The 72,089-nt window shown below is 35.7% G+C and overlaps 2 protein-coding genes across 2 annotated transcripts; both read left to right on the forward strand.

Moving 5' to 3' along the window:
- The first annotated feature begins 23,445 nt into the window (after nt 1-23,445).
- Nucleotides 23,446-29,351, forward strand: LOC114167019 (BEL1-like homeodomain protein 9). Its single transcript, XM_028051920.1, has 5 exons — nt 23,446-24,783; nt 27,478-27,836; nt 28,166-28,226; nt 28,424-28,953; nt 29,047-29,351. Exons 1-4 carry the CDS (start codon nt 23,905-23,907, stop codon nt 28,949-28,951), a joined length of 1,827 nt encoding a protein of 608 aa, XP_027907721.1. The 5' UTR covers nt 23,446-23,904; the 3' UTR covers nt 28,952-28,953; nt 29,047-29,351.
- Nucleotides 29,352-55,372: 26,021 nt separating this feature from the next.
- On the forward strand, nt 55,373-56,869 carry LOC114165239. The gene is made up of 4 exons (XM_028049897.1): nt 55,373-55,485; nt 55,546-55,680; nt 55,789-55,896; nt 56,140-56,869. Exons 1-4 carry the CDS (start codon nt 55,373-55,375, stop codon nt 56,867-56,869), a joined length of 1,086 nt encoding a protein of 361 aa, XP_027905698.1.
- Nucleotides 56,870-72,089: the final 15,220 nt, after the last annotated feature.

The raw sequence follows: 72,089 nt of genomic DNA on the forward strand, positions 1-72,089 counted from the left end.
CACTGGCGGTGGTGGCATCACGGTCAGCGGTTGTGCTTGAATTGGTTGCATCACATCCACTAGACGATGGATTGCTTGAGCAATTTCATCAGCCGAGTTATTGTTCCTAATTCTTCTGCGTGCCATTTCTTGGAATTCCTACATATTTTGCTAACACAGTCAAATAGACCTTAAGTCATAAGAAAGCACAAAAGGCATTAACAATCAGCACAACATGGGCGACTCAATTCAAATAGACTCAGCAATTTCAATTGACATACAAAGTTTCACCATCGAAACGCGACAAGCATACTCCCCAAGGCCCAAAAATATTTTGAAAACCAAATGCTCAAATACCAAATGTAACATCTTGGTCGGATATTACTTAATAAAAGAAAATTAAAATCGAAATTTAATTCAAACATATGATATTATTATTCCCAAAACATGGGAAAATAAAAAAAGATCAATAAATGCGTCAACAACCAAAATCCATAATTCACCATTAACTATTACAATTCCAAATCCCAAAATCAACTTAAAAGGAAATACAAAGTTTATTTCAAAACAAATTTTCTTTATTAAAGTCCCAAGTTAGCCCTCACTTTGGCTCTATGCATTGCCAAAATTACCTGAAACACCATATTCTCCCGTGTGACAAGTCACACGATCATCGTCAATCATAAATAGAAAGGGTGAGCTTGAAAGAAATAAGCATGCATAAATATTAATATAATTGCACCCAAATAGAATTAACATAACCAATTTCCTTTTCTTAAAGACCTTTTTATCATGAGGTACTTAGGTAACGGAAGTCTCATAACCTATATGAGATTACCACCTCGAATCATATCGTGCACATACACGACCATGGCCATAAGGATATCTTATGCTTCCACGAACTTGCCCGCTCGTGGTCTAACTCTACGAACCTCCTCGCTCGTAGTCCAACACGTATGAAATATTATGATGGCCCAAATGTGATTTAATAAAACACAAGGACCTATTGGTTATTATGAAAAGTTATAATAAATGAAATAAAGGTAAAATAAATTCTAGCCTAACTTATAAAAGAGGATTAGGGTTTTGTCCCTAGTCATAAGGTTCTTTCGCAGTAAGCCATCAAGAAAAATAGTGTGAGAGAAGAAAGAAAGACAAAGAGATAGATTAAAAGAAGGAGGTTGAAGAACAAAGATTGAAGAATGCATTCACATTAGATTTCCCATGGATCAAGGTTATTATCATATTATGACTTATATGTGTTAATGTGTGTAAATCATGAATCTTAAGATTCTAAAGTAGTTTTTTTAAATAAGTTATGATCGAATGAAAAACTACAAATTAATTTACAAAAATTAACAAATCGAACATTTTTACCTCGTATATTCTTTTATATGTTATATAAATAAGTGAAAAATTGTATAGTTTAAATTTTATTTCTCGTATATTAAGTTAGGTTAGTTAATTGTTTAATTTAAATAACATTTTTTTTATTTTATAAATCATTAATAATAATAATAATAATAATAATTTTTTTTTGTTGAAACACGTAACTAAAAACAACATTCAATACTAATTTATATTAATTTTATAAATTGTATTATTAATATTAAAATAAAATGTTAACTATTAATACAAATCATTTATTCACAATTTATTATGTACATGCAGCGATCGAGACCTACTCGACCCAGCCTATGTGCCCAACTTTGAGGAGGTGGTAGAGATCATCTCAGACATGCCTACGCGTCCAACCCACAGGAGGTGGTAGAGACCATCTCGGCCATGCTTACGCCCAATCCTCAAGAGGTGGTAGAGACCATCTCGGCCATGCTTAAGTGGCCATGCCTATGCGCTTAACCACAAGGGGCGTAGAGATTGTCTCGGCCCAACCCACAAAGGGCGTAGAGACTATCTCAGCCCAACCCAGTAAGGATGGTAGAGACTATCTTGATCCAACCCACATGAAATTGTGAAGATCGTCGCAACTAAGTTCACTTTGGCAAAGGTAGAAGTCATCTTGACAATGTTCATCTAAAGTACCACAATACAAGATCCAACAAGACAAGAGTACGAATCATAGAACAATTAAGGACATATAAACTAATTAAGGAAACCCTAAGACGGAACAACCTCGTAAACCTTGAGCCCAACACACAAGATCTATCCATGTAATATAAACAAATCACAAATTACGATTATGATTCACTAATTACTATATAAAATACATATTTAAAGAGAGAATAAAAGTGATCTATATAAAATATATGATGTGATAAAAAGAAAAAAATAAGTATTTAATATATATATATATATATATAAAATATGGATATTTATCCTTGATATGTTTCAATCTGTGTCGAAAAATAAAATTTTACAAATTCAAGGTGAATGCACCTCTGCCCAAAAAAATGGCATAGCATTTGGTCAACATAATTCCATAGGCTAGCTAGCTATAAAGTGCTGCAAAACAAACAAAAGGACTATTTTTTTACCAAAAAGAAAGGCTGTGGAGCATGTAATGTAACTGAGGTGACACTTAAGCTCCTTGGAATGGGAGAAAATGGAAATTTCTAAATATATTTTGATATCTAATAAATATCACTTATTTTATATTTTTTTTCCTTTTTGGATATAAATATAAATTTTCACTTTTTAATAATTTTATATTTTTAAGGCTGTGTTTGCTTTCATAATGTCCTGTTCATACAGATAAGGACAAGGCATATATATTTTTACTGAAATTTTGATTTGTTTTCTAATTTTATCTTTTAAATAAATATTTTTTAAATTAAAATAATTATTTTATTAAAATATTTTAAGTTATTTTTTTAAAAAAATTTAACTGTTAGATTTGATTTTTTTTTAACTTAACCATTATATTACAAAGTAAATAATATAATAATAATAATTTTATTATCATATGTACTAGTATTTTCTTAATTTAAAGTTCAAACTTTTCTTCCACTATTCTCAATAATATATACTTTTAGTTTACTTAAATGAAATAAAAATAAAAACTTCTAAAACTAAAAAGATCATTTTTTTTATTTTATTTCCCTTATATTTGATAACACATTTTTTTTAATTTTACTAAAATGAAAATATAAAAAGAACGTACTTCAATAATTAAAAATTCATTAATTTTGTTAAATTATAAATTCAGTCTTTTGCTTTTTCATTCTTCTTTTTCCCCTTTTGTAAACATAGGTTAGTCAGTCTATGAATAAGAAGGCATCGAATTGATTAATGAAAAGTGGATGCTCAAAGTAGCCACAATAGGTCCTACACAGCATCTTTTATATCAATAAAATTTATTTATTACTATAGTTTAGCTAGTAAGTTTTATCGTGATTTTTTTTCATGATATTTTAAAATAAAATATCGTTAACAGAGTAATAATTACTTTTTTAATAATCTCATTTAAAAATTATTTTTAGAAAAATAATAGCATAAATAATACCTTCACAAAAATATTAACTTAGCTTTCAAGATACCTGTCCCGATATTTAGTATGTTAAGATAAGATATTAGCCATTTTAAAATTCGAAATTCTATTTCGTTCTTAAAAAAGTATTAGAGAATTGAAAGAAATTTTAAGTTCTTAAAAAAGTATTAGAGAATTGAAAGAAATTTTAAGTGTACCAAGTCTCCAGTTAAGAGTTTAAGAAATTTTCGTCCAGACAACGCAAATATCATATTCTAAAATATTATATATAGAATCATTTAAAATTTAAAATGTACTGAACATAATTCTACGTTGAATTTCTAAGTTAATTCTTACGAAATTATTTTAAAATTAACTTTATCTGTATCGTTAGATATAGAAAATAACATTTTAGAATTAATAATAATTTAAAAATATTAAAATTGAATTATTTTAATATTAAAATAATTTCGTACAAATAATTTAATTTTGTTATAAATAAATTTTATTATTTTAATACACATTATTTCTAGAAATTAATTTTTTAAAATTTTATCACTTTTGTTGTCAATGATGGAAACATGACAAATAGTGGAATGCATTGAAAATAAGAAAAATGAGACTGCATTTCACGAAAAACAAGGAAAAATCTTTTCCTGTAGGGAAGTATATTTTTCTAACATATTAAAAAGTAATTTCATAACAATTAAGAATAAATTAATTAATTAATTAAAATATAAGATAATATAATAAATTAAATAATAATAACAATGATAAATTAAATAATACAAAAATGATTATAAATAACAATAGTAATAATAATAAATAAAAATAATGTAAACATTAACAATAATATGAATATAATAATAAATATAAATAATAATAAATCTTGTATTTTATCTATTAAAATATTTTTTTAATTTACTAAATTTATAACATCATTCACTAATTTTCATAAATTTTTATCTCAAATTTCTTTATTTTTCACCATCTTTTTCTTAATTCAAACAACCTCTGTTTTAGAATTTACTCATTTTCACTCCTTCAAATCCATTCTTCATCCAAACATAGTCTAAGTTTCAGGGGTTCTGTCCTTGGGCGATCACTAGACTCGTTAGGCGCCTAAGCTGACACTAAACACTACTCTTTCAGGGACTCCTTTATTTGTATGGCGTTGGGCGGTGGCTGGGTGACTTTAAAAATGTTTTCAAAACTTACTAATGGTTTGTTTATGTATATATGTGTACAAATGCTTGTGTATTGATGCTATGAATGTTTGAAATCTATTAAGTTATGGTTTGCATAGATGAATGGATTTTGTATGAGATAATGGTTATACAGATGATGTAAGTGTGGTTTGTTTTGGAGAAAGGAATTCCATGGGGAAGTTTCAGTTGTTGTGTAGTGTATTCATTGCGTTGGGAGTTCCGGGTTGGAGGTTATCATGATACTCTACTAACTATTCAACTCATATAGAGAAGAACGGTTGAGGGGTTGAAAGTATAAGGAAGTCCTGGTGTAAAGAAAGACGTAGTTCTATGGCAATATAGGATTAACCTTGGGAGTGGTATGGTAAAACATATCCTTTGTAGTGTAGTAGAGACCACTACAAGTGCAAAACCTCATAAGATTCGACATCAATGTTTGTATCTGGATAATTGAGTTTAGAAGAGTCTTTGATTATATATGTTATATTTGTATGATTAGTTGGAGTGCATGTTATTGTGATATAACATGTTCTCTATTTGTATATTAGCATACCCTCTCTTGTGTTGTGTTTCCTTTTGTTGTATTTCTCTTTTGTAATGGTCACTTTTATTAGTGTGAGCAGATGAGAAGTAAGAATTGATCTAACTTAGGAGGGATATGCTATTGTTGTGGTCTCGTTGTAGAATGCCATTCCTTGTTCCTAGAATCATAAGAAAGACTCTAAGCTTTCTTGTTGTACTGTAGTTTCCTTGAAACTAGACATTTTTTTATCTCTTGTTTTTATAGTTATACTTCACTACAGGAAAAATCATATTTAAGATCACTTATTTAAAGGTGGTTTTTTTAAAATGACACCATCTTACAAAAATTAAAATATTATATGATATTTGCCGTCAGTTTAAAATCGACAATGATGTTGATTCTCTTCTTTCTCCAAGTCATTTTCACCAGAGTTGTTTCTTCGAATCCATTTTCTCTTGTCGTGGAAAACATTCTAGTAAGTCATCTTCTCCTTCTTTCTAATTATTTTCTCATTTTTTAATTTCTAAGTTCATTTTCTCTTATAGATATTTTCCTCTTCAACTTCAATTTTATTTTAAATATTAAGCTTTGAGATATCTCAAAATTAAGCTTTGCGATAACTGTAACAACAATTCTCTAGATAGTGAATAATCTGTTTTTGAATATTATTATAAAAAAATTATTTTATTAATTTCGTACTAAAATTGGATGGGATGTTATATATATAACTGAATTAAATATGAATAGGGGTAATATGAATTTAATTGGGGTAATAAACCATTCTAGTATCTATGCTGAAAAATATTTCTATCGTAATACGATTTTAATGTAACAATGGCTACAAATATGTGTACATTTGTCCTGCGAAATGTAAGGCCCATTTCTTTGTTTTAAAACTTTTAGGCCTGGTCTAGTTAACAGGCCCAAGGCTAGCCTCTAGCTGCCTTATTGTAGAAACCCTTTTAGTTTCCACTCAGCTTCCTCTTTCACTCAAGTAACTCACCTCTCTTTTCTCTCAACAAAAGTTCAACCTGAGTTAGGGCACCTGCAAGTTTCCCTTTGAGCTCATTGAACGTTGCCTCCGCGTAAGTAGAACTCAAAACTTTGGTCTCCTTTTGTTTCTTATCTATTTGGAAGGTTTGGTTCCACTTTAACCTTTGTTAGGGTCTCAATTTCGTCTTTCTTGTTCTATTTTCAGCTCTGTAAGCTAAAGTTGTTATATGGTGCTCTTCTTTGGGTACCTATTTTGTTGGCTAGCATCTGTCCAGGTAAGGAAAGTTAGGGTTTGCATGTTTTTTTTTAATATACTGCTTGTTTCAGTTTGGTTTTGTGTTTGTGATGCTTGGATGATGCCCTTGTTTGTTTGAAAATATGTTGTGTGTTTCTAGATGGATTCCTATTGTTGCATGCAGGAGCAGGAGAGAACCTGTTATTCTTGCCCAGGCAAGAATCCTCTAGCCTAAGCGAGAGTAGAAGAGAACTTCCCTTTGCCCCTATGCGAGCAGTCTCGCCTAAGCGAGATGGTCTAGCTTAAGTGAGAACTCGTGATGTTGTCCTGTGTTTTCTGTACGAGTTCTCGTCCAAGCGAGGAGAGTCTAGCTTAAGCGAGGGGACTCTGTCGCCTGAGCGAGACCTCTCAGCTTGAGCGAGAATGAGGCAGATTAGTTTTCAAACTCTATAATTTCACTTGTGGGTGGATTTAATTCCTATTAAAAGCCTGAACCTATGCCTACGTATGTTTCATGTGACATTGACGTGCTGGGAATGAGATGAAATATGACTTGATTGGTTGGTTGGGCATTGGCATGAAATTATAATGCTTGAGATGACATGTAGAAGGTTGTTGGCAAAAGAGTTTCAAGGGAAACTCTTGGTGATGGTGTGGTTAGTGTATGCCTTGATATAAGAGATGTCTAAATAAAGGAAGGTATCCTGAACTCTAATAATCGTTCACACTCATGTAGAGTAGAATGAATTATGTGGTGAGAGTGGCAAGAAGTCCTAGTCTTGGGAGGTGTTTGAGCCTGAGACAGAATGAGATTAACCTTGTGTGTGGTTGGGTGATAACCCCTTGTGTTTAGACTCTATAGAGTTTAGAAACCAACACAGGTGCATACTTCCTATAGAATTCTATATCACATGCATAATTTGGATAATTGAGTCATAAGGTCTTGTATTTGTTTGCCATCACATGCCTTGTGTGTTTCCTGTTTGCCTGCTTACAATCTGTCTAAAAATTTGCTTACTCAATATCATGTTAAAAATATTTTACTCTAACTTACCCTTTCTTTTTGGTGTTTGTTTTCTGTTTGACTTTTCGTTTTGCAATAATCACCAATCACTTGGTGTGAGTAGATGTTCATACCCCTAGTGATCACCATGGCGATGGAGATGCTGCGGTGTAGTCTAGTTATGGGCAAGTAGTGGTTCACTATTGAACATTTTTGAAGGACATTTCTGTTATTATGTAATCCATTTCCATTGCTTTGTGAGCAACCTTGTGCTAAATTGTTATTTCTTTTCAGTTCCGTTAATGGCATTGTGTAGTGCCTTTGGCTTTCCTCTCAGTATATTATGGATGATTGTAAAATCCTTTAAACTATATGTCTAGTACTCTATTTTTATATTGTATTGATGTGATGTGTTATTTAGTAGAATTGTTCTATTTAAATGGAATATCACACGAAATATATATAATTAATACATTTTTAAAGTTAGTAAAATATTTTAAAAATTATAATAAAATATAAATATTGTTAAAAAGATTAAAATATTTTTATATAAAGTAAATTAAAATATTAAAAATATTTAAGGTTATAATTAGTGATTACTAACACTTAATTTAAAATTTTAATACTATTAAAATGTTACAATCTATAATTATAATGGTAATTAGTAATTATTTTACAATTTTCTAATGTAGAACTAATAAAGTTACATTTTGTGAAAATAAAATTAATTTGAATATAAAATATTAAATTTAAATTTAAATTTTATGACTGAAATTATTAATACTTTTATTATTTCGGTATAAATTAAAATATTATAGCTCAAATTTTGTAATTTATTATTATTTTTATTATTTTGAATTTATTATTGTTAATAAATGTATAAATTTGTTGTTCATTATAAACTTAATATTTAAAATATATTACAATTACAATTATTTACGATAAAAAAATTTCAAAATAATTATTTATAGAAGATAAATTCATGAAGTATTTTAATGATACAACATTTTAATATAGAAAATTTCAGAATATTTGGAAGACAAAGTTATTTATGAAATTTTTAGAATAATAAATTTAAGTAATAATATTTACAAAAATTATTTAATAAATTTATGGAATAATATTTAATGGCGAAACATTTAAACATAAATACATTAAAATATTTCCATAAGAGTAATTAATTTTTTATATATTTAAATGTTAAAGATATATGGACGGAATGTAAATGAAATTAAAATTATAAAAACATAATTTTAGTGATTCTTCAACCATGCCAATACTTTTTATCAACGTATCACATAAAAGAGCATTAGATCTAGCCTTATCAACAAAGCATCTCCAATTCTAGTTGAAGAGGTATTTTTCACCACCATTGATCAATGATCATCATATTCTCTCTATATATAGATTATTTGTTAGATTTTATCAAATTTGTTTAAAATCTTGAAAAATTGTTCGTATTTACTTGTACGTTTGAATATAATTTGTTAAAAACTTTTTGTAGTTCTTGGTGATGCAAAAACATTGTTGGAGGAACATGAATCATTGTTTCAACGGCAAGTTTAATAAATTATTCTTTATTTACATAATTTTAATACATGATAAGTTTGCCTAATTTTTGCATGGTTGTAAGACCTTGTTGCGAATTGGATAGTTATTCCGTGGAGAAGGTTAGATAAATCAATAAGTTATAGTCAAATTATGGTACTTGAATTGTTATGCTATTAAGTAGAAAGTGTTACACCAAACTATTAACTATAACTTCTAACCTAGTGATAAATGCTCGATCTAATAATCAATATTATGATCAAGGTTATAAGTTTGATTCACAATGAGATAATTGTTGAAGGAAAGATTGTTTTAAGTGGCACTAGTTGTCTTGTGGTGAAGGGCAAGTGACTTTGCAATCAAATCATGGCGCTTAGAATGCTACTGTCATAATTAGTAAGAGTTGCACCATAACTATTAGTCATGATTTTTGGTCTAGTGGTAGGTGCTCAATATTGTCTCGTCTTACCAAAACTCAAGTTTGAAAAGGACAAGATCTATAAGGCTTGTTAAAAAGGGAAGAAAACTAAAATGTCTTTTAAATTGAAAATTTTTGTTTCCATTATAAGACGTCTTGAGATGTTTCATAAGGATTTATTTAGTTCTTCTTGAACCATGAGTGTTGGAGGAAATTACTATGAGCTTATAATTGTAGATGATTTTGTTTATATATTTACCTGAACTTTGTTTCTTGTTTCTAAGAATGATGTATTCTTTAATTCTAAGACATTTGCCAAGCTTTTGAAAATTGAAAAAGGATTTTGTACTAATTCTTTTTTTTTTTTTGAAAAATATGGTATTAACATAGTTTGTTTGCTCCTAGGACTCCACAATAGATTGGAGTAGTAGAAAGGAAAAATAGGTCCTTAAAAGAATTAGCTAGAACCATGATAAATGAATCTTCTATTCCTAAATAGATGAATTAGTTGTGGAGCAAGATAATTCATAGAGATATGCCCTAAGAATGGGGAACACCTAAAGATCTCTCACTTGACAACATCATTGGACAATTTGGAAAAAGGAGTGTCTACTAGACATTCTTTGGATAATTTATGTAATATTGTGGTTTTTTTTCGCAAATTGACCCCCAAAACGTATGTCACGCTATAAAATATTAAAAATGGATATTTACAATGCATGAAGAACTAACTCAGTTTGTTAGAAAATATTTTTGGATGCTTGTGCCTAGAACCAAAAACATAATTTTAATGGGTACAAAGGGGGATTTTAGGAATAAAATGGATAAGCTAGGTATTATCATAAGAAATAAAGCTACACTTATAGTTAATATGCATAATTAGGAAGAAAGAATAAACTTTGAAAAACTTATTGATAGAAGACACCTCTTCCATGAAGCGAAAAAGCAAGAAAAAGATTAAACTTTCAGAAGTTTCTAAGAAAAACTTGGTAATTCCTTTTTTCAAAGAATTTTCCTCGAAAGGGAAAAGGAGAAGGAATCCTGAAAGATTTGATTGTAGAATTCTTATGTAGGTTGCTATGTAGCATATAAAGAGCTATATTAGGTTGATTAGGAATGGTTCTAGGAAAAGTATGAGTAATGATTTGCTGGATTTTTCTATTTTGAAATTTTTTATATCAATACTAGATTGGAGAAACATATTATTTATAAGCGAGTGTTTTGGAGTTTTTCAGTTTTTGGGGGTTAAGGTGAACATGGAGGGTGTGACTTCTGGTTGTTCAGGTAATGTTGCATGTGTTGGATTTTTTAAAGATAATATGGAGGAGTATGTTAGTTGATTTTCTTCTTTTCTGGGATCACAAAAAGCTTGGAACTCATATGTCATTTTGACACTTCAACATTCTAAGTTGATTAGTTATCAGTGTGGTTGGTTGGAAAGTGATTCAATGTTGGTATGCAAAGCTTTTTCTTCTATTCAAGTTGTTCCTTGGTCTTTTAAAGGACAACGACAAAAATATTTGGAATTTTTTTAGAACAAGGAGTTTAAATATTCACATATTTGTTGAGATGGTAATCATTATGCATATAAACTCACTACTATAACATTCAAAAGTAAAATTTAGTATCAATGTTATAGTAAGATCTCAAACTCTAGGTGCTATAATCTTATGCAAAAAACCATGTTTAAATAAGGGTAGGAAAATCTTTTTCTTAGAAAACCATTGGTCGTATAACGCTTCATATTGGGGTTCTCTAATGGTTAATTTAGCCACTAGTTGTCTAGAGGAGTTGTCTATAGCAAGGGTCATCTAATGGGTTATGGGTCGTTTAACTAAAACATCGTCAAATGCACTAGGTCATCAAATACACTAGGTTGACTAATGCCAAGTGTCATATGAGCTTCAAATGATCTAATGGGGTGTTTATTAACTACATAATGTCTAATCCATTGAGTCATCTACTGGAAACTTATACATTTTTCTTAAGATTCAACCATTTAAGAAATTATTCTGCTCACACCTAAAAACCTTAAGGAATAAAAACAAGGATTTTATAAAGGTAATTGATGAGTGCGTATTTTTGCCCTCATTTAATGTTTAATTTTGGGTATTTAATTGAATTTGTGTGCTTAAAGATTGATTTAATTGGGATTTCCTATAATTGGGTTTATTGAGCATGAGATACAAAAACATGTTAAAAATAGTTTTTTAGTTGCATAAATGTTCTTTGGATATTTTCAAATTTGATAACGTTGTCGTCAAGCAATCAAATTAATAATACTTATCTATAACAACTTCAATATTATTAAGAAAGTAGCCAAAAAATTAGTATGGGTTAAGTTAACCCTAAGTCGTCTCCCAACGAACACGAAATTGATTTTTAACAAGTTAGTTCTTATAATATCTATACAAAAGAGTTAGTCAAATAAAATAATAAAAATATGAAAGATAAATATAAAAAGATAAAATAAGATAGAAACAATAGTAAAGAAAAATAGGTCGATTCCACTGCTTTTTCAAAATAGGATTCATCATTGGTTTCCTAAAGATTATTGTTATTGATTTCTTGTTTAAGACTTCAAATTAATCAATGTAACTTCTCAATTAATTTGTTGGCGTCCTTACTTTCAACCAAAGTAACTTCTCAATCAAAAGTAAAGACTTTGTAGATTAATCTTTGGAAATTTAAATAAAGTAACTTCTCAATTAAATATTACTAATCCTAATCATGTCCATTCTTTTACCTCTTATATCTAGTAAAAAGCTAATTAACCAAAGTAACTTCTTGATTAATTTTAATCTAAGTTTTCACCTTTAATCAAAGTAACTTCTCAATTATTAGTAAAAACTTATTCAATCATATGAAAGTTTCTAAATTTAATCAAAGTAACTTCTCAATTAAAATTTAAAAACCCTTGGACTCATACAATTGTTATGTTATGTAGATTTAACACCGTGCTAACTTGCTACAATGTAAAAATCATTACTTTTACTAAATTAAGAACCAAAAGACATAGATGAAAATAAATCTCAACAAGAATCAAAAGAACAAACAAATTAATTGATCTAACCTCAGAATCCAATTAAGAAATTACAATGGAATCAACCTAAGAAGTTCAGCACTCCATGAAATACAAAATAAAATAAGAATAGAGAGAAGAATAGAGAGAGAAAGGAAACGAAATTAGGCCCCCCTAAGGGTTCCTAAACTTCGAAGTCCCGAGCTTGTTTCTTTTGCTTATCCCTTGGTCTCTTTATATAGGAATTGAACTGGGCTTTTCTGTTGTTAAAAACTCTCAAATATCTTTTAAAATAAAGATAAAGATAAATATTCAAAGATATTTGGAGAGATATAGACTATTTGACAAATATAGTTGGTTGATAATATCAATATCTATTATAATTAAATTAATTAATTACTTAAAGATATATGATAAATTATTACCAATTAATATTTGTATTAATTTTCCAAATCAACCTTTTGCAATCTCCTTAAATTATCTTCTAAATAATCCAATATCTTCAAGATATATTTGTTTGTTGTGGATCTAAAAAGATTCAAGAAGATCTTGTCATATTTAAAAAGATTTGGTAGTTAATATCTTTTAATATTTTATGATATAATTAAATAAGATAATTATTTAAAAATATCAAATAAAATATCTAAAGATATATTTTTCCCAAATTATCTTCTATCATAAAGATAAAGAAAATCGCAAGGTCCAATTTTTTGTTGCTCTCTTCTTGGCTTAGCCAAACTTCTTCACTTTTTCAAGCTTTTCTTATCGTCTTCATGCAATGCTTGGCTTGGATTTTTGTGCTTTTGATAATTTCTTATTCTTGGATTTATCTTTAAGGTGTCATGAAGCTTTAATCAATTTATTTCCACACCTCCATGAGCTCAACTTAGCTGCAGCTGCACTAACACACCTCAAAATATCCAAAGAACATTTATGCAACTAAAAAGCTATTTTTAACATGTTTTTGTATCTCATGCTCAATAAACCAAATTATAGGAAATCCCAATTAAATCAATCTTTAAGCACACAAATTCAATTAAATACCCTGAATTAAACATTAAATGAGGGCAAAAATACGCACTCATCAGTAATACCATTAATACCAACATCTCATACATAAGGTCCATCATAATTAATCATTACAATACCATATGAAAATATATGTTCAGGAGGTTATCCATACATCCACAAAAGAGAAAATGACATTAAACGGTTTAGGGTTACACCCACTTGAATCATAAACAATATAAAGAAAACATAGACTTTTATTGATCTCCAAGAGCGTCTAATCTATTCCCATTTATGCACCAGCCTCTACATCGACACTTTCTCCTTGATGAATACAATCATAGCAGGCAAAACCTAATAACCACACAAGAAGAGGGTAATGTAATCATGAAATAGACATTGTTATGACACACATTAATCCATTAATGTTCACATGTAAATCCATTAGTACTAAAGATTTCAACGACAAAAGAACATGTTGTAATATAGAATCCATGGTATATGAATCTTTTTCTGGAAGGCGCCAATGTAATGAGTTGACTCAGAGGTTCCTACCCCTACCACATGACAATGGTAGATTATGGTCTCAGACTCGGCTCTACTTGGCCTTTGGAACTATGATCCCACCATATGACAAGCTAAATCCCTTGTGGTCAAGTTGTATGTAGTTAGCACCAACAACCATGGCCATAAGAAATCTCCCTCGACTCTCACTCCTAGCTACTTCTTCTACATGAATTAGATAGCCAATAAAGTCAGGATTAAAAACTTCATATGAATCATCATTACATACACTCTAACATGCTCAAACATAGTGACACTCCTCAATTGAGTGTCACCTACATTACATATTGAGCATCCCGACGAGGCTTGGTAGATTTTGACAAAGTCTTGTTCGGGTTCTACTCAATTGATTCCTATTTAAAACCCCATTCATCATGGATCTAGTCATTTACATGCAACATTTTTGTACACAAGCATCCCTTCGTAGACATAACACACATACCAACGTGAAACATCAACACATCACAAAATTATTAACCCACAAGTAAGACCAAAGCTTCTAAGAATATTGGGTTCCTACGTATTGGATGCTCTACCTCCAAAAGGTATCCTTGAGCTTTAACTTCACACCAGAATTTTTAAAGCAAGAAGGGAAAAAAATTGGAGAGACATTAAAGAGAATGTAATGACATGATTTGACCTAATGTGACTCGACCTATACGCTTTGAGTGAGACAAAGTTTGCAATCCCAATATGTTTAGCACCTTTGTTCCAAACAAAAAACAACACCCTACCATAGTGCAGGTCTGCGCCTAACCTCATCCCTCTAAAAATGGTGCATCGTATCAAAATTCAGCTCTCATGTTTCTACCAAATTTTTCTCTCTCTTCCATGTGTCCCTTCAGGGTCAACTACACCCATTCTTAACACTCTAGCAAACATGAGCATTCTAAACTCGCACAAATCTTAAGGCATGGTCGTCTAGCCAACTCATTCTTGCAGCATCTAACATGCATAGGCGTCTAACGCCCTCAAGCATCTAACACTCTTAAGTGTTTATCACTCTTGAGCGTCTAACAAACCACTCGTCTACTAGACCACTCGTCTAATAGACCACTTGTCCAATAGACCACTTGTCTAACAAGTCTAGAAAAGTCCTCTAATGAAGCCTTCTTTCTTACTCACAACCCTTCCCCTCTATGTAAGACTCATCTAAGTTCTAACTCTTAAAGCTCACATTGTCTAACTTTCAATAACACTTGGTGCCTACTCTAAGGCATACATAGTTTTTGGGTCTCACAGTTATGATAGAGTTTCATCTTAAGCTCCAACTTGATTTTTCTTCATAATAGGTTGTGATTACCTTTGTTTAAAATTGTTTAATTTTTTATCATGTTTGTTTACATGAGTTTATACCTCCCATATCTTATTGTATTTTATTTTTGGCTTATTAATAAAAGTTTGCATGTGATGGCAAATTATAATTGTGCTTTGGAATATCAACATAACTTACATGTCAAAGTACATAGTGATGCCTAGAATAGATTTATATAAAAAAATTCATTCAAAGCGAGAATTGATCTAAAATACCATTAACACCTTTACTAAACCACTCTTGAAAACTCTATTAATAAATGACTAAACACCCTTAAGAAACAAAAGAAAACAAGAACAATATTACGTTATTATAGAAGAAACACATTGCAATACTAGTTCAGGTGACCACAAACCGAGTTTTCTCTTCTAACTTTTTTATGATCTTGAAAACCCTCCAAGAAGTTCTTCAATAACTTGTTTTTTCTTAGAAAATAACTCTAAGAAGGATTTCTTAAGCTTAGATAAATTTTTGCTCAAAAGTTTGTACTAAAAATGTTCAGAGAAATGAGAGTTATATAGATTTAAAATGTATATTTTAATGGATTAAAAATACACTTTAAATTTGTTAATTTCACTTGAGAAATCAGTGAATTTGAAATATGTTTAATATATTAGAGTAGAATCGTCCAAAATTTGGACACACAAAAAAGTTTAATCTATTTAAAAACTAACATATTGAAACTTCTTTTTAGAATTGTTCATTGTTCTATGTTATTTTAATCAATTAAACTAAAAGCATAAGCAATTACAATGTCATTTGTTAAATAGATAAGAACACTTTAACATATTAAAGTAATTTGGTAATCAACTAAAACTTTCTCATAACCAAATCAACTTCAGAAACAATTTTAAGGAATTTTTATTGGATGTTTGTCAAATTAAACACAACACATGAAACTCAACACAAATAAACTCTGATAAAAACAAACTACATTAATCAACAAGACACTCTAAACATAGAGAATACTAAATCTTCAATCTTCATGCAGAGATATTTTGACTAAGGTTGGATTCATGAAATCTTCATATCTTCAATCAATTGCAACAACATCCCACAACCTAATCAAAACATATTACACTGTATTATCACAAAAAAAGAGGGGCACATTTACCAAACTTAACTTAAAGTTCAATAAGTTTTCTTTTAACTACAAAATTTGAGCTTTACAACTTCTAGCAGCTGTGTATTATGTTTCAACTATTGAGAAAGCAACATGTGCTTGCTTCATTTTATGCCAAGACACAAGGCTCGATCGAAGAAGATGACAAGTACACTTGTACTTTTTTTTGTCAAGTTTAAAATGTCTTTTTGAATGGATTAAAACTATATTTTTAATTTGTATTTCACTTGTGAAATTAATGGATTAGAAATATATTTAACAAATTAAAATAGAATCATCTAAAACTTATGGAAACATAAAAATGTTTAATCTATTAAAAGCTAAAATATTGAAACTTCTTTTTAGAACTATTCATTGTTCAAAGTTATTTTAATCAATTATATTAAAAACTTAAGCAATTAAAATGTTATCTATTAAATAAATAAGAACATTTTAACAAGTCAAAGTAATATGTTAATCAACTAAAACTTTTTCAAAGCTAAATCAAGTTTAGAAACTATTTTAAACAATTTTTCTTGGATGCTTGTTAGATTAAACACAACAAATGAAACTCAACTCAAATAAACTCTAATAAAATAAAATACACTAATCAACAAGACACTCTAAACAAAGATAATACTAAATCTTCAATCTTCATGTAGAGATATGTTGAAAAATATTTGGATTCATCAAATATTCCTATCTCCAATCAATTGCAACAACATCCCACAACCTAATCACGACATATTGCATTGGTATTATCATAAAAAAGATAGACACATTTACCAAACTTAACCCAAAGTTCAATAGTTGTTGTTTTAACCACAAAATTTGAGCTCGATAGCTCCCAGTAGTTATGTATTTTGTTAAATCTGTTGAGAGAGCAACAAGTGCTTTGTTCAAGTTATGCCAAGACACTAGGTTTGACTCAAGAAGAGGACAAGTACCAGTTATACTTTTTTTGTCATGTTTTCACCTTGCAAAATTAGAGTCAGAAAATTCAATTAAATAAAAAGAAGAATCATTTAGATACCACATCCTAACATTGATGGTTCCTTTTAGATATATCAAAATTCTCTTTGCAACATTGTAGCGTGACTCTTTGGGATTTGATTAGTATATAGCACACATACAAACACTGAACATGATGTCATGTTTGTTAGTTTTTAAATACAACAATGATCCAATGAGACCTCTAAAATTATGTAATTTATAATATCTTTTTCATCTTAATCTAGATAGTAGTTTGTAGACATGGGTATAGTTATTTCTTTACATTTTTCCATCTCTATCATCTTCAACAAGTTTGCGTACTACTTTGATCGACTTAAGAGGGTATCATGCTTCAATTTCTTAACTTGTTGACCTAAGAACTAGTCTAGTTCTCCCACCATTGACATCTCAAACTCCCTTTATATAGTCGATACAAACATAAGCAACCATTAGTGGCTCCAAATATCATCTACATACTCTTGTACTAGAATAGTATCATTCTTAAAATTTTTATGGAAAGGAGTCTTGTAAACTTTTCCTCTCTCGTACTTCTAATATAGAAGAATGTTGTTAAGCCTCCCATACCACTCTGTCTCAAAACTTGCTTAAGTTCGTATAAATCATTTTTTTCTCTAGCTTACCCTTTCTCTTTGTGTTTGTTTCTTGTTTAATTTTCCTTTTTGCAATGATGACCAATGTTGGTGTGAGTAGATGTGGAGACCCCTGGTGACCACCAAGTCGATGGAGATGTTGTTGTTTAGTTTAGACATGTTGGGTCTTGCTCATTGTTGATACCTATTTTGAAGAACTACTTTCTTTGTAATTTCTTGCTTTCTGAGCAATCTCTTGTTAAACTGTTTTGCATTTTAAGCTATGTTTATGACATTGTCCTGGGTCATGATATCTCTATTTATTCTAGTATAGATATCTCCATTCCCGTATACTTTGGATGACTGTAAAAGGTTGATTTTTATATATTTTTTGTCGCATGCTATATTTTATTATAATATGTGATGTTTTATTTGTTAGAAATTCTATTAAATGAGATGTCACAAGTGTTATTACTATTAATGAAATTATATTTTTGTGAAGGGTATTTTAAATTTTAAATTTTTATTTTAAATATTTTTAGTTTAATTTCATTTTCTAAAATAAGTTAATATATTTTATTCATGAAATTGATAAGAAAAACGTTATAACAATAATAAATAAAACCAATAATAATAATAATAATAATTAATATTGTATATTAAAATTAATTTTAATTTTTTTAATTTAATAAATTTTTTATTATTAATTTGATAAAAAATATATTAAAAAATAGAATAAATTTTTATATTTAAAATAATTAAAAAGAATAATTGTGTAACATCCCAATTTCAGCAGCTTGAAACTAATAAAAATAGGGAGTTTCATCATAGTTCCAAAACATATAATCTAGTGTAAACAATATATCAATACAGTCTTACAAAAGATATGACTATAAAAATATATCCCATATACACTTAAACTAAACTAATAAACTCTATACTTGAACTGACCACTGCTAAAGCTTCCACCTAAAACGATGGCTCTTCATCCTTCAGAAGCGCCTTTGACACTGCAACCATATCTGCTCCCACTGAAAAAGGTGATCATTGCAAAAGGAAAACATACAACACGAGATAGACACACAAAAAGCAAGGGTAAGCTAATCTGATAAGAAAAAAAATCGTGCAATTCAATTATAAACAAACCATGCAATCTTTCTTATTTCTACCAGAATCACATAGGCCGCCACAAACACAATACAAATATATTACTCTAGACTCGATATTTGAATTATGTAAGCGACATCGGATCTCTTGGTGGCTTGCACCTGTGAAGGTTCCTAAACTCTGCAAAGTTTGGGCACAAGGGGTTATCACCCAACCACTCCCAGGGTAAGTCCCCTTCGTGTCTAAGACTTGATCAAGCCCAAAGACTAGGACCTCCTGCTACTCCTCACGACATAATCCATTATGCTCTATCTGAGCGTGAATGATTATTGGAGTTTAAGGATACTAACCAATACGGAGTCCTTATGTCCTTACATACACTAAAGCATTCCCTTTAGAATTTCCTTGAATTCCTAGTTCAACCACTTCTTCTCATATTCCAACTTCATGCAATATCACCACACATATTACAGGTCATAACAATTCATGCATATCATAAGTAAGCATATTTTAACATTTAAACATAGCTTCATCCATTAGAAACAGAGAAATAACATTCAGCTGCAGAGGTTCTCGCCTAAGCTAGAAGTTCTCGCCTAAGCTAGAAGGTCTCGCCCAGGTGAAAGGGCTCTTTCGCTTAAGCGAGTCATTCTCGCCCGAGCAAGGCTCGAAACAGAGAACAACCCAAACTCTAGGCGAATTCTCGCTCAGGCTAAGCTGTCTCGCTTAGATGAGAGTGACTCTCACTCAAGCGAGACTGTATCACCTAGGCGAGATCTCGCACAGAGACAGAGGATGAGTTTATGGTGTTTTCGCTCAAGCGAGAGCTGCTCGCTTAGGCGAAAATACCAGATTCCCAATCTGTTCTCACATGCAATAGTCCAGAAATCTAGCACAATCCAATCATACACTCAATTACACAATTCAAGCACTCATACAACACTCAATCATGCAATTCAAAGTCATCAGAATGATTTTCATACGAAATTCAAGCAAAACAGTTAGCTTCCCTTACCTGTTATCCTGTTTAGACAACTTTATAAACGTCAACGCCTTAAAAACGTCAACACCTCTAACTCCACAAGATGCTCTATCTACACATAGAAACATCACAAGAATGATCAGGATATACCGTTATGATCACTGATCAGCAGAGACTCATACTTATGATTAAAATAACGCATGCAAGCGGAAGAGGGCTCGCATGCAACGGAAAACAGAAAAAGACTAAAAAGAGGGCAGAAACTCAACTTACGCGAACGGAGAAACTGATCGGTCCAATTTGAAGAGCTCGTCGAAATGATGAATCCTACTGTCTCGGTTCTTCAATCAAACGACCAGAGAGACAAAACCTCTAGAGAGAAGTCAGAGAACTCTATAAAAGTGATTTCTAGAGAGATAGTATGTTTTAAAATATTAAAACTCGTTTATAACAATTCTATTTATACTAAAATCTTTTAATATTAAAATAATCGAGTCTCACTATTTTTTAACTACTATCACTTTTAAAACGCCATTTTCTAGGATCTTACAAGTTCAATCAATATAATAAATATTTACATATTTTATTTTTATTATGATAAAACAATATTAGGATAAAATATGTTTTTTTTCATATCATTATAAAATTTATATTTTATTTTTAACTAAATTATAAATTATTTAATTAATGTATTTTATAAAATTCATCTAAGTATTTTGATGTGACAATTAAAGTTTTACTATGGTATAATATTGCAGGTCGTATTGTTTTATTGAAAAAAATATATTTTATACAACTTCTATAAAAAATATAATTTTGTATAATAGTGTATGAGGAAGAAAAATATATTTAACTTAAAAAATTAATTAACATTTAAGAATAACTACATCTTAGCCACACATTTTTTATTAAAGTATGATTAATAATAACAAATAGCTGATTGTCTCAACTAATTAACAAAATTGAAATGAAATAATCTCCCAATATTTATGATACTAAAGGGTCTTTTCCTTTTAAAAGAATGTCTTAATACAAATATTATAAAAAGAAAATACTAGTAAATCACTTTTTATTAATTATAGTAAAAAGAAAAAAAATGGTGTAAACCTCGTAATTGGAGAATGAGGCAGAAAGGGGTGTGTAGGTTTGGCGGATGAGTGCTGAGAAGGGTAAACTCAGCCTTTCTTTCATCGCACTGTTCCTTTCTCTCACGTGCGTCATCTCCGTCACTATCGCTATCATTCATCTCATCACACTTTATATATTTTCTTAAATATTTAATTCGCTTTTTACCTCACATTCTACTATGGGAAAGTTTCAGGAAACACATCTAATTATTTGTTTTTAAACTTTTTATAAAAATAACGAAAGCTAGAGTTTATCCAAAAAAATAATATTATTATTTTATATATTAAAGCTACGTATGAAATGGACGTTTTCTATTCATATAAGGAAAAAATGACATGACGTTACATTATTTAAGCAAAAATTAATCTGGTTAAATCAAATCAAGTTTCTGTTCAAGACTCTTGCCTTTTGTTTTAGATGAAATGTATGTTGAATTTTATTTATTTTTAGTTATTATTTTTATTAACGGAACAAAATTGTTGAACTCAACTCAAGTCCAGTCACTTTTTAAATTATATATTTCTTACACTGTACAATCATTTTAACAAGTAAAAGTAAATTGGTTGCCAACACAGTGTAGATATAAAATTAATATCATATTATTCAAAACAGTAAACATGCATGAGCTAAAATAATATAAGTGCAAAGTGAGCCAACTTTTTCAAATTTGATTTTGAATTATTTTAATTTTTATGAGACTAGTTTTAATTTTAATCATATTAAATTAATATGTTGGAAAATTAGTATATAATGTTTAATTTAATGCAAAAAAGTTCTTTTTCTTTCTATTATTGAGATCAATGATTAAGAGACATTTCATTTTAATTAAATTCATCCACGTCTTTTATATGGTTAGATTTTTAATTAAAATTTGTTTAATATATTTTAAAAGAACTATATATACCTCATTTTATTGGACCAATTTAAAAAAAAAATTAATCACTTAGTTTCTTAATGTAATTATAGTCTAATTTCAATAACAAAATGAGAGAAATAAGTTGAATTGAAGAGTAAATTTGAGAGATTGGAAATGAGTGAATTTGAGATTAAAAAAATGAGAATGAAATTGTTTATATTAACAAAATTTGGAATTTTTTTTTTTATAAAAGTTAGTAAATAATGTGATAGATTCAATAGATTAAGAGATTGTCTTAATTGATACTGGCGTCCATACAAGTGTTATTGTGTCTGTATGTACATTTTTTATATATGAATGATGATAATATGTTAATAGGTGATAATAGTGTAATGTTATTAAGTTAATATATAAAATAAATTTATATTTATTAAAAATAAAGTGAAATGAATAGAGAAATTAATTGTTGAAGAATAGAAAAAGAATAAAAAGTAAAAATAACCAATAATTTTAAAAAATAAAATAAATAAATATATTATAAAGAATAAAATTGATATTATAAAATATAGACATAAAAGAAAAAATCTATTATAAAATTGATATTATAAAAATGATGATAATAGTGTAATCTCTTTATATATTGTTATAGATAAAGGAAAAGTTATCATCATTTATTATTATTATTTTATATCTGTATTATTATTATAATTTTTATTAATATTATTATTTATTTTATTATTATTATTATTATTGTTTGATTTATTATATTCTATTTAATTTTAATGAAATAGATTTTCTTTATCTAACAATTATAAAATTATTTTTTAATTTAAAAGATAAAAAATATACTTTTCTCTTAAATCTCATATGTGAAGAAAGTTGAATGAAGGAGTTTATTTTGATTTTCTCTTTAATTTTTTTGTGTATTTAACTTTTATTGCATCTTTGGCTTGCCAACTTATAAAAATATTAAATAATGAAAAAATCAAATTGAACTTTTTAGAAGAAAATTAAAAATTAAATTAAATAAAAAATATCAAATCATTATAAATATAAATACCAAAAATGTCACCAAACATGTTGTAAAACATCAAAATCATTAAATCATAAACGAAGTTGAAATTCATCAAGGACCCACAAATTTCATCTAAAAAAGTTTTATTGAGGAATCACAGCATAACAAGATAAATAACAAGATAACTTTTTTGTTGGATAGAAGGAAACGAATGATGATAATAATATATATTAAACCATAGTGTTTAATATTTTCTAATTAATTAAAAATATTAAATAAATTTAAAAAATAATGATAAAGCAAGAGGGTTAGGAAAACGACAAAAGCCAGAAACCCAGTGTCAGACCTACCTGCAACCCAGGGAGAAAGAAAGGAAAAGACACACATAAATACACATACTATACATCAGCCATTACCGGGAATAGCCGGTGGCTATCCCTCTGAAAACCCTATAGGGTCTTCGTCCTTCTAGTGTTTGCATTTTGTTTCTTGTTTTCAAGGGAGAAGAGAGAATCTGTGTTGTTCACTCTGAGCCACGACACTGTACCCAGAGATAAACAAAGAAAAGACCAAAGAAGGAATTTGAGTGTGCCTGCTGTGAAAACCAAAACCCAAAAACCACACACACAGACACAAAAACCTTAACTTAATTCTCCTTAAAATCCCACTTCACGTATCCAACAAACTAGTATATAGTTACATACATAGAAAAAAAAAACTAAATCACTGTCTTTCTCTATCATGCTTCACTATAACATCAGAATTATACACACCCTTTCTTTCTTCCTCTCCTTTTATCGTGACTCCGCACACTCTTCTCTACCTAACTTGTGCTGAGGAGCTTCATTTTCAGCTTTTGTGTGTTTTTTTGCTTGGTTTTGTGTTTCTATGGCTGAGGGTTTTGAGGCTTACCATGTGCCACAGCAAAGCAGAAGAGATAAGCTAAGAGTTGTGGTGACACAGAACCAACATGGTCTGGTTGAACCCTCCACTTTGCTTCCTTTGTACGACCCTTCTTCGTTCATATCTTCTGATTTGTTAACGAGCTTCCACAGCAGCCACAAACACAACTTGGGTTGTGGTGTGAAGGAAGAACGTGCAAATTTGATGATGGGTTTTGCAGGGAGAGGAGGTGAAGGTGGAGGAGTCATGAACAATGGCTCTTCTTCTTCTTTGTGTTGTTCTTCTAACTCCTCTTCGGTTTCTTATTTGGATCCCGAATCGTCGTTGCCTTTGAACCAAGCTACAATTCAGGTCATTAACAACAACAACAACATGTTTCTTTACCAAGCACAGAACCTGGGAGAGTTTGATCAGGGCTATAACAATAACAACGGTAGTGAGATCATGGTGTTTAAGCCTGAGCCTTTGTCTTTGTCTCTGTCATCACATAGCAACGGTGTGAATCTTCAGCGATATGGATCTGTGGTTTGTGGTGATAAGGTTGGTGGGGTTGGTGGGGGTGGTGGATGTGTGGTTTATGGTGGTTCTGGTTTGAATGAAGTTTCTAGGTGCACGGTGCCTATGGGGCCATTTACTGGCTATGCTTCTATATTGAAGGGATCGAGGTTTCTGAAACCTGCACAGCAATTATTGGAAGAGTTATGTGATGTTGGTGGAGTCTGTGCTGAAAAGATGGTGGCTGATGCATCATTGATGGAACCTGTTCCTCTTCCTCCTCCTGAAAATTCAAGTGAAGATCTACAAGGGGATCACGGGGGTGACCAGGGTCGCAAAAAGTCAAGACTGTTAACTATGCTTGACGAGGTTTGTGTCTTTTGTGTTAATCTTTTCTGATGTTGTTTGATGAAAATTTTGGCGAAGGGGTGTTACTTTTATCTGTTCATGTTTGATGTTTCTGATGATTTCAATTTTAGTCCTTTGGTCGAGTTACTGTTCTAGTTTAGGTTATGCAGAAGAAAAATGTATTTTTGTTAATATCTTTGAGGTTTTTAAAAGTTTGATTATGTTAATGTGTGGCTAGTGATTCCTTGAAGGTTGCTTAGATTCTTATTGATTGCATTGAGGAAGTGTGTTGTTATTTTTTGTGATTATGTCATTGTAGTTTATCTTTTTGTGAATGGTGTGCATCATCAAGATTCTTGTATTTTGTGTGATGGATGGCCTCGGTGAACTCAATTGTCCTTTTGGAAAAGTTAATGGGAGGGAATATATGCACGAAGATTGGGATTGTAAAGTGTCTGTCAACTATATAAAGATTTGTAATGTGTGACTATGTCACCCAGTTTGGGAGGGATAATTTGCCTAAAGGTGTTGAAGGAATCCATCGGAAAAGATTTATACTCCTAAAAAGTGTGTGGTGATATGATCATGAGGTTCAAAGGTTAAAGAAACTTACATACTTGGATTGCAATGTGTTTTACCTTTATGTAAAGTTGTCATTATTTTTTTATTTTTAATTATTGTTTTCACATACAAAATCACGAATCATGATACAATTTAATCTTTCACTAAAGGGTGGGTGTATTGATTCTGGATTGGAATTAGGATATTAGATGTTTATTTGTTACTATTTTTTTTATTTCACTGTATTAATGATAAATGGTAGCATGAAATGAACAAATTTGTGTCATACACATGGTTTGTGATGTTTAAAGACATGCAATTTAAGTCTCTTATGAATTTGAATACTTTTAATTGAGTTCTTATTAATTTTTTTTTACTTTTTTACTAGTTAAAATTTCTGTATTTTTCAATTGAGTGTATGTTATTTAATTTTTTTGATAGTTAGTTGACATGTGAGGGTTGTTTTGCTTCTTCGTCTTTACTTATTTGTCTCATGTATCCATAAATGTAAGGTTTGTGTGGTTAATAAAAAATGATGTTGTGCTATTAATGTAAAAGGAAAAATCAATTTGTTGAAGTCAACGTGGTGGTTCCTTGATTGCTATAGGCGATGACATTGAAGTCATTGGGGAACATAACTATCTCTTTATCCAACATGTTTTTTTATTAAAACAATTAAGGTCACTTACATTAACAACAATATTGTTTTATATAATCATAAAACTTCACATTTCTTAACATGTGAAGACTAGTAAACAATGTGATGCAACAAGATAAATCCAACTATAAAAAGAATTAAACAGTAAGAACTGAATTAGGAAATACAAAAAATTGAATACTCAATAGACAAAAAAAATTAACAGAGACATAATTAAAAATATCCAAATTTAGGAGAACATAAAACTTAATTAGTGTTTGTACTACGCCCCTTTTAAGATAAATATGAGTGCTATGTTTGTACTATGTTAGTTAACAGGTGTCCTTGAAGATGATTAAATCATTTTAATTTTTCTCATGCATTTTTTTTTCTCATATTGTTCTTGGGGGATTAAAACTAACACAAAGGGTGATATATTATTGATAAGGTATATATGTTTACTTTACCACACTGAAAATGTTTATTCTGCCATATTTTGTCTCACCTCATTTTTCACTTCACAGTTCCTGCTTGTGTTTGGTTCCTTCGCGGATCACATCAGGTGTAGAAATTTTGATAAACTCTTGTGGAATAATTTTAATGGTGTACAACGAGTCTTTTAAGTTGAAGGGGTGTTGTTAGTATACAAATCATGACGATGACCATAAACTTATATGAAATTAATAGTACAGTTCAATATTTCTTTTTCTTTGTAAAAATTACGTTTCATGTAATCTCATTTTGAAAATTTGTTAATAATTTCAGTGATGTGAAACTGTCTTATTTTTCTCTCTCATTTAGCTGGTCTTCCAAACAATTAAAAGGTGATCACTTTCTCTGATATGTAATGACTCATTTGGAGGATTCAATGGATCAAGTAAAAATGTGAGGCACTTAGAAGATCTGTCTTAGAAATTCAACTCTATGAATTTATAATGGATGTAGTTTCTTTCAGATTATTTCTCTGATGGTGTGAACTTTCTCTATTTAGATAACAATATACTGCATATCTTTCAATTCTCCAATTTCTGAATTTGCGGCCAGCTTCAGGCAATCCAAGTAATTGGTGCAGCATTAGCTGAAATTCCAAACTCAGAAATGTCTGAATTTTTAAAATATATATCAGCCAGCAAAGTTGATACAAATTTTATGATTCATGCTTTCCGACTGATTGGACTTCTTGCTATCAATTTTTGCACCAAATTCAATGGCATCCACCCTATATCTTGGTCGTTTAGGTTCAAAGTTATTGGATGTAAAGGCTAGGAAATTGACAAGTTTGTGAGATTCAAGTATAGTTCTGTTGTATGTGATTTTAATTTAATTTGTTTTCCTTCTTAGATTGTCTTGGTAAACATGTTATTTACAATGTGGAGATTCAATGTGAATGACCTAGAGTCATGGGTATTTGTTAGGGACTTGTGGTATTATGGGGTGCCTAAGTGAGTATAAGATGTTTGATGGATTGCTTAAGTGTCCTAATTGTGATTATCTTGCTGCTCATTTATCCTGAACAGGTTTACAGGAGGTACAGGCAATACTATCAGCAGATGCACGCAGTAGTAACATCATTTGAGTATGTTTCAGGCCTCAGCAATGCAGCTCCCTATGCAAGTTTGGCCATAAAAGCCATGTCCAAACATTTTAGATGCTTGAAGAATGCAATTACTGAGCAGCTTCAGTTTGCAAATAAAGCTCATTTTCACATCAGCAACAGGAAGGATGAATCTTCAAGGTTTGGCAACAGTGATAGAGGCCCTTACAGCCAAAGGCCAGGGTTTCTTGACCACCAACCTGTTTGGCGGCCTCAAAGAGGACTCCCTGAGCGTGCTGTGACTGTTCTCAGAGCATGGTTGTTTGAGCACTTTTTGCATCCGTAAGTTCCATTTTTTTGTATGAATCACTAGTAACTTCTGGCTAGATCTACCTCCTTTAAAGTAAGCCAACTTGCTTAAGAGGATAAAGTAATGTTGATGAGAAAATCAGCACTTAATTTTGCGTGAACATGCATAACAGCAACTAATGATTTTCTCATCAATAGCATACATTACTTGTTCACCCTTTAAGTGAAGTCAAATCTGAATGTGCAGGTGACTTCGTGATCTTTTTGCTCCCCGGCCAAAACCAAGCGTTATGCATCTATACACATTTAGCTCCTTTAGTGTATTGTGTTTTGTTAACTTAGTTATTCTTTTTCTTTTCCAGTTATCCTACTGATACGGACAAGCTAATGTTGGCTAAACAAACTGGTCTATCTCGTAGCCAGGTAAATATTGTTGATAACCAACATGTAAGCGTGTTTTGGTTTAACTTATTTTTGAAGAAAATATTCACATGTGCTTGCTAGTTTCATGAGTGTATTTCTCAAAAACTTGTCGGTACCCAAAATGCACAGTTAATCTTTTCATTCTTATTGATCAAGGGATTTGTTCTTCTAATGTTTGGCAATTTCTATGTGTGCAGGTGTCTAATTGGTTCATTAATGCAAGAGTAAGGCTCTGGAAACCAATGGTGGAAGAAATACATATGCTAGAAACTCGGCAGGGTCAAAAGAATTCACAGAAGGAAGAACATAGCAGGAACAAGTCAAGTGATCAATTACCGTCTGATAACTCCATTGTTTCTGAGAATCCATCTGGCTCAACAGAAAAGTTTCAGGATACTCCTTACAAGCGAGTTACAGAAGAACTTCCTAACATACCAGTTAGGACTCAGGAACAACTGAATCTTCCCTGCACAAGCAATCAGCCAGGGGGTGTTGGAGTGAGCATGGGTGGCAGTGCAAGCAATAATGTATCACTCACACTAGGACTTTATCAAAATCATGGCATTGGTTTGGCTGAACCTTTTACCCTGAATGCAGCACAGAGATTTGGTGTTGCTCTTGAAACCAACAATGAAGGCTATGTGATGAGTGGATATGAGTCACAGAATAGGCATTTTGGAAGAGATGTCATTGGGGGGCAACTGGTGCATGACTTTGCTGGCTGAAGGTCCTCAATGTCTAATAACTTGCATGGACTTTTCATTTGATTTGGGTGATATACTAAACATGTTTCTGTTGTGCTTTCATGAATTATCCAAAGTTGGTAGAGGGATTGGAATGTTGCACTTTATGGTGATACTGGCATTGATGAATGAACCTTCCAGTTAGGGGGAGCAGATTAACAGATTAACAGGTCTTTCTATTGAACTCACTTGTATGAAGATTGTAAAATTATTGTGTAAATTCATTTGAGGTTATTACTGGGAGTAAATCCAAATGCTCTTTGCTTTTTAAGCTGTTTGTAAGCTTTTCTATTTTATATTTTCATCCAAACCAGGTAATTGAATTTCAATTTGTAATACTTAAAAATCATGTTAGTTATATTGGGGTTCTTTACACTTTAAATGTAGTTCCTATATATTTGGAATTTGTGATCCTAATATTCACTAAGAAGTCGCATTTGGTTCATCGTTTGGATAATTGATTTTAGTTGGATAATTGATTTTAGTTAAATTAATTTTTGAACGCAGAAACAAGAATTAATTGTTATTCAATGTAATTTTTTTTATTTTTTAATTAATTTTGAAAATTGAATCTGAACTGATTTTTTGTTAAAAATTAATTTTACATTAATTTGATAAGAACTAAACATGTCCTAATTGAAGTTGTTTATTAGACAATCCTTTTAATATATTTCCTAATTAGCTACTTCCTATCAAGTTCCTTAGATCTCAAAAATGGGATGAGTTTATTGTGTTGGTTCTATTATATAGACTATGTTAAGAATTGGATATGTTTATCTAGGACTGATTAGTGTGTTTGAAATAAATTCAAAACGAAAGAAATCAATTAATTTTCACGGTCAATGAAGTAAACAAGTTATTTTTAGTTTTTCATGACATCATTATGATTCACAGAAAGAATTAATTCTATTTTTATCGATAGCCCATTATTGGTCTAGTGAACTTTAAATTGGACCGATTAACTTACAAGCTTAATTTTCTTTTGGAACTTTGTTATTGTACTTTCAAGATTTTTTTAACACCTCCAAATTTTACGTTCATTATCATTATGTTCCTTCTGAGTTAATTAGGTAAGTAATAATTACTACTTACCAAATGTATTTATTGCGTTAATGGTTTATAATTACTGAACTGAACTGCCAAGTCACTTTCACAACAACATTTCCGCTCCAATAGCATTCTTCTTTCACCGCTTTCTTTTTCTTTTTTTTTTCTAAACAACGTTCTTCTTCGTGAGTTGTTCTTCTTTTCCTTTTAGTTATCTTTTGGTTTATCTTCATTTTTTAGCCCACTTCCTTCTTTCTCCTTATTATATCATTTGTTCATTTAATTTTTCAGGCAAACCTCGTATTTATTTTTCTTGTGTCTTGCATGTCCTGGATTTCGAAATCCGATTTGAAAAAATATCAAATTTGGAAATTCGGTTTAGGTAAGCTCCAGATTTCTAAATTCATTTAAGTAAATAACTCAATTAGGAATGCGTCGACTTTCGAAATCTAGCTTGTAAAAGTATCCGCTTCCAAAATATGGTTTATAAAAATACCGACTTTCAAAATCCCGTTTGTAAAAGTAACGGTTTTGTAAATCCAGTTTAGGTAAGTCCCGAATTTGTAAATCTGTCTAAGTTAGTAATACATCGAATTTCAAAATTCGGTTTAGAAACTTAATAGATATCAAAACCCATTTCAGAAATGTACCATATTTCAAAATCTGATTTTTAGAAATTACTAAATTTCGAAATCTAATTTAGAAAATTATTAAATTTCGAAATTTAATGAACTAGATTTCAAAATCCAGCTTTTCTAAAATTTTTGGATTTCAAAATTCTATTGGGAAATCCAACGGATTTCAAAATCCGGTTCACGATGCTCTCGGATTTCCAAATCTGATTTATATATATATATATATATATATATATATATATATATATATATATATATATATATATATATATTAAATTTTTTAAACTTTTTTATATATTTATATTTTTGTTTTGTTGAACTTTTTTTCATTTTATTTTATTTAAAGATTTATTGTTTTGTTATATTTTTGTTATGTTTTTTATTTAATTTTTTAGAAACTTTTGTATTTGTTTTTGATTTATTTGTTTTATTTTTTTTATTGTTCCTAAAGACTTATTGATTGTTTTTGTAAATTTTTTGTTGTTTAAAAAATTAATGATTTATATGGTTGTCTTATTTTTTAAAAATTTTATTTATTTTGTGTGTTATTTATTCATTCGGTTTAAATTTAGTTATTTGTTCGGTGTATTATTTTAATGTTTGATTGAATTTGTTTGTTATGATTTTGGAATTTTTTAATCATATATATATATATATATATATATATATTTAATTTGATTAGTTTGTTTTGTGAATTAGTTGATGTCCATTTTAGTTGTTATTATGTTAGTGTCATTTTGTAGGTGATTAGAGTATTCTTATCTAAAATGGAAGATTTTCCTTTAAGTTTCGTGAATTCACAAGTAAATTTAAGTTTCATATCATATTTATCTTCTTTTATAAATGAAATGTGCGAGAGAGATTATACAGATAATTTACAACTCATGAGATTTTCCCACTCATGATGAGTTAATTCAATGGATTTGAGGGATTGCTTTTAATCTTAGTTTTATTATTGTGATTATAAGATCTTATAAAGCTAATGGTCAACCAGGAAGAAAAAGTATGTATTGTTAGGATGTGAAAGGGGTGGAAAGTATAGAAAATACAAATCTGATGTTCAATCGAGTATATCTGGCACAAGAAAATGCGATTGTCCTTTTATAGGCTTAAATACCTTTTTCATCCTCATTTTCGTAGTGTTTGTTGCGAATGGTCCTCATTTTTACCAAATGTTTAAAATGGTCCTCATTTTCGCAATTTGTGTTTAATTTAGTCCTTTTCTGTGATGGCGTTTAAATCAGTAACGGAGCACTGTTGAGGTGACACTGTTTGTATTACGTTGTACTGGGTGTATTACGTGTACTGTATAGGTGTAATAATTAGATATTTAGGGATCAATAGGTGAGCTAGGGTTTTGAAAATGAAATGTTGGGCAGTTGGTGAGTTGCTGCAATCTTCTTCCTCCATTCCCAATTCGTGTTGCTACAATCTTCTTCTTCCTGCAATCCCATTATACAGGTATGTCACAGTCCCAATCTTCTTCCTTTAGCTTTGGTTGTAATCGTTGAAGGCAACAGTGTTGTAGCACTTCGTGCAATGTTGGTGGTTCAACGAGAAATGGATTAACTCCGATTTGTAACTGCGGAGAGATGGCAGCTTTGAGAATGGCAAGAACTCCAAAGAATGTTAGTAGAAAATTTTGGGGTTGTCCCAATTACAAGGTGAGATTAATTGTACAATCTATTTTTTTTTGTTAATAATAAATTGGTTTTAATTTTTTGTTTGTTGATTGACAAAGTGGTGGTTCCAATAATGTGGGCTGTAACTTCTTCAAATGGTGGTGTGAAGAAGATGTTGATGAAAGGGATGTCATCATCATGACACAAAGGAGGCAGATTAATGATTTGGAGAATTCATTGAAGGTTGCTGAGAAGAGGCTGTAATTAGTAATAGGGTTCACTTGTGTTCTTATTATATTTTTCGTAGTGTTATTTTGTGTAATCTTTTAAAGTCCAATTTGTTTTGTACTATTGTGAAATGAAGAAATGAATTAGTGTGGTTATGTTTATATTAGTCCCAGCTTGTTCAAAATTACATGTTAATATGAGCATTGAAATAAGTGATATTGATATAAGCTTGGAAAAAATGAAATTGATCTAAGTGTGGAAGAAGTGAAATTCATAACATTAAGTCATCCTCAATGTTTGGCAAAAGTGAAATTCAATGAAGTTTGGGAAAACTTAAAATACATATAATTGCATACTAAGGTTAAGTAATTCTACATAAAAAATTCTAAAAAATAAACAAGACGTATGATGCTGCTAGCATGCCCTTCTCCTAATCTACAATTTCATCCTAAATTGTTGACATGGTTCGTCTAAAACTAGTAGTGGTGCTGCTTGACTTTCATTCTGTGATTGTGGTGCCTGGGTTGATTGACTCTCCACTTCACTCCATGGTGGTTGAGTTGTTGGAGTTTCAACTTGTGGTGCAGTCTCAGCAGGGTTAGCATGGTCAGCATGTGGTGCATTCTTAGTAGGGTTGGCATGGTCAACATGTGGTTCAGTTTGTGCATGTGGTGCAGTCTCAGCAAGTGTTGCAGTTTCCTTAGTAGGAGGTGCATTTTCCTCAGCTTGTGGTGCAATTTCGTCAGCAGGTGGTGTAGTTTGCTCATCCAGAGGCTTCTCTAGAGAATTGTTCCTATTATGGTCAATTTGACGGCATATGCTACATTTTTTCTATGACCTCCTTTGTTGATTTGTGTGTTATACTTTCTTAACTCCCACTCTTCCAACCTTCTTTTTTTCTTGGGTCTTCTTGATAAGATCCTCTTATGTGATGGGTGGATGTTAGGGTAGGAAGTTCTTTCCCACAGGACCTCACCATTTACTGGAAAGATGATGGATTGATATGTTTCTTCGTAGGTGGACCTCCTAAACCATATTGGTATGAAGTCCTCAGCATTGACATTGATAAAATTCATTGCTGCAATAGGATGGCAGCAAGGGATAGCAGTTGTAAGACCTAGGAAAATAATTATAATTCTAAGGGATAATTGGATGCGAGGAATATTAATTGAATTGATATACAAGTTCATAACAAAGGTGGAGAGTAACATAGTTGGTTAGAACTTTGCCATGGGATTTGGAGGTCTTGGGTTTGATTCTTGTGTGCACGTTAGAATAATTATAAATTTTCTATTATTTTATAATTGCTTAGGATGTGCTCATGTGTGTGCTTGAACGTGGAGTATGCCTATAGGAACTTAGCAATTTTAATTGCCACATTTAGGAATATTGTTTTGGTTGCTTTCTTGAATGCAATGAATATGCGAGTACATTGTAGTTTTGTGGTGCGTGTGGATTAACAAGAAACACATGATGGTTATATGGGTTGGAGTGTTATTTGAGTCTTGGGGGTTGTGAGTTGAAATCTTGGTTAGAAAAAAAGGGGGAAAATAAAGTCTATTTTTTTTAGTAAATTCGTGATATGCCTAGGGAGGCGAAAAGTTGAGGCAGATACATTGTATCTGGACACAAGCTGAAAAAAAACTGCAATGTTCAGTAGAAGTGAATATGTGAAAATTATGCAGTACAACAGTAAGTTTTTTATTTTATTTATTTTTTTCATAGTCTGGTAAGGGAAAGCAAAGGGTCATTTTTAGCTAAGTTAAAAATTGGAATTTGGGGCTTGGGAGAGAGGAAGAAAAACGTAAGTTGGGAGCAAAGGAAAGAGGAACTGCAGAAAATAGTGGAGGTAACGTTGGATTGAGAGCGAAAGAGGGTAGATCAAGTTAAGGTGATCGCATTTCAAGAATTCTCGGTAAGGGGAGCTACACCTTATGTTTATGATTTATTGTTTATGAGAATAATGTTAAAGGTTTCAATGGGATGGTGAATTGTAAAATTGGGATTAAGTTTTTGCGTAAGGGGCGCTACACTTTATGTTTATGATTTATTATTTATGAGAATAATGTTAAAGGTTTCAATGGGATGGTGAATTGTAAAATTGGGATTAAGTTTTGGCATAAGGGGAGCTACACCTTGTATCTATGGTTATTTGTTTATATGATGAATGTCTTGTATATGAGATAAGAAGTGTTTATCCTTGTGGTAAAAGAATGTTGGGTTTTTGGTGTGAGGGATGCTAAATCATTTTCTTGATATTACATGATTGTGTGTTGAGAAATGATTGTAAATTGATTTATGGGATGAAGGAATTGTGAAATGCATCTTTGGGTTATGTTTTGGTGTAAAGAGGTGTTAAGTCGTGTTCTCATTATTTTTGTGATTATGTATGGAGAATTAGTTGCATTTGAAAATATGGAATTATAAAGGGGTAATTTCGTTCTTATGGATGGAGATGATAACAAGTTTCTTTAATGGTTGAATTCATGATAGTAGTGCTGTTTGGGATTAAGTTTAATGGTTGAATTTTTAAATTTTTTTTAAATTTTTTTTAATTTTTACATTTGTCTCTTCATAGTTGTGCCACGTGTCAATTTTGACACGTGGCACAACTATGAAGTGACACGTGTAAAAATAAAAATTTTTAAAAAAATTTTAAAAATTAAAAAATAAAAATAAAAAATATTAAAAATTTTCAAAAAAACTAGAAATTGACACGTGACGTTGACTTTAACACCGTCTGGTCAAAGTTAACGATGAGGACCAAATTGAGTCATTTTTAAGAAAATGAGGACCAAATTGAGACAACGAAAAACTTGAGGACCAAATTGAAAATTCATGACAAATAGAGGGACCAAAAGAGTAATTTAACCTATTTTATTTTTTGTGTCTACAATTGCTGTCAAATTTTTTTGTGGTTAATATGAGATGAGATAGATGGAAAATTCGTTTTTGAGGATGGGGTTAAGATGTTTAATCTAATTACTTTAATTTTTTTTATTTGGATGAATCAATGGGGAAATTAGAGATTTTGATCTTCATCTTGTTACCATGTGAATTTATTTGAGGTTGAAGCAATGGTTGTAAATATAACTTGTTTTCCTTTGGAGTGTTAATTATGGTTGAGGTAAGCATGATTTTATATGGGTTTTTGGTTGAGGCTGCAAAATTTTGTAAAGTGTTGAACATTGGTGGTAAGTTTATTAGAAATTTGTTTAAAGTATTTGATGAACTCAATTTTATCATTTAGAAAAGTAGAAGTGAAATGTTGTATGAACTAAAATTATTTTGTTGTTGTTCTTGAGCATATGGGGAATCCATGGTGTAATAGCAATTGAAGATGTTTTCTTATGATGATGAAATTATGATTTGTGTTGGAGTACTATGAATTGGTTAAATTTGGGGTCTTGGATAAAGTTAATGGAGTGAGTATGGTTCCTAAGGGTACTATTAATTTGGGTTCAACAATAGTAAGATTTTTTGAGTTTATTGAGAATCCATCAGTTGTGTCAATGCTTAGGTGAATTTTAGTTCTTGGTTTGCCTCTTTCATTTTTCAAAGCCAAATCAACAGGTTGTTGTAAAATACCCTAGTCACTTGTGAAACTCATTGTTTTGACTCTTGCGCATTCGAAGCCAAATCTATAGGTTGTGGGAGAATCCACTGGTCACTTGTGGGACTCGCTGTTTTGACTCTTGTATATTCGAAGTTAAATTCACAGGTTGTGGAAGAATCCACAAGTCATTTGTGGAGCTCGCTGGTTCACATTTTTGTTTTCTAGAGCTAAATCCATAGGTTGTGGAAAACTCCACCGGTGACATGTGGAACTTACTGTTTTGTTGTCGTGGTTTGTTTTAAAATGATGTTGTTGCTAGTTTAAAAAATGTGTTGTTTATGTACTATTTAGTGTAGAATTGTTAGGTGAATTGTATGTTATTATCCTTAAGTGTAAGGGAATAATGCTTGGGGTTATGCTAAGATAATGATTTATGATTAATCTGATGATGATGCGACACGATATGATGTAATTGCATGATGAGTCGAGGTATGTTTGATCATGTGTTGAGGTATGATATGTATAGGTGTATGTATGTGATGAGACAGTATGAACTCTTTGATAGCTGTAAAGCTAGGATGGTTTCTTTACCCAGAGGACTTTGTCGAGTCAGGGTAAAGGGGTTTCGTTCCCTTGTAAGTCTTTGGCATAAGCTTAGCAAGAGTGCTCCACTTAAGGCTTTGTCGAACGGGTGGAGTTGTTGCTAGTAAGTCTATGGAAAGCAGGGGAATGGACTTTTCCTAGAGGTGTTGGTGCGCAGGAAAGGTATATTGGTTAGCTATGAGAGAATGTAATACCGTTAATATTACTTGGTGGTAATATTTTGATGAGTTGAAGTTGTGGTGTTGAGAACACTTGAGTGAATTTTGGTGAGAAAATACACATTTAACTTGAGTGCTTTTTTTCATAATTGAATGTCTTGTGAATTCAAAAGATTAACTCATGTGTGAAAAATAGAAACTTTCTGTTTGTTTATGCATGGTAATTTGATTTCTAGAATATTGATTTGTCTCAAGTAAGGTTCATTCCTTTGATCCAATGTTGATGTGAAATGAAATACCTCAGAACAAGTTTTGAAATTACTCAATTTTGCCCAGGAGTGCAAAGGGATAAGTGTGTGGGTATGATGAATGCGTATTTTTGCCCTCATTCAGTGTTTAATTATGGGTATTTAATTGAATTTATGTGCTTAAAGAGTGATTTAATTGATAATTCTGATAATTAGGCTGTTTGAGCTTGTGTGATAAAAATGTGTTAAAAAGTGATTTTTAGCTGCATAAATTATTTTTGGATATTTTAACATTTGTTGATGCAGTTGAAGTTAAGATTAAGCTTATTTAAAGGTGGGAAAATAAATTGATTGAAATTACAAACACCTATAAATAAGGCTGAAATTTGCAAAGTTCTGGAAAAATCACTTCTACACCCCCTAAATTACATATGCACTCCCTTATTTCCAAATGGGTCTCACAAAAACCTTATCTACACCCCTAATATTTCTATTTACACACCTCCTTCCACTCAAAGTTCAGCCCCATTTATAAGATGCGATGTGGCAATCCTTCACTAATAAAACTGTCCAACCATGTGTTGCCACGTGTCACTATCCTATCACATTAAGCAGAACTAATGGAATGGTGCCACGTTATCATCTCCTCCATCTCTCACATGAAACCCTAACCCTAATTTTCTCCTCTCCTTCCATTACCATGGCAGCCGCCACCCTTGTCGACAGCAAGTTTTCCGACCACCGTGAGCCACCAGCACCTCCATCAGTTCGCACTGTGCCGTCAACGTTCCAGCAGCCACCAGCGTGACCAAACCTGCAGCACACCGCGAGCAACCTACGAACCAGATTCCTGCACCTGTGCCAGTGTTTCTGCAACAACTCACCATCTTCTCCGTAACGCACCACCTTCGTGCATCCATGGAGTCACGGCCATCACTCACCTCGCCGGAGAAGAAAACGCAAAGCTTCCTCGTGCAAGGAAACCATGGCAGCAGTGGAGACGTTCGTGCAACAGCTACAACAGTTCGAACCTTCGAACAGATTGGGAATGGAGCAAACACGAGCCAACGAAGCTTCCCTGTGACACACCTGTAACCATCCGCGAATCCAGATTTCACGCAGTAGCACCACCGTCAGCCGCAATCCATGGTGGAGGAAGGAGAAACATGGAGGCGAAACCCTAATTCTGATATGAGAGAAGGAGAAGGCTGCCACGTGTCATCCTATCAATGGAGAGTCAAATAATCAACTAGTCAAAAGTTGGTCAAAACTAGTCAATGGAGCAGCTAAACTGGTCAACAGGTCAACTGGTCAAAACAGCAGTCAACTTTGGTCAACTCTGGTCAAATTCTGGTCAATATTATAAAAATGGTCAAATAAAAGGGGCAGAATTGGAAATTGGACATAAATTAAGTTGCTAATTAATTAAATAAAGATAAAATATTTTAGCAACCGAACAGATAAAGTTCAAGTCCGATTGAAGCCTATATTAAGAGGCCAAGGGAGAAGTAGATGGCGAACAAGCTCGGCACGTCAGAATTAAGGAACCCTTAGGGGGACCTAATTTCTTTCTCTCCCTTTTCTTCTCTCTATTCTTCTATTTTTATTTTGCATTCATGGAGTTCTAAACTTCTTGGGTTGATTCCAGTGTAATTTCATTATGGATTCTGAGGTTAGAATGAATTAATTTCTTTGTTCTTTTTACTATTGTTGAGGTTTTAATTCATCTATGTCTTTTATCTTTGAATCACGTAAAAAGTAATGATTTTAAATAAATATGCATGTTGATCATATGAGTTCAAGGGTTTTTAAATTTAATTGAGACTTTACTTTGATTTTATTTAGAAACTTTCATGTGATTAAATGAGTTTTTACCAATAATTGAGACTTTACTTTGGTTAAAGGTATTTACTATAACAAAAATTAATCGAGACTTTATTTTGATTAATTAAGCTTTTTATTTGGTGAGGAGATAAAAGAATAGACATGATTAGGCAAAGTAAAATTTGATTGAGACTGTACTTTGGTTGAATTTACTGTGGATAATCTAAAAGTTCTCACTTTTAATTGAGATTGTACTTTGGTTAAAAGTGAGAACGCCAACAAATTAATTGAGACTTTACATTGATTAATTTGTAAATCTCAACAAGAATTAATTGAGCAATAATCTTTAGATGACCGATGATGAATCTATTTTGAAAAAGTAATGGAATCAATCTATTTTCTTTACTATTGTTTCTATCTTATTTTATTTTTTATCTTAATCCTCCCATATTTTTATTATTTTATTTGACTAACCGTTTTGTATATATTTTATAAGAACTAACTTGTTAAAAATCAATTCCGTGTGCGTTGGGAGATGACTTTGGGTTACTTTACCCTTTTTATTTTGTTGACTACTTTCTTAACAATACTGAAATTGTTATAGAAAAGTAGTATTAATTTGATCGCTTGACGACAGCGCTATCAAATTTGACGCCGTTGCCGGGGAACACGGTTAGAATTTTTATCATTTTAGTTCTTATTTTTATTCTTTTGATTTTATTTTATTTTATTTATTTTTATTTTTATTTTTATTTTTTGTTTATTAGTGGTGTTTTTCTTTATGAATGAGTTTTGTTACATCATAATTTGCTACGTGAGTTACATGTTAATATGCCTATTATATGATGTGATACATGGTTACCTCACCCTTGCATGTTTGTGGATGTGGTTTCCACCTGCGATGATCGTATGACTTGCGTTATACGAGAGTAGAGGTTGATGCAGATACTGCTGGAGAAGCTTAGTTGTGAGGAGTTTGTGGGGAAGCTTTGGGAAGTTCTATTTTAACCTTTGAAAAGGTTTCTTTGAAATAAAATGTAATAGCGTAGTGGTTTTTGAGTTTTCACTTGAAGGATTTGATATTTAACCTCATCGAACAATTTAAGTTATTTGATTATATAAGTTATGTTTTCTCCTTGATGAATAAAGAGGTTGGATGAATCTTTTACCAGATGTTTTTCTTAGATGAAAATAATGGTGAAAATTTCTATCTTATACGATGGTATCGAAGGTTGTGCTTCACGTAAAAAAAAAAATCTTACACGTGACATCTCAAAAGGGGTGTTACAGTAGTCAGAAGCCATTTCCTGCAGCTACAATGTTGAGAATCCACATTGACTGTGTACTTATCTCCAACCATGGATATGTGCCTCACTTCAAATAGTTTTTCTCATGACCAACTGCAAAAATGTGTTCATCAGTACAAATATCAATACACGAATAAGTGGATTGTGTTAAAAAAAAGACAAGAACCTAACCTTGGGATCCAATATTTGGTTAACTCCTTTTCCTTATGAAGTCTGTCAAGGACCTTAGGGCAGATGTTTCCTTCAAAAGTTGTAACCTTTTTTCTCTTGGTGGCCCGCTGTAAGACCCGGGAAAATTAATTAATTAAATAATTAATTAATTAATAAATGCGAGTAAAAGCTGCCTTTATGGCATTAATTATTGTTTAATGTGACGTGGAGAAGTACTAGCTCATGTGGTTGAGAGTACTTTGATTGTGTGAAAGAACTTGGGTTCAAGTCCTATGTATGCCATATTGTGTTATTATTCGTTGTTTTATTATTAATTTTTGAGAATATGTATGAGTATGTGATTGGTATTGTAAACTTATGTTGATTGGGTATATCACCAAATGTGAATTGGCATAGTGGTTGTGTTTGGCATTACGAGTGGAAGGTCACGGGTTCAAACCTTGGTAGACAAAACTTAACCTTGATTTTTATTAAACTTGGATTGGAGTGAATGTGGAAGGGTAGAGAACCTGAGGAATTAAAAACCCACCTTAAGCCCAATGCAGAGAGAGCACGAGTTGAGAGAGTCTGTACAATTTTGATCACACACTCCAGGTTAGGGGGGCTGAAACTATGTGTATTCCACTATGGATTGTGTTTATGCGTTCTGTTCTCAAATTTGAATCTATGTGGTTTAGTTTTGGTGTGGTATGCGCTGTAATTTGAGAATTTGTGAATGGAATGGGGGTATAAAGCCTTTTTGAGTGTTTATAATAATTGGATGAGGATTTGGGTACCATTCTTGTGATGTTTTGTCAAAATGTGCGATTTGGGAAGTCCAATGATGTTTATACTGCGTTGTATGGTTTAATTGATGAAATGGACTGAATGAAATCGAGTACATTGTAAATTGGTATGATTTTGGTATTGGTTTGGTGCACTGTGTGCGGGAACAGACTCGAAACTCTGCAAGTCTCGCCCAAGCGGGTCCTTCTCGCCTAAGCGAGAATTGCAGAGTCTCACGTTAAGTTTTGATTCGTGAGTCTCGCCTAGGCGACCAGGGAGAGGTTTGAGCGACATGGTCTCTCGCTCAGGCGAGAGGCACTCGCCTCAGCGAGTTCGCGAGGAGAAATTGGAGGTTTGAGCCCGATTTCTCGTCCAGGCGAGAGACTTTGGAGTTTTGAGCGACTGACACTCTCGCCTAGGCGAGAGTGGTTCGCCTAAGCGAGTTCTCGAAGTATGTTCAAGTTGGTTTTGTCGATTTCTCATCTAAGCGAGGTTTGTTTGTTGTTGGGCGAAAGTGTGACTCGCCCAGGCGAGGGGATCTCGCCTAAGTGAGATAACGTGCTGTGATCACTGTTTTAAGCTCGCTCAGGCGAGGTGAGCTAGCCTAAGCGAGGCTAGAGGCTTAGCTTGGGCGAGTGTCCCTGACTTAAGCGAGTTAATGCGAGTTGTTATGTTTTACATGTGCTTGTGAGTGCGTTTGATTGTTTATCATAAGCATAGATTGTATATGCATGTGATGTGGTTTGTGGGCTTGAAGGGCTAAGTCCATTAGGGGATTTGGGATGTGCTCGGTGGTTGGAGACATGATGGGCATGGAACTGGTTGAGTTCCCGTCGGCTACTAATGGGCGAGGAGTCCTTAGTATGGTGATTGCATGTGTCGGGCGCACGATGGGCAAGGAACTGTGATGTTCCCGTCGGCTACTATTGGGCGAGGAGTCCATAGTATGGTGATTGCGTGCGTGCCAGGGTCCAAGTGTGAGACTTGGATGTTTTACTACAGACGAGGAGTCTGTAGGCAGGACTATGAGCAGGATAGGCTCATAGGGTTGGACCACGAATGCGTCAGTTTCGTGGGAGCACAGGGAAGTCCCAAGACCTAGTTCATGCATATGACTCATGAAGGACTATGAGGTCATGGTTGGGTGATTATGAAATATGAAATTAGTTACGTTATTTTGGGTGGGGAAGCATATTTACTTTATATATATCTGTTATGTTTTATTGTGCATAGCTCACCCTATTTGTGCGTGTGTGGCGATGATCGGATAACTTGTTATCCAGGAGCAGATGATGTGACAGGTGGGCCAGGAGATGCGTAGACTCGGAGCGGGGACTATCATGGGATATTTTGTAGATACATATGTATACTTTTAATGTTTTGTTTTTGAGAATATTATGTAAATCCAGCTGGAGCCGTTGACTTTTATTCTAGTTTCTATGAATCATGGATTCTTGGATTTACGGATTTTAATTATTAAAGTTTTTAAAATTTCCCGTGTTTTTGGGAAATAGTTCATAATCAATGTGGAATTTAATGAAATTCGAATTTTAATTATTTTATATCAGTAATATTCCTTAGGGATATTACACCCGCCTTTCCATTAAATAAACTTTGATTTCCTCGAGCATGGTGATTCTGGGTTTGCCTCTAGCATCCACTATGATACTATTAAATGCTTCACTCATATTGTTGACAATTGTGTCGTATATGGCTCGACCACTAAACCTAGATTTGGACCAGAACCTGCATCAATAATAGCGTTAGTATTGATATGCATATGAATCAGGTATTTGTACAAAAATATTATAGAGATAGAGATACATTGGAGGTATAACAATAAGGTATCTATAAGCATCAATATTGAGCTCTTTAATTGTTAACATCACTCTTTTCCAAGCTGCTGGGTGTGTGCTCCTAGCAGCCTTCCACATGAGTATCTTTAATTTTTGGTTAGAGAATATGTTTCTGAAATTTGCATACAGATGCCTCATGCAAAACCTGTGCTCAACAGTGGGTAATAAGTTGTGAATGTCAGACACTAATCCCTGTACAATGATTAGATTATTAATATTTACAAAAGTAAAGATAAATTAATTAATTGAGCATAAACTAAACATACCTTTTATTGGTCAAACATAAAGGTCATTGTCCCACACACGTCAATACCTCCAAGATCACCAATAAGCAATTCCGAAAACCATGTCCAAGTTTCTTTGTTTTCAACTTCGACAACAGCATACACTAATGACAGTAACTGATCGTTAGCATCTCCACCCACAACACTCAACAACTCACCTCCGTATTTTCCTTTTAAAAAACAACCATCCAAAGTTATGATGGGTCTACAAGAGACAAAGGAATATTTACATGCTTTTAAGCAGGAGTAAAACCTCTGAAAAATTGATTCATCGTTATCATTTTCCACTTTGATTTTTATAGTTGATCCAGGAATACATTTTAGTAATTCATGTGCATAGTCGTAGATTCTTTTATATTGCTCTTTAAATGACCCATCTACTATATCCGTAGCCATTGCCCTTGCTTTACGAACTGTTGATATTGACACATGTGTATTCCATTTTCTTAAAGCCCTTTGTCTTACGTCATTTATCTTTAACTTTGAATTCTCTATTAGAGTCCGATCCAAGGTTTCACTAAGTCACTTTGCTTTAATGATATTAATCTTGAACTCCCTGCTACAAGAATGAACATAAAGTAGTTTCCTCAATTGCCAAATCTTACGACAAGGAACATAGGAACAATATGCGGACCATTGAAATTTATTTTGTGCACCCAAATAACCAACCCTAACTCTCTTACTATCATTTTTCAAGAATTTCATATTTCTCACCTTCCACTTCAATATCACTGGCTACATTCAAATCCACGTTCACAAGCCCTGGACCCCCAACACTATCACTATTCAGACCACTCGTATCCCCAACTTGTACTTCAGCACCCTCTTCATGGGCCTCTACTTTAGCACCCTCTTCATGGGCATCTACTTCAGTAGCCTCACACTGCACTTGCTCAGCCTCACCATCCATTTCCCCAACCTCACCCTCAACCCGCACTTCACAAACTTGAACTTCCACTTCACCTTCCTCAGCCTCCATTTGTGCCACCTGACCATCCATTTCTCCAACATGGTCCTCCTCACAAACATCAACCTCCATTCCTCCTCCCTCACCATCCATTTCTCCAACCTAGTCCTCCTCACAAACATCAACCTCCATTCCTCCCCCTTCACCATCCATTTCCCCAACCTCACCATGAACCTGCTCTTCACAAACATCATCCTACACTTCATAAACCTCATCTGCACCCTGAACTTCAACTTCTCCAACCTTAAGATCCATTTCCCCAACCTCTTCAACAAGAGTTGGTGCATCACAGAGGTATAAAACTTTTTCTTCTTCATCCACATTATTACCTACCTCTTCCTCATCAACATCGTCTACTATCTCTGCTTCATCCACACCATGAACCACTAACAAATACACCTCACCATAACGCCTAGCAACATTAACCATATTAATAACACCATTGTCATCTGACAATAGGTGAAACATTTTTTCCACAGCATACCACATCCCCTTAATGTTAACATACCCAATCTCCTTAATTGCATTTAGAACTTCAAAGTAACTCCACCTATCTGGATTGCATGACCACCTTGATTTTTCCCCATTCATATAATGTAACCCACGATTTTGTACAAAAATACCACCGTGGTGGACAACAACATCGAACCTATCATCACTCATTGCCCTAAAGTAAATTCAACAGAGAAAAAAGATGTATTATTAAGCCTACTTTAATGCAATAGGGGACCACTGCTACAATCAATTAGAAATAAAGTAATGGGGACCATACCCACCACCAACAACCGACAAAGAAACCAACTAAAATAATACCCCACTGAACCCCACCTACAGACAAAAACTACACCAAATCATGCAAGTAACACCTCGCCATGCAGAACATCACAACATTCCAACCACAAACAAACCCCAAAACAGAATTACGAAAACCCTAACCCTAACTAATTCAAATGTGCAAAATTTATCACAAACAAACAAATCGCAAGTAACACCTGTTTCCTTTGCAAATCAGAGATGAAGAAACTCGGAGATGAAGAAAAGCGCCTCCCACCTATGTCAATCCCTAATTACACTCGACGAAATACCTAATTCAAAATTTTGCCCCAAATTGAAAAGTTAACGTTAATAATTCATATGTACAGTACACGTAATACACCCTAGTACAACGTAATACAAATAGCGCCACTTGTACAGTGCTCCGTTACTGACGTGTTTGAGCCAAGCATATATAATTGATTGGTTGGATATGTATCAAGACATGCTTTAGGACTCATTGTTGAGGAGTTCGATTGAGCTAAGCATATAGGATTTGATAGTGAAAGTTGAGGTTGTGTCTTGAGAACAACATATGCTCTACCATGTGCTTGTCAATTAGCACGATATGACCCTGGGGTGATTCCTCTCTTTAAATTCATATAATGTGGACTTGATTGAGTTTTTCAAATATTCATCAAATTAATCACAGGTAGAGTTATACATTTAAAAGGAACTTGATCTAGTCCTCAATTGTTTCAAAGAAGTTAACATTGCAAGAAAATTGACAATCAAACAAAATTTACTTGAAATTGGTTGTTCTGTTATGACATCAATGGTACCTTCACAATTATCTTTTCAAAATCCACTTTCCAAAATGTTCATCCAAATGAAACTTTATTATCCAAAGTAAAGCATTAATAGAATACACCAAACTGATTTAATTCGTCAAAACCAAAACTTATTACAAGTTCTTTCAAGTTCAAAACTCAAAATCAACTAAACTATTACATTTGTCTTATTCAAAAGTAACCACTTCCAAATGATTTTCACAAAAATTCCCAAAAAGCTTTCCCACATTTAGTAAGATACTCCTTTAGTGAGAAAACCTCTTCATATTTTGATATCTAAGAGAAATGAACATTCTTTTGGAGGCACTGGAAGTATGGAAAGCCTTTATCACTAGGGATGTGACAATGTATGATAGGATGCTTCACATTTGGCCTACGAAAAATGGGTCAGACTAGCTTACCTCACATAAGAAATGTGAGCTAATTTATCTAGTCCACTTTTTCCATAAGCCACTTATGGCTAAACCAAATATTCTTTGAATGACAACTAGTCTTGGCTGATAATCGAGTATTCCTTGCCTAATAGTCACTCCTAACTAAGATAAATGAATTATCTAAGTATGGATTGATAGACCATAGTGTTGCCTACTAGAGAGAAATATTGTCTGTTGGCATATAAAGTATTTCTCCACTCTCTTCTATTTTAATAATTGAACATGACCAATATTGTAACATCCCGACCAGGTATTACTAATTTAAATAATATAAAATAAAAGAATAATAAAGTCACATTTATTTAATTGTCTTTTCCAAAACACGGGAAAATTAAAACTTTATTTCATCATCATAATTCAAAAACCACAATTTATAACTGACTAATACAACTCATAGTATGATAAAAGTAATTGTTTACAAAATCTAAAATCCATAAAACAATAAAAACTTTGTAAAAGATTTCCCTCAAGCTAGCCCCTCTCTAACTCTATGTCTCATCAACACCAAACACAAGCCGATAGGTTGAGCTAATATATAAACATATACATATATAATCACAAGTTAGTGTACACACACACACACCCATAAGAGAAAACTCTGTCCCTTGATTCCATGACGCATGGCCACCACCATGTTTATACACGTTCTACATCTTTGGATAATAACCTTAAGATATCCTTTGTTGCCGCCATCTATAAGTCACAACATCTTTGGATAATAACCTTAAGATATCCTTTGCAAGTATGAATCTTCTTAAGTTTTATATATTTATTAAATGATTGTAATATTTTTCCTACACTAAATATTGGGTAGATCTATTTTCAAGTTTTTTTTTTGTTTTTGCGGTAAACATTTCCATATGTAAAAGCATGTAGGTCTATCTTTATTACTATCTAAGATTTTGTCATTACATTAATTAAAATCAACATTGTTAACACCAGGTGGAGTTTCTAATACGAACCACAATTTGTACTCTCAACACAACATTAACACATCACTAGCCACAACATGTGATTGCTCAATCAAGTGGAGACCCTCCATACGAGCCACAACTCAAGGAATGCTCGTGTTCATCCTCCATCCTGAGCCATAACACAAGATATGCCATTGCGAGCCACAACTCAAGGAATGCTTGTGTTCATCCTCCATCTTGAGCCACAACTCAAGGGATGCCATTCTAAGCCATAACTCAAGGAATGCCACGTGTTTACCCTTTATCCCGAGGCACAACTCAAGGGATACCATTCTGAGTCACAACTCAAGGAACAAACAAGTCCATCTTTAAGGTATCACCCAAAGCGTTGTAGACCAGGCACATCCACATAACACAAACCCTGCCCTGCATTGTCGCCTGGTGTTGCTCCAAAGCAGCCAGGCAAAAGCCAGTTGCAGACCGCTTGACTAATCTCCCCTGTCACTAGATGCCTCGTGCCTTTGATGCCTCTATCCTTATAGGTATCGCTTGGCAGAAATACCCTCACTGCCATGTGCAACGTGTCCTAGTGGACCTCTAGAATTATAGCTATTGTAAGACCCAAAAAATTTAAATAATTAAATAAATAATTATTTAACAAATGCTAGTAGTGGGAATTTTTATGGCATTTAATATTGGTTTTTATGACGTGAAATAGTACTAGCTCGCATGCTAGTTTTTATGAGAGGACTTGAGTTCGAGTCTTGTGTATGCTAATTGTGTGTTATTTTAATTGTTTATTAATTTTAATAATAATATGCTTGATGATGAAGAGTGATAATATAATCCTAGATTTATAGGAATTATCACAAATCATGAATTGGTTGAATTGGTTGTGCACTTCTTTGAAATTAGATGGTTGTGTGTTCGAGTCTTGCTTATGTGAAATAAGGTTCCTTTTTGCTAAAATTATTTTTGGCATGAATGAGAATGGTCAGAAACCCTAGAAGTCAGAGGAAGTAGCCAAGAGGACTGGAAAACCATCTCATAATGGTTTTTGAATGGCAATTAAAAATAAGTTTTATGGCATTTTCGTTTTCTAGCCATTAACCACAACTAAGGCTTAATTAAGTGGCCAATTAAGGGTGAGAGAGGGTGGTTTGAAGGCTGCTTTTGGTGAGTACTGAGAGGAGAACAATTCTAGAACAATTTCTGTGTTCTAGAGTGAGAGAGTGAGAGTTGTTCGTGGAAGGAACAAGGAGGCCATTGTTGATCAAGAAGAAGCTCTAGAATTATCAAGTTTAAGCAAAGAGTCCAGGTTAGGGGAACTTCTTTATGTATTAGTTCATTTTATGATGTTTTGTAGCATGATGTATGAATGTGGGCATGACCAAAAGCGTATCTATTTTCACGTTTTTGGAAAATTTCCAAAAACCATCTGGTGGGCCGTCAAAGCTGCCAAGCGATGCATGAGAGTTGAACCCATTTTTGGGTTTTTGTAATGAACTGCCTGGCGGCATGGGTGACTCCGCCAGGCAACACGAACACCAATGGCGTTCTTGCGATTTTAATGGATTTTGTGGTATTATGTGTTTCTTGTGATAGTATTATATACACATTGTTTGCATAATATTGTATGATAATTGAATGAGTGAATGAGGATATAAATCATGAAGGATCCATGTTAGGGGTGGGACTAAAATCGAAATATGATTCTTAGAGTTCAATTATGATAAATTTGCAAAGGAATGAAATTATTGGTTGAGTCTGGATGCAGAAAAACCAGAAAATTATGTGAATTCATGTGTTTGATTGACATAAGCGAGATTTGGGGGTTTTGGGTTCATCACGGGTGCAGGAAAATTCTCGGGTATGCCCAAAATATGATGTGCTGCTGCTGTAGTGGCAATTGCTTTTTGTGACTGTTTTGGGTGCATTTTGGGATTTTGTGAGGGTGAGGATAAATCTTGCATGTGATAATTATATAAAATGGACCAATTGTAATGGATGGAGGTCTAACAATGATTGAATGGTCATGGAGGGTTGGTAAAAACTTAAGTTGGGTATAGTACATTAGAAGTAAAGGAGGTTGAGTAATACTGGTTGGTAATGAGTCATATTGGGTACGTTTGAGATATTTGTGATACTGTAGCTTATTGTTAAAGTCAGGATTGGTTAATGTGCTTGAATTTATATATACAATTGACACTTCTTAAGTGAAGCCATGGGTAAACTTATGAATGCAAATATGTATGCATATATGACTTTGAGTGTGTGTGTGTGTGTGTAATGGTAATTGTGTTGTCTGATGAAAGTCATACACATAAACATATAATTTGAATGTTTATTTGAATTGTGGAGAGTGCTAAAACCTATTTTGGGGTGCTAAACTAGTAGTTGGCATGCTACTAGTATAGCGCCTGACGGCGCAGGAGAGACGCTAGAACAATAGGTTTGGTTTGACCTTGGCACTTGGCAGCGGGCGAGGAGGTTCGTAGCTGTTGGATCATGTGTGTTCGACTACGAGCGAGGAGGTTCGTAGAGGCATGACCACGAGTGGGCAGGTTCTTGGAAGCATGCATATCCTGGGTCCATGGTGAAGTATTTGTATGGTGTGTTTGGAATAGTGGTTTCATGTGCAAAAGGAGATTTAGAGTTTTACACGACTTGTGGCTTATGTGCTTTGCATGTGCGTGGTCTACAAGGCTTTGGGTGATACCTTAAGGTGGACTTAGTTGGAGCATTCCTTGAGTTGTGGCTTAGAATGGTATCCCTTGATTTGTGGCTCGGGATAGAGGGTAAACATGTGGCATTCCTTGAGTTGTGGCTCAAAATGACATCTCTTGAGTTGTGGCTCGGGATGGCGGATGAACACGAGCATTCCTTGAGTTGTGGCTCAGATTGACGAGTGTTATCGGTGTGAGTGTGCGAGTTGTGTCTCGTACGGAGGGTCTCCACTTGATTGAGCAATCACAAGTTGTGGCCAGTGATGTGTTACTCTTTTGTCGAAAGTACGAACTATGGTTCGTGTTAGAAACTCTGTAAGACCCGTGAAAATTAATTAATTAAATAATTAATTAATTAATAAATGCGGGTAGTAGGAGCCTTTATGGCATTAAATATTGATTCGTGTGGTGTGGAAAAGTAAAAGCTGAAGTGGTTGAGAGTACTTTAATTGTGTGAGAGGACTTGGGTTCGAGTCCTATATATGCCATTTTTGTGTTGTTTGATTATTATTATTTTTAATAATAAGCATGATCATGCTGAGTGATAACATGATTATAGAATTAGGTGAATTATCACAAAAGATAAATTGCTTGAGTGGTTGTGCCTTGATTTGATGATGAGCATGGTATGGGTTCAAATTTGAACCCAAATTTGACTCTCTTTTTGGCTAATAATTGGTGTGGCTTGAATATGAAAGGGTGGAGAAAACCCTAGCAGAAGGGGGTGAAAAACAATCAAGTAATAGCCCTTGAATAAAAATAAAATCCACAATAAAACCAGTTTTCGTTTTTTGCATTAAATCACATTAAGGCACCTTTAAAAGGCAATTTTTTAGGGAGAAGAGGGGTTTTGGAGGCTGTTTTCTGAGAAGCTTAAGAGGAGTGCGAAAATTGAGAGTGAGTAGTGAGGTTTGGGGTGTTTGAGAGCTGTTTGGGGGAGAAGCAAGGAGAGGGCATTGATGTTCTAGCAAAGACTCCTAAATTCAAGTTTTAAGCAAGGAAATTTTAGGTTAGGGGAGTTGAACCCGAAATTGTATGGTTTTGGTCATATTGCATGAGTGTAATGATTTTATGTTATGGATTTCGTGTTGGATATGTGATGAATTTGGGGTTTGGGTGGTTTGGTACTGTTTCATTGAGACTCTTACCTAATTGCATGAACCTGAATGGTTTTCTGTGCTGAGTATACTACTACTGTGTAAATTTGGGGTTTGAGGGTCTATATGGCGTCTAAATCATTCTTGTAATGTTGGTACAATGTTGTTTAAATGAATTGGTACGAATTGGAGTGTGTTTTGGGTGCAATTGGTGTTGTTGCGTGCGTAAAACAGTTCCAAAGTCTGCAATTCTCGCTCAAGCGAGCCAGACTCGCCTAGGTGAGTGTTGTAGAGACTCAATTTCAGGCTCTGCTCGAGCTCCTCGCTCAGGCGGAGGATCCTATGCTTGGGCGACATGTCATCTCGCCTAGGTGAGAGTACCTCGCCTAAGCGAGAAATCATGATGGTTTGTGTGGTTCTACGTTAGTCTCTCGCTCAAGTAGAGAGTTTGGTTTTGAGCGACGAAGTCTCTTGCTCAAGCGAGCCGCACTCGCCTAAGCGAGATATCGTGGTGTGACTTGTGCTTTAATGGATCGTCGCTCAGGCGTGGTGCATGGTTTTTGGCGAGGGATGGTCTCGCCCAAGCGAGAAGGAGCTCGCTTAAGCCAAACTTCGTGTGTTGCAGCTGTACTCGGGGCTCGCTCAGGCTAGTGAACCTAGCTTAAGGGAGATAGGCTGGACTGTTTAGACAAAGGCTTTTAGCTTAAGCGACCTATGGTGATTTTGTGTGTTCAAAGCAAGTGTTACGGCTGTTTCAGATTGGATGTATTGGAATTGGAAGGCGTGATCTACAAGACTTCTAGGATATCTCAATGGTGGGCTTTCTGGTGTTCCTTGGGTTGTGGCCCGGAACATATCCTTGAGTTGTGGCTCGGGATAGGGGTTAAGTGTAACATCCCGTTAGGATATTACGGATTTATAATAAAATAAAAGAAATAAATTAAAATATACAACATTTAATAATACCTCCTTTTCCTAATACGCGGGAAAATTTAAAATTTATTAAATAACCAACGAATGTTCAAATCCATAATCACCAAACAAATGGTTATAAAAATACCCATAAGGGTTTATAACTTATTTCAAAAACCAAAGAAAGTAAACATAAGTTTCCCCGATCTATCCCCTCTCCACAACTAAGATTCAACAGAGCCACATGCATCAATAACGTATGCTCTCGTGTACCGCGTACACGATCATCGCCAATCATAAGCAGATAAGGTGAGCTTAACAAATATAACATATAAAATAACACATCCGATATAATACATATATATTTAGACATGCCCAAACATCCATAGAATACTATGTACCATGACCACAACCATAACTTTCGTGTTCTACCTCTTCTAGTGATTACTTCAAGATGACTTGCTACCATACCTATCGACCACAACTGATAGAGCACGTGCGGGAAACCATGTTACAAACCATGTTACAGATCATAACAAGGGTCGTCTCGCTAAGCGGAAGCAAATTGGCAGAGGTCCTGGAAGGCGCATGGTGGCGTGAGGTGCCCGTTAGGCAGTTTGAAGCACAAGTTCGACTAGTGACGGAGTGAGTGGCGTTAGGCGGTTTTGGGTGCAGAGTTGGACTGCATGGAGGGTTCTATATAGCTTTGGATGTAGGTTTTGATTTGATGCTTTGCTGGGGACCTAGTAACGAGTGCAACTTGTATTGGGGTAACACGTGGCCACTCGAGGTTGTAGCTTGGTGGTTTTGGAATTCTAGTGGAGTGTGCGAGATCGTGGCTCGTACGGATGGGTTTCGGAAGATTGCCCTACTCGGTGTTATCCGACGAGTTTGGTAGTCTTGGGACATATATGGATTGCGATTCATATTAGGGAACTCTACTTGGTGTTACAGATTATGGCCGTGATAAATTTATTCCCGCGTGTGGACTATTAGGTGGTAGTCGGAGGGGCGAGTAGACACTTGTGGCAGCAAAGATCGATCAATGTAATCATCAAAGGGTGTAGAATCAAAAGGAATTCAGAGGAAGATGTGAATGTTGGGTTGACAATTGGGTTTTACGTTTGAGTAATGTAAGGCCCATTTAAATCTGTTAACCTTTCTGCCCTAAAGTTAGTGGGCCTAAGGCCGGCCCAACATATATAGTCTTTAGGTCTGCCCTAAACCTAGTATTCCTTGCCATTTCAGAAAAGTTGCCGTCCTTGTCTTGAGCCGCAGCCGTCTTTCACTTCCGCTAGGGTTTCGTTCGACTGTCACGTAAGCTAAAGGGGCTTCCACTCCATGTAAGTGTCTTCCCCAGCCGTACTGATTCCCATTTCGCTACCTTGTTTCATATTTCCAGTTAACAAGCCTCTGCTGACTCAGTTCCCTTGTTTCTTTTTCGCTGTCCTGCCAGTTCTACGAGCCATCCTTGGGTTAGTGCATTCCGAGGTTCCGTGCTGAAGCTCCGTTAACCCTTTTCCAGGTACGGGAAGTTAGGGTTCTAGTTTCGACCCTTTTTAGAACTGTTTTTGTGTTGGTTGTTGAAATGTATGGTTGGATCTGTCGTTTTGATGTGTGAAATGCTTTGTATGTGTTATTCGATTGGAAAAACATGGCTGTGCAGTGAAGAACAGTGGCGAGACCTGTTAATCTCGCCCAAGCGAGTCCATCTCGCCTAGGCGAGATGAAACAGGGAGCTCGCCTAGGTTTATTGCGTGAAACGTCGCCCAGGCGGCTCGCTCAATTTTTGAGCGAGCAGGCAACTCGCCCAAGCGAGAGGGATCTCGCTTAAGCGAGATCCCGTGTTGCCCACACCCTTGTTTTTGGCGCTCTCGCCTAGGCGAGGGGGAGGCTCGCCTGAGCGAGCATGTCTCGCCTGAGCGAGACCCCTCAGCCTGAGCGAGATGCTGGGCGAGACCGTGTTGTGTTTTGGTTGTTTAATGTTTCCCGAATGAACCATGTTGGCTGAGTATGATTGTGTGATGATGGACATGTATATAATGGAGTATGAAATGTATATTTGGCATGATTCATGAATTGTGGATGAATGGATTGGTATGAGACTTGGCATGAGAAATAAATGAATGGGTGGTTTGAAATTAAAGGAACATGGTGTTGTCATGAGATGAGACCCTAGACTCATGGGACGGTGATGATCAGAGGTATGGATTCAAAATGTGAGGCGTATGAGGAATAGATCTCATGGATGAGTATGAGGTTGTAAATATGTTTTCGATATTCTCCTAATGTTGTTTTATGAATGTTGGTCCGTGTCAGCGTGTAATTCCTTGGGGTCTCTCGGTGAGACCTCTGGGGTTGCGCTTCAATGGTCGGGACGTAATTCCATGGCCCCTGCTAGTGGGTGTTCATGGTGGTGCCCCATCTGTATAACTAGGTAAGGATTCAAGGTAAGGTTGCATCCTGACGCTCCGAGGAGCCAGTTAGTCTCACTTAGAGCGGACTGACTCTTGTGGTGGGAGTAGCAGGAGGCCTGAAACTCATTAAGGGCTAACCTTGTGGTGGGAGAGATTTTTGATTCATTGTAACACTGGTAACACATAGCTCAGGATCGAGCAGCTCAGGGTCGAGCAGGGGTATCCACCACAAGTGCAAGCATCCGCTGAATCCGACCGAGTTATACGTATCCGGATGAGTCGAGTCGAGTCGTAGTGTATTGAATGAAGAGTCATAACATGTTTGGTTGCTATGTGGATAAGATGATGAGAATATATTTGATTGCATGTTGAATATGTTGATTGGCTCTAGCTTACCCGTTTTGTTGCATGGTTGTGATGTATGTGGCTGTTCTTTCTTGCGATGATCATCGACTTGGTTGATGGGAGCAGATGGACGAAGTTCTCGTGGTCAGCAGGGAAACGGTGATCCAACAGCTTAGCCATCGGGGCTAGATCTCACGCTTCTTCTTTTCATGTTTTCTTTAGGGCTATGGCCCCTGTATTCGTAGTTGTTAGATTGTAAACTCTTAAGTAAACGGTTATCCTGCTTTTAGTTGGCATCGTGGTGTGCTTAGTTTTGTAGGGGTGACGTTATGAACCCCAGGACTGCATTGTTGATTTATCTCTGCGTGACGTTTCCTTTAATTTTATGTATTAAATTAAATGGGGCGTTACATTTATGGTATCAGAGCGGTCATTCCTTAGGTCGGTGGACTTGGATGTCCGCTTAGCTTTCTCTGTGTATCTTCTGAGTGTTCTTAGTTAAATTCTTGCCTTTATCGAGCCTAACCAAGTGATTTTCTGTGTGCCAGTGGATTATGGCACCTCCTCGCCGAGCTTCTCAGTCATCCCAGGGGGACGCACCAGATATCGCCAGAGCCATAGAGGCGATGGTGGCAGCTATGACGCAGCAGAGTGCTGCGATGATGCAGCAGCATGAGGCATCCATGCAGCGACAGGCAGCGTCGCTCGAGCAGCAGCAGGCTGTGATGCAGCAGATGGAGGCTGCGAGAGTAGCCGCTGTGGATGCTCATCGGCAGCACATGGAGGCCCTCCGCCAGTTGGAGGAGAACAGGGTGGCTGCCCCTGTGTTTGGTCCTGAACCACGACCTGCAGTTAGGGAGTGGAGTCTGGAGGACTTTCTGAAGCACCACCCGGCGAAGTTCGACGGGAAGACTAGTCCTGACGCCGCAGACCAATGGCTGAAGGACCTGGAGCGCATCTACGACGCCAAGATGTGCCCTGCGGAGAACAGGTTGGCGTTCTCAGCTTATATGCTCACGGGGGAGGCGGAGCATTGGTGGAGCAGCACCAGATCCATCCTGGAGGAGAGGGATGAGCCAGTGACGTGGGAGGCTTTCAGGGAGCGATTCCTCTCCGAGTACTTTCCCGACAGCATCCGGTACGCCAAGGAGGTGGAATTCCTCCAGTTGACACAGGGGGGAAAGACTGTTACAGAGTATGCTGAGAGGTTCAAACACCTCAGCCGTTTCTACACCCTGCCACTCGATGAGGAGTGGCGATGCAGGAAGTTTGAGAACGGGCTCCGCGGTGACATCCGCTTGATGGTGGCACCCTTGTCCATCAAGGACTTTGCTGCTCTGGTAGAGAAGGCCAGAGTAATGGAGAAGATGAAGCGCGAGGTGGAAGGCCAGCGCCCACCGCAGTCACAGCCGCCCCAGAGGATTGGTGGACCATCTGGGTCCAGGCCCAGACATGAGGAGCGGAGGAGACCGTATGATAGACCACACCATCAGCCTCAGAAGTCTAGGAGCTTTCCTCCGCAGCAGGGTCGAGTTCGGTGTTACTCATGTGGAGGACCCCACCCGAGGTATGCGTGTCCACGTAAGGAGGGTTACCGCCGGTGCAACAACTGTGGCAAGGAAGGCCACTTTGGGAGAGATTGCCCCAACCTTGCTAGGGCAGCGACACGCCCTCCAGTTCAGGCACCCCAGCAGCATCAGGGGAGAGATAGAGGCAACAGGCCTCAGGCGACGGGCAGAGTCTATGCTATGACAGGAGCAGAGGCGACTGGTTCAGGTAATTTGGTTATGGGTTGCTGCTTGATAGCTGGTGTATCTTGTTGTGTGTTATATGACTCTGGAGCGACGCACTCCTTTGTGTCAGATAGTTGTGTGAAACGTCTGGGTTTGCCAGTAAGCGAGCTACAGTGCGAGCTCGCGGTGTCTACTCCGGCGTCGGGATTGGTCACGACGTCGTCTTTGTGTGCTCAGTGTCCAGTGGAGGTAGAGGGACGTAGGTACAAGGTGAATCTAATCTGCTTGCCTCTGCAAGACTTGGAAGTGATCTTAGGGATGGATTGGCTCTCTGCCAGTCGCGTCCTTATAGACTGCCGGGAGAAGAGGTTGTTGTTTCCCGATTCAGAGGATCTCGAGTTAGTGTCTCCCCAGGGGGCGGTGAGGGAGATTCAGAGTGGCGCGTAGTGCTTCATAATCTTCGCTCGTATGGAGGTGGGAGAGAGAGAGAGACCATCAGTCATACCTGTGGTACATGAGTTTGAAGACGTGTTTCCAGATGAAGTACCAGGGTTGCCTCCCAGTAGAGAGGTGGAGTTCTCCATCGATCTAGTCCCAGGAACAGGCCCGGTCTCGATGGCCCCATATCGCATGGCTCCGGCAGAGTTGGTAAAGCTCAAGAAACAGATAGAAGATCTGATGGAGAAACAGTTCATCCGACCCAGCACTTCACCTTGGGGAGCACCGGTGTTGTTGGTAAAGAAGAAGGATGGGAGTTCGCGTCTGTGTGTGGACTACAGGCAGCTGAACAAGATGACGATCAAGAATAAGTATCCGCTCCCGAGAATTGACGACTTGATGGATCAGTTACATGGGTCATCAGTGTTTTCGAAGATAGACCTGCGGTCAGGTTACCACCAGATCTTGGTAAAGGCTGATGATGTACAGAAGACAGCCTTCAGATCCAGGTATGGCCACTATGAGTATGTGGTTATGCCTTTTGGCGTGACCAACGCCCCAGCAGTGTTCATGGACTATATGAACAGGATCTTTCGACCCTTCCTAGATAAGTTTGTCGTGGTCTTCATAGATGACATCCTTATCTACTCCCGGACTCAGGAGGAACATGCAGAACATCTGAGGTTGGTGCTTGGTGTTTTGAGAGAGAAGCAGCTGTATGCCAAGTTGTCCAAGTGCGAGTTCTGGATGGATGAGGTTCAGTTTTTGGGGCATGTGATATCCGCCCAGGGGATTGTAGTGGACCCGGCGAAGGTCGAGGCAGTGGTTAAATGGAAAAGTCCTAAGTCGGCCACAGAGATCAGGAGCTTTGTGGGGTTAGCAGGCTACTATAGGAGATTCATAGAGGGATTCTCCAAGATAGTGGCGCCTCTGACTTTGCTTACCCGGAAGGACCAACCTTTCACTTGGACGGACAAGTGTGAGGAGAGCTTTCAAGAGTTGAAGAGAAGACTGACTAGCGCTCCGATACTAGTGATCCCGGATGTCGGGAAGCCGTTTGAAGTCTACTGTGACGCCTCTCACCTCGGGCTTGGGTGTGTTTTGATGCAGGAAAAGAAGGCAGTGGCATATGCTTCAAGGCAGCTTAAGATACATGAGCGTAACTATCCCACTCATGACTTGGAATTGGCGGCTATAGTTTTCGCCTTGAAGATCTGGAGGCACTATCTGTATGGTGCTCAGTTTCGGGTGTTCAGCGACCACAAAAGCTTAAAGTACTTGTTTGATCAGAAGGAGCTGAACATGAGGCAGAGGAGATGGATGGAATTCCTCAAGGATTATGACTTCGAGCTCCTATACCACCCGGGGAAGGCAAATGTAGTAGCAGATGCCCTGAGCAGGAAGACGGTACACACTGCACACCTTATGATTAAGGAGGTGGAACTACTAGAGAAGTTCAGAGATATGAGGATACAGGTGGAGTTGGGGTCCGAGTCCATTAGGTGTAGTACCCTCACTATATCTAGTGACTTCTTGGGCTCGATCAGAGAGAGGCAGTTGTTGGATGCTAGTCTGAACAGGGTTAGGGAACAACTTGGATCAGAGGAAGCCAGAGACTATGCCGTGAGTGATGATGGCATACTGAGGTTTCGAGGCAGAGTATGCGTACCTGATGACGCAGAGGTGAGAAAGCTGATTCTTGAGGAAGGGCACAAGAGTCGTCTTAGCTTGCATCCCGGCATGACTAAGATGTACCAGGACCTCAAGGAAACTTTCTGGTGGCAGGGAATGAAGAAAGATGTGGCTCAGTTTGTATCAGCCTGTTTAACATGTCAGAAGGCGAAGGTGGAGCATCAGAGGCCTGGTGGCGTTCTACAGTCGTTGGAGGTACCGGTGTGGAAATGGGACAGTATCTCCATGGACTTCGTGACTCATCTTCCACGGACTTTTAGAGGACATGACACTATCTGGATGATAGTGGATCGGTTGACCAAGAGTGCTCACTTTTTGGCGATGAACTTGAGGATGTCTATGGCCAAGCTGGCCCAGTTGTACATTAAGGAGATAGTAAGACTTCATGGAGTCCCCTCGAGCATAGTTTCCGACAGAGACCCACGATTCACCTCCCGGTTTTGGCAGACGCTACAGAGTGCTATGGGTAGCAAGCTCACCATGAGTTCAGCTTATCACCCTCAGACCGACGGTCAGTCTGAGAGGACGATCCAGTCATTAGAGGATTTGTTGAGAACTTGCATATTGGATCATCTGGGGGCTTGGGATGAGGTATTGCCTTTGATAGAGTTCACCTACAACAACAGCTTTCATGCGAGCATTGGCATGGCGCCATACGAGGCTCTTTATGGCAGGAGGTGTAGGACTCCTCTCTGTTGGTATCAGGATGGGGAGGCAGTATTAGTGGGACCAGAGTTGTTAGAGCAGACCACCGAGAAGGTGAGGATGGTGAGAGATAGGATGCTGGCTTCTCAGAGTAGACAGAAGGCCTATGCTGATCGTAGGAGGAGACCTTTGGAGTTTGCACCAGGAGATCATGTCTTCTTGAGGGTGACCCGAACCACGGGCGTGGGAAGGGCTCTCCGCTCAAGGAAGCTTTCGCCTAAATTCCTTGGACCGTATCAGATCACGAGGAGGATTGGACCAGTGGCTTATGAGATAGCCTTACCCCCGCAGTTGGCGAACCTTCATCCAGTGTTTCATGTGTCACAGCTGAGGAAGTATGTTTTTGACCCGGCTCATGTGTTGGAAGCTGAGGATATACAGGTCAGGGAGGATCTCACAGTGGAAGTACCACCCATAGCTCTGGACGATAGCAAGGTAGAGGAACGTCGTGGGAAGGCCGTTAGTCTGGTTAAAGTTATCTGGGATCGGAGGACGGGTGACTCGACTTGGGAGTTAGAGGAGGACATGAGAAAATCACATCCACATCTGTTTACCTGGTGAGTCTTTCATTTTCGAGGACGAAAATTTTTGTTGTTGGAGGGAATGTAAGGCCCATTTAAATCTGTTAACCTTTCTGCCCTAAAGTTAGTGGGCCTAAGGCCGGCCCAACATATATAGTCTTTAGGTCTGCCCTAAACCTAGTATTCCTTGCCATTTCAGAAAAGTTGCCGTCCTTGTCTTGAGCCGCAGCCGTCTTTCACTTCCGCTAGGGTTTCGTTCGACTGTCACGTAAGCTAAAGGGGCTTCCACTCCATGTAAGTGTCTTCCCCAGCCGTACTGATTCCCATTTCGCTACCTTGTTTCATATTTCCAGTTAACAAGCCTCTGCTGACTCAGTTCCCTTGTTTCTTTTTCGCTGTCCTGCCAGTTCTACGAGCCATCCTTGGGTTAGTGCATTCCGAGGTTCCGTGCTGAAGCTCCGTTAACCCTTTTCCAGGTACGGGAAGTTAGGGTTCTAGTTTCGACCCTTTTTAGAACTGTTTTTGTGTTGGTTGTTGAAATGTATGGTTGGATCTGTCGTTTTGATGTGTGAAATGCTTTGTATGTGTTATTCGATTGGAAAAACATGGCTGTGCAGTGAAGAACAGTGGCGAGACCTGTTAATCTCGCCCAAGCGAGTCCATCTCGCCTAGGCGAGATGAAACAGGGAGCTCGCCTAGATTTATTGCGTGAAACGTCGCCCAGGCGGCTCGCTCAATTTTTGAGCGAGCAGGCAACTCGCCCAAGCGAGAGGGATCTCGCTTAAGCGAGATCCCGTGTTGCCCACACCCTTGTTTTTGGCGCTCTCGCCTAGGCGAGGGGGAGGCTCGCCTGAGCGAGCATGTCTCGCCTGAGCGAGACCCCTCAGCCTGAGCGAGATGCTGGGCGAGACCGTGTTGTGTTTTGGTTGTTTAATGTTTCCCGAATGAACCATGTTGGCTGAGTATGATTGTGTGATGATGGACATGTATATAATGGAGTATGAAATGTATATTTGGCATGATTCATGAATTGTGGATGAATGGATTGGTATGAGACTTGGCATGAGAAATAAATGAATGGGTGGTTTGAAATTAAAGGAACATGGTGTTGTCATGAGATGAGACCCTAGACTCATGGGACGGTGATGATCAGAGGTATGGATTCAAAATGTGAGGCGTATGAGGAATAGATCTCATGGATGAGTATGAGGTTGTAAATATGTTTTCGATATTCTCCTAATGTTGTTTTATGAATGTTGGTCCGTGTCAGCGTGTAATTCCTTGGGGTCTCTCGGTGAGACCTCTGGGGTTGCGCTTCAGTGGTCGGGACGTAATTCCATGGCCCCTGCTAGTGGGTGTTCATGGTGGTGCCCCATCTGTATAACTAGGTAAGGATTCAAGGTAAGGTTGCATCCTGACGCTCCGAGGAGCCAGTTAGTCTCACTTAGAGCGGACTGACTCTTGTGGTGGGAGTAGCAGGAGGCCTGAAACTCATTAAGGGCTAACCTTGTGGTGGGAGAGATTTTTGATTCATTGTAACACTGGTAACACATAGCTCAGGATCGAGCAGCTCAGGGTCGAGCAGGGGTATCCACCACAAGTGCAAGCATCCGCTGAATCCGACCGAGTTATACGTATCCGGATGAGTCGAGTCGAGTCGTAGTGTATTGAATGAAGAGTCATAACATGTTTGGTTGCTATGTGGATAAGATGATGAGAATATATTTGATTGCATGTTGAATATGTTGATTGGCTCTAGCTTACCCGTTTTGTTGCATGGTTGTGATGTATGTGGCTGTTCTTTCTTGCGATGATCATCGACTTGGTTGATGGGAGCAGATGGGCGAAGTTCTCGTGGTCAGCAGGGAAACGGTGATCCAGCAGCTTAGCCATCGGGGCTAGATCTCACGCTTCTTCTTTTCATGTTTTCTTTAGGGCTATGGCCCCTGTATTCGTAGTTGTTAGATTGTAAACTCTTAAGTAAACGGTTATCCTGCTTTTAGTTGGCATCGTGGTGTGCTTAGTTTTGTAGGGGTGACGTTATGAACCCCAGGACTGCATTGTTGATTTATCTCTGCGTGACGTTTCCTTTAATTTTATGTATTAAATTAAATGGGGCGTTACAAGTAATGAGTTTAAAATCAATACTTTATTGTATATTGCATTTCTTTTATTTGAGCTCACCCTATTTGTGTATGTTTAGCGATGATCATGTAACTCGTTACATGGGAGCAGATGTTAATGCAAGTGAGCCTGTGGATACTTAAAGCCGGAGTGGGGGCCAGCTTGGGAACTTTTTTATGGATTTTACTTTCTACAGTTATTTTGATGAAGTTGTAATCTGGATGTTTCATTGGTTTTGGATTGGGCTATGTATGGACGAATTAAATTAATGTTTTAAACATTTTGGCGTTTATATTAAAGTTTAATTTTCTCGCATTTTGGGAAAGTATTTTATTAATAAATGTTGTTATTAATATTTTTATAAATTTTAATTTTTAATAAGTAATTTTCGGCTAGGACATTACACCTAGCATGTTTTTTCGCATGTATCTTGAGTGTGGCTTGTAGGTGTTGGCAGCAAAGGGTATCTTGAGGGTATCATCTAAAGATGTAGAATATGGATAACATAGTGCTGGCCATCATGTTGTATGGACTTAGAGAATTGAGTTTCTCTGAGAAGTGTATGCATATGTTTGAATTATATATATATATATATATATATATATATATATATATATATATATATATATATATATATATATATATATATATATATATATATATATATGTTAGCTCACCTTATCTACTTGTGTGTGGCGATGATCGTGTAATTCATTACACGGGAGCAAATGATATTGCAAGGGGTGCTAGTGAGGCATAGATCCGGAGAGGGGCTAGCTTGGGGAAAGCCTTTATGATATTTTAGTGTTTTGTGGATTTTAAACATTTTGTAAACATTATAATTCGTGGTTTGTGGATTATTGTGGTATAATAAAGGTTTTAAATTTTCCTGTATTTTGGAAAAAAAGGAATTATCATAAATGCAATTTTATATTTATTTCCATTTTACTTATTTAAATTAATAATATCCAATCGGGATGTTACAACTATCGCCTGGCGGTTCAATTCCCACCACTAAGCACTACACCAGTAAACAAGTTTTTACTGGTTTAAAGACTCTATAGAATCAGATCTCCCACTCTCTAAGTCTTTGCAGCATCCTTTTAAGTCACAACTGAGAAATACTATAGCTTACCTTGATTCATATTGCATCTCCGCATGAATTTTTCCAAATTATGATTAGCTTACTTATACCATCACCCATGGGATCCATACTCACCTTTGAACTCTATCATAAGCTAAGACTACCCACAGACTCTACAATTTCAACAACTTATAACACATATCCCTATCAAATTTCTACTTCTTTTATGTATTCCCAACCTTAACCTCACTTCTTTGCCATAATATTTTTACCATAACCTCAACTTAAATCATTCCCAGGTATCTCATCTCCTAATGGTAACCTATGTAAGGCCCACTTTGTATGTCCCTAATTTATAAGGGCCTAACCTTGTCTATTGGGGCTAAGAGCTAGCCCATAGGGTGCCCCAAAATCCCACTTCCAGCCCTAACCCCCTTCATTCTGTTGTTTTTCCAGAAAATCGCTCCCCTCCTCCCTCTTAGAACTGCAACAAAGAGCTCTACTAGGGTTTGGTCCCCATTCTACCTCCAAGCTTGGTGAACGTTTCCCTCCATGTAAGTTGAGCTCTAACTTTCGTCTTTCTTTTTCCAGTCTTTTGTTTCGGTTCAAAAATAGGTTCTTCCCAGAACCTCACCCTCGTGCTGGTGTACCTCTATTTTCAGTTCTCTAATGTTCTTGGAGTTGTGGTGCCATTCTGCTACTACCTAAACCCCCTCACAGTAGATTTTGTTAAGGTAAGGGAAGCTAGGGTTTCATGCTTTTAAGTTAGTTTTGCTGGTTGTTGAATTGTTTTGTGTTCTTAAATTCTTGTATGGTGTTGTGATAGTGTGAATAATGTATGGTGTGCGTGTTTTATTGAATATGTTGGTTGCACACAAGAGAGCAGGTGGGTTCTACTGAACTTGCCTAGGCGAGCTGGGTGATCGCTCAAAAGGCAAAGCTCTCGCCTAAGCGAGAACAGCTATAAGACCCGTGAAATTTAATTAATTAAATAAATAAATAATTAATAAATGTGGGTAGTGGGAGCCTTTATGTCATTTAATGCTGGTTGTTGTGACGTGGAATGATATTAGCTCAAATGGTTGAGAGTATTTAATTATGTGATAGGACTTGGGTTCAAGTCCTATGTATGCCAATTATGTGTATGCCAATTAACATTTGAACATTAATCATTAAGCAATGTATTTCAAAAAAATATTTTCATAATCTGGAAAATAAAAAAAGAATCACATTTTTCAATTACATCTTATTGTAAAGAAGTTTGACGTCGATGCTATTTTTGTTACACTCAACCTAAAAAATCTATGCTTTCCTCCAAAGCTTGAAGAAGGAATGAGCCAACATAACGATACATGTGGGCTACACTTACCAAGATGTAAGGGTTTGACATGTAGTTGGACTTTTCAATTACCAATATAAATTGAAGTTGGACTTTTGAATTACTGAAATACAAATTCAATTAATAATTTTAATAAAAAAAATTAAAATAAAAATTCCTAAAAGAAAATAAATAAAAGATTAAAATATGTAGTCACCAAATAATATAAAATGCTCATTTAAAATCCTAAAAACAAAGAAGAGAATCTCGATAATCATTTCAAGAACATGCACACTTTACTTTAATGACTAATGAATAAGATTGTAGTAGTGTTGGAAGTTGTATAATGCTTTTTCAAGAAGCTAAGTTAAAATAAATAAAAAAAACAAATAAACTTTTTAGATTATCAAATCGAAAATTGAATTTTGAATTTTTCCAAAATTTGACCTAATCACTTTACACATAATGCATATCAACATATAAGTTAAAGAAAGTTGAAGCTCAATATTTATATTTAAATAATTATATAATAAATATTAACTGATTATATGATAAAAGTAAATCTTCAATCACCAATGACATTGATAAGTATAAATATACATTTATTTGTTATTATTAAAATGTTTGTTATCAATAATATTTGTTGTTATTTTTATTATTAATAATAATAATAATTGTTACTATTATTATGATTATTATTATACTGAAAAACATTATTGAAAAAAATAAGTGTGTCCATTTCATATTGAAAAAGTGATAACCCCCTCACAGTAGCTTTTGTTAAGGTAAGCGAAGCTAGGGTTTCATGCTTTTAAGTTAGTTTTGCTGGTTGTTGAATTGTTTTGTGTTCTTAAATTCTTGTATGGTGTTGTGATGGTGTGAATAATGTATGGTGTGCGTGTTTTATTGAATATGTTGGTTGCACGCAAGAGGGCAGGTGGGTTCTGCTGAACTTGCCTAGGCGAGCTGGGTGATTGCTTAAAACGCAAAGCTCTCGCCTAAGCGAGAACAGCTGTAAGACCCGTGAAATTTAATTAATTAAATAAATAAATAATTAAGAAATGTGGGTAGTGGGAGCTTTTATGTCATTTAATGTTGGTTGTTGTGACGTGGAATGATATTAGCTCAAATGGTTGAGTATTTAATTATCTGATAGGACTTGGGTTCAAGTCCTATGTATGCCAATTATGTGCTATTTAATTTATAATTATTTTTATAATGTGTTGGATCATGATGAGTGATAACATAATTATAGAATTATCTGAATTATCAAGAAACATGAATGGTTGTGCATTGATTTGACATTGGCATGGTTATGGGTTTGAATCTTGGTAGACCCACATTAAACTTTCTTTTTGCTAGAATTATGTTGGCATGAATATGAAAAGCCATAAAACCCTAGCAGCCAAGGGAGGGCTGGAAAACCATCATAAGACAAACATTGAATGACCATTAAGCTAAGTTAAATGCCAAAGTCATAGTCAGAGGAATACATAGGAACTCCCAAGAATCTCCATTTTTAGCAAAGGAATCCAGGTTAAGGGAGCTTTTACATGTTAATTTTATTTTAAGTTTGATTGGCATGCTAAATAGAGTAACCTTACGCGTTAATTCCATGTTTAAATCTGATTGGCATGCTAAATAGAGTAACTTTACGAGTTAATTTTATTTTAAGTCTGAAATGCTAAATAGAGTAACTCTACGTGTTAATTTGATTTTAAGTCTCAAATGCTAAATAGAGTAACTCTACGCATTAATTTGATTTTAAGTCGGAAATGCTAAATAGAGTAACTTTATGCGTTAATGTTACGATTAAGTCGGATTGGCATGCTAAATTTAGTATGATTATGCCTGAGATTTTATTCCATTAAGTTAGTATTTCTGGAAATTTCCAGAAACTATCTGGCCGGCGATGAACTGCCGCCAGACGATTGTTTCCTTTCTAGGCCATTTTGGGTTCCTGTAGAGGAACCGTCTGCCAAAAATTATCGTTAATAAACTATTTGACCAACGTTGACCCCCTCTTGCCCAGAGTTGACTGGTTGACCAGTCTTAACTCTTTGATAGTCCATTGACAGACTGCCACATGTCAGGGTAGTCTCTCTCTCCAGAATTAGGGTTTCCCATGTGCTCCTTCCATGTTTGACGACTGCTGCGATGGTGGTGGAGTGGACTGCCACAGGTGATTTTCGGCAATGTGTTGACGAGAAGACGTCGATTCGAGATTGTTTGATATGCACAATAGAACGAAAATGTTGAGAAGATGCAGGTCTGTGAGTGGTTGCGCGAAGGTGACGGGATTGTCACGGTGGCTACGGAAACGAAGGAGGTCTTGGACCGCGAGCTGAACGGGGAAGATGGTAGGGTGGCATGACGGGACGAGGGGATTTCCAGCAGTGTGACGATGCAGAAGAGACGAGGCGCGGCGGAGACGGTGGCTTAAGGTTGACGGTGCGGTGGTTATGTGAATTGTGGAGGCTGGTTCGACCTGGTGTGCGTTGGTGCTGCAGGGGTGGTTCCGGCAACGCGGCTGCGAAGATGGTGACTGTGTTTCCAACATGAAGGACGTTGGTGGCTGCTGTTCTGGTGAGTGATGGCGCGGAGGAGGTTGTTCGACGAAGGTGCAGTGACGGGCAACGTCAGGTGTGGCGGCTGCAGCATGGTGAGAGAGGAGGAAAAAGTAGGTTAGGGTTTTGGTTGTGTGAAGGAGAGAGAGTGATGAGGTGTCATTCCATGATTGGTTATTTTAGTGAGTGGAGGGTTGAGGACGTGACAAACTTTAATTGGTTATTTTAGTAAGTGGAGGATTGCCACATGGCATAATCTGGTTGAGTGGAGGTTAAGTGATATTAGGGGTGCAAATTAGTAAAAAGAAGGGTTGCAGAACAGAGTCAGAAGACCTAATTCCAAGAGGGGTATGGAAAATAAAAACTGGAGGTGCATTTAGCTCCAGAAATATTCCTTTTCAGAATTAAATGGCTAATTGCAGAAGGGGGTGTGAATATGAAAACTAGAGGTGCATTTAGCTCCAAAAATATTCCTTTTCATAAATTATGACCCAATTGCAGAAGGGGCTATAAAAAAATGAAAACTAGAGATGCATTTAGCTCCACAAATATTCATTTTCAGAAATAATTAGCCCAATTGCAGAAGGGGTGTGAAAAAGAAAACTGGGGGTGCATTTATCACCTGAACTATTCCTCTCCAAAATTATGATTTTGGGACTTATTTTATGACTTGAAATATTCACAATTTACGCTCTTAAGGACCTAAATTAAATTACAGTTGCATTATTAAACTCAAAAATATCTAATAATATAGTATGCAACTAAATACAATTTTTAAGAGCAAAAATGATATTAAATCCCCAAAATTTAAACACTTAATGAGAGCAAAGGTTCGACCCATCATACCCTCCAGGCAGTCTGGAAGCGGGCAGCGCTTGGCGGCACGTGTCCCCCGCCAGACGATTTTACTACAGCAATATTTGTTTTCTTCTTCTTGACGTACGTGATCTACAAAGCTTTAGTAATGCCTTAAAGGTCGACTTGCTGGTGTTCCTTGAGTTGTGGGTCGGAACGTATCCCTTGAGTTGAGCTCGAGATAGGGGCTAAGCACGTGGCATTCCTCGAGTGTGGCTTAGAATGGCATCCCTCGAGTTGAGCTCGGAATGGCGGATGAACACGAGGAACCCTTGAGTTGAACTAGGGTTGGCGAGTGTTGTCGGTGTGAGTGTGTTGGTTGTCGACAATACGGATGGTCCAGATGGATTGCCCTCCTTAGTGATTACCTGACGAGTTTGTTAGTCTTGGGATGTTACGAACTATGGTCGTATTTGGGAACTCCACCTGGCGTTATGGTGTGTGATCCGTAGCATGGTTTCCCGTACGTGCTCTATCGGTTGTGGCCGATAAGTATGGCAGCAAGACATCTTGAGGTAGTCACTAGAAGACGTAGAACACAGTTAACATGGTTGTGGCCAAGTGGTATGAAATCAAAGGATGGAATTCCTTTGGTGTTGATTGTGTGATATATATAATAAAATATGGTTATTTTGTTAGCTCACCCTATCTGCTTGTGTGTGGCGATGATCGTATACGCGATATACGTGAGCAGATGATGTTGCACGTGGGACTAGTGAGGCGTAGAGCCGGAGCGGGGCTAATCTTGGGAGATTTTTATTAGAGCTTTTATGTAGTTTTATGATTTCAAATAAATTGTAATTATGGATATTACTCGACTTTTGGATAATTACGATATTACTTATACTTATGGATTTTGCTTTATTATTGAAAGTAATAAAAGTTCTAAATTTCCTGTGTTTTTTGGGAAATGAAGTTTTATCAATTGACATTGAATTATTATTTCTTTATTTTATTAATTAAATTTGTAATATCCAGCCGGGATGTTACAACTGTTGCAACCCTCTGCCTCTCTGTTTTGAGGACTCACCTAAGCGAAGGCCACTCGCCTGCGCGAGAGTACTCTCCCCTGAGAGAGAAGGGCTGGTTTGAGTGAGACCTTGACATGCCCTCTGTTCGCAGTCTCGCCCAAGCGAGAGCTGGTAGCTTGAGCGGGGGGTTCCTCTCGCCTGAGAGAGAGCTCTTTAGTGTGAGCGAGATTGATAGAGTTGATTGTATACGTGTATGTTTCACATGCTTGAATGATTTGTGCTTTAAACAGTTCAAGTATGATGTTATGTATGCTCTATATGATATATTGGGATTTGAATTGCTAAGATTGGTATGAATGAATTCATGAAACATGATTGGGTGGTTGGTTGTATATGGGCATGAGATTGTTATGCATGATACATCTATGGTTGGTTGGTGAGGCATGGCTATGGTATGAGACTGACGTAATTTCACGAAACTCTTGGTGGTATTTCATGGTGATGTTGGATATGATGGACGTAATTCGATGAACCTCGTGGTGAGATCTCATGGTGGTGCCATATGTGATGGACGTAATTCCATGAACCTCTTGGTAAGGTTTCATGGTGGTGCCGTAGTGTATATAATTAGGTAAGGATTCAAGTAAGGATTGCATCCTGAAACTCTAAAGACTTAGTTAGTCTCATGTAGAGCGGACTGACACAAGTAGTAAGAGTACCAGGAGGCCCTAGTTTTTGGCAGGATAATGGCCTTAGATGTTTGAACACTAACCTTGTGCGTGGTAGGGTGAAACCCATTGGCAATGGCTCTGTAGAGCAGTAGAGGCCACCAAAAGTGCAAGCATCCAATGAATCCGACCAATTATTTGTATCCGCATAAATGGAGTCTTAGAGTCTTGTTGTTTGCTATCACTTGCTTGATTGATTGGTGTATTCTTGACTTTTAAATTGCATGCTTAATTGTATGATAAAACCTTTTTACTCTAGCTTACCCTTCTTGCTTGTGTCTGTCTTTTTGTGTGGTTTTCCTTTTTGTAATTATCACCAAATCCCTTGGTATGAACAGATATGGAACTCCTAGTGACCGCATTGACGACGAAAATGCTGCAGCTTAGTTGGGCATGGATTGGTATTGGGCTCACTATTGAGCCCACGTTTGAAGAGATTTCATCATTTTGTAATCTCTGGCTCTGTGAGCAAGCTTTTGGGCAACTGTTGAACCTTTTTTATTTTGTTCGTGAGATCATGGTGTGCCTAGTCTTTTCTTCCTGTATATTCATGGATAACTGTAATGGTTGATACAGATATACTTCACTGTGTGGCTCTTTATATTATCTTGTATGTGTTATTTCATTTAATTAAGTTTATTTATTAAAGGGGATGTTACAACCTACAACCAACTCACGCATAGTCCTGTCATAGCTGATTTATTCTACACTATTTCTTATATCACAATCCTTCCAGTTACCAAAACCATAGTAAGATTATTTTCCACTCTTAATTCATACATATATTACCATGCTAGCTCTTTGTCTACTGGCTCCCAAATCCCCTTTCCTAAATAATTTGACCCAACAGAGCCTCGAACCCACCACTGCACCTACTAACCACGTAGGCCACTTTTCATTGCGTTGGCACTTGGCAAAAATTCAAGTGTCGCCAGGCAGTGCATACCAATCTGGGAAAATCCCAACATCTTCCCAGCACCTACGAAGCCTCCAAAAATCCCATAAATGCATTCCTATGATTAAGTCCACAATTCCACAACCAATCATGTTCCCAAGCGTATCTAATCTCAATTTAAGTTCATACATACAATTCCCTTAAGCCAATTCATACATGAATTATCCTTATGTTCTAAATCCTGATTCTTGTCAAACCCATACATGTTTTATAGCACTTTCATCCAATTATCTCAACTATAGCCCATTTGCAAAAATTACTGACCTCTAATGTACATCCAACGTATATAATTTCGTTTATCCCTGATCAAAGCAATCGAGGAAGTCCCAAAACATCAAAATCAAGCAAATCTTACTCGCGTCGCCTGACGGGTGTTCATCACCGCTAGGTAGATCATACAAAAACCCAAAATTTGGGTTAAACAGGTTGTATTGCCTGGTGGGCCGTTCATGTGGCCAGGCGTTTTCTGGACGAAAGCTAGAAACTAGAATCAATGCACATAAGTCGCCTAATAGGTATTCAAGACTACTAGGCGCTTTTGGGAAATTTTCTAGAAACACAACACAATCCAGAGAAAAATATATGGCAAAGAATCATCCTAGATACATACTTCGTGCTATGATCACAAATAAACTAACTCATTAACAACACACCTAACCTAGATTCCTTGCTTAAACTTGATGATTCTACAGCTTCTTCTTGTTCAACATTAGCCTTCCCCTGCTCCTTGATGAGTTCAAGTTTTTGCCCTCATTTAATATTTAATTTTGGGGATTTAATTGAATTTTAGTGCTTACAAGATTGATTTAATCAAGATTTGTGATTATTGGATTTATTGAGTTTGAAAGTTAAAAATGACATAAAAAGTGATTTTATTTGCATAAAATATTATTGGATATTCAAATGTTTGTTGATGCAACTGAAGTTTAATTTGGGTATTTAAAAGTGTGGATTTGAAATATTCAAAGTTACAAAATAAGTCCAAAATCAGTAAATTCTGGAAAGAAATAGTCAAGAGCTAAATGCACCCCTAATATTTATTTTACACACTCCTCCTTCAATTAGACCACCCAAAAACATGTTTTGCACCCTTAGTTTCTAGTAAGTTGCACCTCTCTTACCACTTAAAACCAACTCAATCGGATCATGCTATGTGGCAATCCTCTACTAATTAAACTGGCCAACCAGAACATGACATTTGTCTAAATACAAGCACTCATAAACCAACTAATTAGAGGTTGCCACACCATCATCTCTTTCCATCTCCAAAATAGAAACTCTAGCCTCCATCTCTTCAAGCTACTGCACCTCGCCGGCAGCCTCCACGAACTCGCAGTTAGCCACTGTACATCCATGATCATGTCGCCGAAGTAGTGTTTCCACCATAAACCTCCACCTTCATACATCACCACTGCAACACGCACCACCTAAACCAGCAACCATACTCGTCGACGTTCAATCTTCGAGCCACGACAACAACAGTGGATCCACGTTCATGGTGCAGCACCAACAACAGTGTCTTCTTCGCCTGAATCAGAAACCATGGCAGTCTCTATACACCTCCATCGTTCAATCTTCGAACCACCATGAGCGAGCCACATTGGAAGCATTCAACCACTACAATGAATGCAAACAACACATGAACCAGATCTGCGAGTCAATAGAGCAACGTCATTGACGAACCTACAGTTAATGTCTTAACTTGATTC

The sequence above is a fragment of the Vigna unguiculata genome, chromosome 10 (assembly GCF_004118075.2).
Source record: "Vigna unguiculata cultivar IT97K-499-35 chromosome 10, ASM411807v1, whole genome shotgun sequence".
NCBI classification, from domain to species: domain Eukaryota; kingdom Viridiplantae; phylum Streptophyta; class Magnoliopsida; order Fabales; family Fabaceae; genus Vigna; species Vigna unguiculata.

What these genes read in the sequence shown, in the direction of transcription:
- LOC114167019 (XM_028051920.1), top strand. Translation starts at nt 23,905, where the DNA reads ATGGCTGAGGGTTTTGAGGCTTACCATGTGCCACAGCAAAGCAGAAGA. An exon ending in TGTTAACTATGCTTGACGAG is followed by an intron (nt 24,784 to 27,477) that starts GTTTGTGTCTTT and finishes TATCCTGAACAG; the next exon opens with GTTTACAGGAGGTACAGGCA. An exon ending in CTGGTCTATCTCGTAGCCAG is followed by an intron (nt 28,227 to 28,423) that starts GTAAATATTGTT and finishes CTATGTGTGCAG; the next exon opens with GTGTCTAATTGGTTCATTAA.
- LOC114165239 (XM_028049897.1), top strand. Translation starts at nt 55,373, where the DNA reads ATGCAGCGACAGGCAGCGTCGCTCGAGCAGCAGCAGGCTGTGATGCAG. An exon ending in CACATGGAGGCCCTCCGCCA is followed by an intron (nt 55,486 to 55,545) that starts GTTGGAGGAGAA and finishes ACCTGCAGTTAG; the next exon opens with GGAGTGGAGTCTGGAGGACT. An exon ending in GTTACAGAGTATGCTGAGAG is followed by an intron (nt 55,897 to 56,139) that starts GTTCAAACACCT and finishes GTCCAGGCCCAG; the next exon opens with ACATGAGGAGCGGAGGAGAC.